Genomic DNA, 72,089 nt, shown 5'->3' with positions numbered 1-72,089 from the left:
AACAGCTCAAGAGTTGGCATTATTAGGCCAACCCTTGTAATTTTATTGCATCTCTAATTGAAAAATCACTTTAGCACAATCATAAATAAACATTGGTGGATACACATTTATTTATTTACTCTTTTTACGACAAACAAATAATGTCACTTTGCCGTACAATGTCGGTAATAATAATTTTTTTCTCTTTTTTGATAAGATTACACGTTATTGTATAATGTAGAAAATGATGAACGTATAACTGAGTACAAATTAATGAAAATATATACTCTTTGTGTAGGAAATTAAACTATTTATAAGATCATAAGAAACCCCATTTTTCTTATCACTTGATCAACACAACCAAATAAGAGAGCCATGGCTAAAGCCATTATTGTAATGATAAAGTTCTTCTTCGTTTGCTTTATTACTGTAATCATTTTGCTGCCATTTTTGAGCTTTGGATCAGCTCCTCCTCCTCCTCCTCCTCCTTCTTCTTCTCCTCCAAGTGGCTTCATGGAAAGTGCTAAGGATGCATTAATGGCTAGTCTCCAAAGACGAGGTGGAAAGCCGTTTCAGGTGCAGCGAACCAGCCCTGGAGGACCCGATCAACACCATCATTAATGATCGGGGGAAGCCTAATGATCTCATCATGAACTACGATGATAATAGGGTTAAAACTATACAAAATATTCCTAAATTTTAGAGTAATTCGGGTTTGATATCAATTATGTTTTGAACTTTGAAAAGTTTTCGTTTTTAGTTATATACTTTTTTATCTTCAATAAAATAAAAAAGAAATAATTGACGTATGAGATTGGTTTAACGTGAAATGTATACAATATCATTCACATAAATTGACATAACGATTATTACTCAACGTGAATGATTTTAATATGATATATTTTTTTATATAAAATAATTAAATGGTAATAACGATCTTACATGTCAACAATATCATGTACTCTTCCCAATTTTTAATTTACACATAAGCTAACAACTTCTTAATTTATTTTAACAACAAAGAAAAATTTAGAATAACATTAATAAGGTCATAGATAGAAATAAAACTTGTCAAGGTCGTCTAGAATAATTGAAATATGATTAAGTATGTTCATCCGACCTTATTCTAAGTATTTTCCCACAACCATGCATTCTCTTAATTAAATTCTAAAAGAAAGTAAACGAAAATGTTTGTCATGTAATAACTTACAATTGAACACTTTAACTTTGATCAAGCTACATGAAGATGTATTTGAAATACGTTTAAACATTTTGGTCGTACTTGTGAGAAAATTAATATTAAAACATAATAACTGTGAAATAAAATAAAAAGACTAAATTATAAACCTATTAGAAAAGACACACAAGAGGACTAACTTTTAAGTTTCAAATTAAAAAAGGGAGCATGGTGTGTTAGTTAGTGTGTAATGTGTATTATGGGAAATTGGGCCATGGGGACATTGAATAAATTATATATATATATTCTATGTTTCTTTCTAAAAATTGAAATGGCAATATACCATTTTGACTTATACTTTCTTTCTATATTATTGTTTAAGTATATAAAGAAAAACTTTATTATTTCTATATTAATTATGGAGATTAAAAGGTTAAGATGCTACCCAAATTAATAAATTAAAACTATGATGGAATTGAATTAATTTTGTTTGTAGCAACAACAGAAGGTAGTGCTCCAATCAGAATATCACTATTTAAGATTAGATAATAAAAATAATTATTTTGCTAATCAATTATATTATTATTCCAATTAACTATATATATAATCACCACAAAACATTATGCTAAAATTACAAAACTATATATATTTTTTCCTTTTTATTGCTTGATAGCTAATATACTATTTAATTCTTTTTATATATGTATACAGTAAAAAGCAAAATGTTTGCTTGTGATTGAATATTCAATTGATTTTCATATTAGAGTATTTGTTGGAAATGTAAATTAATATTATCCTAACAAAGATATATCTTTTTAATTGAATGGAGCTAGGGTTTGTTAATTAGTGTGAAAATTTTAATCATAACCCTCACATTATATATATATAGTTAACCATGGATTTCTAAATTAACTCATGTTTTCGTTGGTTCGAGTAATAACAAGGGATATTTTGAAACAAAACGTATAAAAAGAATTAAACACTTAATACGATAATTCAAAATAGGTCCTAAATTAAACGAGACCAAGATAAAGTAAACACCAAAGGACTTAGGTTGAAAGTGGAGAAACCGTCCTAGCAATACATTCCACTTTGAAAAAAGTTTGTGGGAGCTGACTTTTTCAAAAAAAAAAAAAAAGAAACTTTTATTTTAGGGAGATTTAATTTGTGACAACTAGAGACCGTCTTCCACTTTAATTATCTTTATCAAGTTTGGATATTATTATAATTAAAACTTTTAATAATCATATAAGTTCGAGAGTCCAATTTCTACCGTCATTATAAATTGTAGAAGTCCAAAAGTTCCAAGTTAAACATTTAATGATGCGACCAACAGATATTTGCAATTTATTTTATTTGTTTGATATATAAGACAATATTGATTTTACCTCAAAAATATGTAATATTTGTTTGGCAGGACACATATGTATATATATATATATAAGTGAGATCTTAGGGTGATCCCAGTCATCCTGAGTCATCAAAAATCCTTTGTTTCCACTTTTAAGCAATTCAAAGCTTCAAATGCCCATCAAATGGTTTAGTCTTAAAAAGGCATGAAAAACAAATAATTTTTTCTTTGCTTATGTTAGCACTAAAAATGAATGAATAAATAAAACAATTGATCCAATGGGACATATAACAGAATAGCTCAGTTCACCCACCACCTTTAATTTCCAGTTATAATTTTTCTCATATAAATTAATAACTTCATGTCTATCCCACTTTAGTGTTATCTTCCTATCAACTTAAGTTTTTTTATTAGTTTGATAACTACCTTCTTCTGTCAATCATAATATAACAAGTTGTTTTTTATTTATGTTAGACAGTGTTATTTGTGTAACATATTTTAGTTTAAGTTTTTGAATGAAGTGAGATAACAATGTTATATAGTTTTAGAATTAGATATATTTCGTATACCAACTTTAATAACATTAGTTTATTTTAGTTAATATTGTTAGTCACTTGGTAGTGTATTGATTGTTTAAGCTTTTAAGCTCAACGACCATAGATTAATAATAAAGTCAAGTATATATATTTTATAGTTTTATATACAAAAAAACCATAGTATAGCACGGTCATTTTCACGGTCGCTTATATATCCTATTGTTTTTAAGATTTCGAGTTTCTAACAAATTCAATAATATATATAATAGAATCAAAGCCAAAGATTATCTTGCATGTAAAATTTTTTAACTTCATTTCGATGGTCAAATTACATAAATTGTAAGTTACATTTAAGATTTTGAGAGTCCAATAATGGTATTTAATAACAATCCAACACGGTATTAATTAATTAGCAAGTGGTATATTTTGTATGTTATATATAAATAAAACTATTTTAATACAAATTTAGAGTGTGAATATTCAAATCTCAACATATACATTAATACTATAATTATACGGATTGAAATAAGCTCTTGTTAGCTTAAATTAAAATTTGATAGAATCATTATTACCTCTCAAATAATATCTACAATGGCCTGAGTTTAAACTTTTAAGTTGAGTAATAGCTATTACATTAGCAAATGAATGAACACAAAATTAACTCAAGATAATAGAAAACTAACATGAGAATTTACGCATAGTTTAGCAACAATGTCCCTACCAGTAAAGAAAACAAGTAATTTTGTTATTGAGAGGAGAAGTTCAAATCACATATCAAGAGACGGCTCTAATTAAGATTAGAAAATCTTTATATTACACACTTCTCTAAACCCAAAACTAAAATTGATAAATAACCATCAAATCATGTATTGTTACAGACATTATATATTAGATATTAGATTCAAAACACATTTTCAACGAGTTGAATACAATAATACACGGAAGAACTTAGAACGAATTTAAGGTCATGATGTTATTTTATGTATTATGAAAAAAGATTGCCGGCGGAGAGAAAATGGTGGCAAATGGGGTTGGGAAAGCCACTGACTTATATTTTAACTTTTCTTTCGTTAAACAAAACAACTTTTTCGTCACATCTTGACTTTTAATAAATAAATAAAATTGCACTCACTGATAGAAAAGTTTTATGTTTTTTGGTGGCCCATTTTACACTTATCTTTGCTTATGCAATCTATATATATAGGTAATTGTACAAGTGTGTATGAGAAATCTAACAAAAAAAAAAGGAAAAAAAGAAACAACCCCCTTAAAACAAAAGTGTGTGTGTTGTGAAGTTGAATGGCTAATTGTAGTGTAAAGCTGATCTTGTTTTGGGGTTTGGTTTTGATACTGCTCTTGTGTTCTTCCATTTCTGAAAGTCGTTTACTATCATCTCCGTCTCAGTCTCAGTCTCCGTCCTCATCTTCGAATAAGAAAAACGAACTGTTTGTAAAGAATGCGGAAGAAATGTTGAAGTTTATCATTGAAGAGAAAGAGAAGCTTGGAAGGCATTTTGTGTCCAAAAGACTAAGCCCTGGAGGACCTGATCCACGCCATCATTGAATAGTTATACATTTCTTCTTTTTCTTTCTTTCATTTTTACACTTTCAAGTTCAACGAAATCGCTTGATGAAAGTTGAACTAGAAATGGTAATAGAGAATGAGTTATGCTCAAATTTACGTCGTATTTGTTTTTGTTTTGTCCGTGAGCTATTTGAGAGAGAATAAATCTCTTGTGGGTTTTGTAAATCAAAGAGTGAGATGATATATTTCTATATATATACACCACATCATTATTCCTCTTAATTTCTTTTCGATTTTAGTTTCGATCACATAGGTTAGAAGGATTTTAGAGTGAAAAGAAATGTACGTTGTGTTTGATACTCAAGACTTTATCGCTCTCACTTATAATTAGGGATAGACCGTATCACTATTAATTATTAATAAACACCTATTTACGATTATAGTCTATTAGTAACATATGATGTCATTGGGACTAACAAACCTAGAGCTAAATCTAAATTTTGTTTTATTAATAAACTATTTTGTGTTGTATCAATATTTTAAATTTTGTTGCTATATTTATAAGGATGGTATTTTAAAATTAAAAGTGAAAATAATCGTGGCGAGCCGACCGAAAAGAAAAAGTATGTGAGAAATAATGGCATATATATTTTTGAATGGGATAAGTATAAGAATAATTTGGTCAAAAATGTGCATTGGGGTTTCATTTTCAAATTTTGCAACTCCCATTTCATGAGAAGAAAAAAAATGTGCAAATGCAAAGAATTTTGTGTGTGGTTTCCATATGATAATGATGAAGTAAGAAAATTGGAATAAAGAGAAATAATGAAAATGACATACACAATATATTATTTCTTCCCTTTTTACATTTTATGACAATCTCTTTTTTCAATAATTTCTTTGCTTTTTTGTATAAATAACTTACTATTATTTTAATTCAGTGTTATCTATAGATACATAACTCAAGATTGACTTTGAATAAAATACATAATATATACATTGAATATGTTTTCTTAAAAAAAAGGTTGAATTATTGAAAATACTCTAAAAATAAAATGAGTTTTATATTACAAATGAAACTCGAAACTTTTAATCCAAACATGTTGTTTGTATTATATTAATTACATTACAAATTCATCTATTTACATACTATTCAACATCCTTTAATCGTGATAGATAAAAATGTCTCTATCTACTCCATGTTTAGACGTCTAAAAAATATATATACATTTCATATCCAATTTAATAATGTGTTTGGATTTTAATTAAATTAATAAATTTATAAACATTAGATTTTTATAAAAACAAAGGGAAGTTTTGAAAGAAAAAGCAAAGAATAATTTTTTAGAATTAAGAAACCATAGTAAAAACAGTGATAAGAAAACAAATTTATATAAATATGAATTGATAATTTCTTTGATCAAAAGCGTGATGTTTGCATAAAAAGAATTTAAAAAGTAAGACCTTTTACACCTCTAATGTGTGATTAATGTTCATATCACCATTAATGTTTGCTCAAAAGTGTCTATATAAATATTTATTTATTTTCTACAAACCTATAAGAATGGGTCGAAGATTATGATATCATATATATATATATAGTTTGGCAACTTTAATATTATAAATAAAAAGCCCCCACATTAGTCAACTTTTTTTTAATAGGGCATGGCCAAATTTTAGATGTTTGATAAAAAACATTATTATAAAGTTGTTTGTCCTTCCCATCTTTGGTAATTAGCCAACAACACAACGTGTCACATTCTTATTAGTCAGTTTTTAATTTTAACCCTAAAGTAAAGAAACTAATTCAATAATATATTGGCAAAATTTTAAAATAATAATATAAAGTCATGTGATTATAATATAAGTAGTTTTAATTAAGCTATGTATATATATATAAGTAGGAATTTTGGTAATATGATCCAGACCACAAAGCATATATTAATTTGATTTAAAGTAATTAATCCAAAACCGACCAAAAGAGAAACGAAGTGTTTCAAAGTTATATTAAGAGTATTTCATGTGGACAATAAATAAAAACTTAGTCGGTAGATTTTTTATTTATTTATTTTTCTTTCTACTTATTCTCAATTGGACAAAACTATGAATATATTTATCCATTTTCTTGTCTTTCCTTTTTAAAAGTGCTTCTCTCTCTCTCTCTCCCCACTGCCTTCTTTTCACATTATCCTCAACTTCTCTTTTTCTTTTTCTTTCTTAGCCAACTTTCACATTTGTTTTATTTTGGTTCAAAACTTCAAAATAACCATTTTCATCACTTCAATTACGCTAATAATTTAATATTATATCATTAGAGGATCGTTCATACCACTTTATCTTCTCATCTCATATTAAATTATTAGTTGACTCAAAAAGTTACGTTAAATAGTTGATGGACGAAGATAATTTAAATGTTAATAATTATATAATGTAAAAGGTTTAGGATTAAAATTGATAAGCAATTACCCGTAAATATAGATTAATTTGATTTATTATTATGGTTGTTTTTTTTATTTCATAAGTTTGGTGTACTAAAAAGTAGATATGATTGAAAAAATAGAAAGAGAAGAATGCTTTTGATTATTCCACAGTTTAAGTGCTTAATTAGTTGTTAAATAAAAGTTGACAAAGATCTTCTTCAAGATTTTTCACTAAAGTTAATTTTTTATCTACATGTAAAGTTAAACAAAGCATTCAAAAATATATGAATTGACAAAGAGAACAAATCATGCTTCTTTTTTCCAACTAAATCTTTAATTCAATTTTCAATATTCTCCTCCTTACAACCCAAATGATATATTTCAAAAGAAATTACCACATTTCTTTTCTTTTATCATTAAATCTAAAACAAACAAAATATTAAAAACATCGTCAATATGTTATCTATCATGTTTCTTTAATGATAAACTACGCCGTTATTAAACCACGTTAATTTTGGTTGATTTTTCTACTCTTTATGTTTTTTTTTATTATTATTATTGTTGCTTTATTTGCAATAAAGATGATATGTATCTTTTAATTTATAACTTTTTGTATAAATTCGTTTACGTGACCAAATAGTTCAAGGCAAGATAGAACTTAAACTTTTTACCTCATCTATATGCATGTTTTATTGCAATATATATATATATATATGTGTGTGTGTGTGGGTGATTGAAAAAGATATCAAAGAAACAAAAGTGAGTGTTTTATGAAGATGTATAAGATATGTCATGTTCTTGTTATTGATCTAACATTTAGTAATGGGTTGGTTTGGTAGGAGTGAAATCAGCCAACCAAAAGTTGATTGATCTGACTAAACCACAACCCCCATTGATCTTGATGGTTCACTTCTCATCTATTTCATTGTCATTTAATTTTAACTTTAAAAGTTGTTTTTATTCGCTCTCTAAACTTTATAAAAAAGAATTTTTAGAATTATATTTTTGTTTAACCTTTGATGGAATGACATTGTGACATGTTTGTTAGTTTGTTATTCAAACGGTAGACTGATTATATTAATTAACCAACCCAAATTTTTTTAACTTTTTTTTTCCTCTCGGTTTTTTCTCTTTTTCCTCTTTTCTGGTTTCCTCTTTTCTAATATCGTCTAATTTATGAGTATAATGTTCATTATTTTTATCATTAACTTATATAGTCTTTTCATAATCTAAAGAGTTTTGATGAAAAAGCAGAAGCTAAAGGAAGGGAGGGTAGCATTTCTTTTAGCTTCTTACTTTAATGTGGATGTGACTAAATATTTTCATGGAAGGGGAGATCATTACTTTAGCCATTATTATTTTGTTTGGGGGGTGGGGGGCTCAAACATGGACATTTTACAGCTTCTCATAGCATCTCTTCATGTTTTCTTTTGAAGTATTTTATAGCCATCTTGTTTGATATGAAACTCCCAATAAACACACATGGCCCATGTTGTGTTAGGCATATAATATAATTCAAGCAATCTTAAAAAAGAAATACAAAGTAGAAGGCAAACTTCTTTTCAAAATCCACTTAACTTCTTCATTTCCAGTGGTACCTAATTCAGCTTTTTTAGTCTCAAAAAAATCTCTCAAAAAAAAAAAAAGTTGATTGGTGATCTCATGTACGGATGATTCAATCTAAATAGTGTATTAATGCGGAATGACTCAATCATAGAAAACTAATTACAAACAACTCTTTCTTACATCATAGAGCAATTTGCCGCCTAATATGCATTATTGCATAAGAGACGACTCATCCGTTGCAAAATGGTCAAAGTTTTACACGGTTTTCATTTTTAATCATTGGTTTGACCAACCGTTGTTTTAAGAATAAAATCTTGATTGAAATAAGATACCGTGTTAGAGCTCTAATTATTTTGCAATGGGAAGAACACCCCTAATATGGACTTTGTCAATGTTAGTTTTCGCTCACTCTTTCATATTGGGTCACGTTAACATATCCCAAAATGGATCATCTCTAAAAGAAAGAAAAAAAAAAAAAAAAAAAACTTTGTGATTGTGTACTTGTGAGTTTCATAGGTCCTTTCCAAGTCTTGTGTTGCGCTCAGATGCAGAAGTAACAAAGTTGAGAAAGTCATGCCATCATCATATTTATCCAAAATGGAGAGAGATCATCGTCAAGGGAAAAAAAAGAGAGAATGGATAGACTATAGAGTAAGCTATCACTATAGTGCACAAGGGAAATAACTAATACAAATGCATAGAGTGTAGGGATGGCATAAATGGATAAAACCAGCTGATAAAGTTTACAAAAGGTGAGATAAAAACTGATGTCAGCTGCTTATCTGATTTCCACTACATGTGAATACTAGGTTGGCAATCAGAACCATACTATTTTAAGTGGGAGCTTTCATCATGAACACTCACAATAACTTATGATTCAGTCACATTTATCCCCTAATACTATGTCAGCATATCAGCCTTTGGAGAGAGGGAAAAGACAGCTCTTTTCAAACTTAATACAGTGATTCTCATGATCCAACACTAACAATACTCTATTGGATGACTCTATAAAGCTCTACACTATTGGATCTCAAGAAGATACAGCTAGTCCATTATCCTAATTATGATATAGAAAAACTGAATCCTGATTGAGACCATTAAACAAACAAAAGTCTTTTCTCAGTTGGATAAAAACACAGTGATAATCTTTCACTTCAATGACCAAATCTCCAAATTCTTGTGATTTTGAGTTTGGTTTTTGAATGATTGGAGATGAGAAACGTAGGAAAATTAGCATCTAACAGAATTTGACATTAAAATTGAAAGAAAAACTATTGCACGGTGAAAGTGAGGGTAGCTCAACAAAAATTGAGCTCCACTCTTTACCTCGAGGTCAGAAGTTTAAATCCTCATATTCTACCTGTTGTACTACAAAAACTAGATAGTAGCAGTTTCTATTTGTACCGACACGAACAGGCGGGACAATTATTCCAATAAAATGTCTAGACAGAACAACCATTCCAATTAGGTACCAAACTTTGTAGTAAAAGTTTCCGATAACAATAAAGTATACAACAGAGCCACAAAATGCAAAGTTAGGATTACTGTTTGCAACTTTATATTTTATTGACATCATTCTATCAATTATGAAATGACCCAATTACCTTACCAGTCGTCTTCAGAGGAGCAAAGAAAGGGAACCTGAGAAAATGAGAGTGCGTGAAGATAGAATGGAATTTTGTCCAAGTGTCTGGATGGGAAGAAAGAACAACAAAAGTACTTCTAATTGCTGAACTCAACATAAGAACAAAGGATACATATAATAGTGAATAAAAGAAAAGGTCCACAAATTTCCTTTTCAATTTAGGAGAGAGAAGATCAAACAAAGAGATCATTCCCAAACAGGGAAAAAAAAAACAAGACAGCTTTATTTACCAAAGATATGTATATTTAAATTAATTAATTAATTAAAACATCATAGGTTCACAGCCCAGAAAGAGTGCATTATGTGCAGCAAAATTTATTATAACTCGTTTATTTTGAAATTTCCAAGGTTACTTATGCCCGGTGTCATGCCCTGCAACAGATAAGGTGACTACAGTAAGGTATTTACAGACTAGCTTTCTCTTGATCTTCAGCACGGAGGATTCTCCTCCACCTGAAAACAATATTGATTGCAGAGACAAACTAAATTCGTTGTCTTATTTACAGGAGCTCCCACTCAGAGTCAGATAGATAATTAGTTGATGGATTCTCCTTCTCCAATTTCTGTGGACTGTTTGTGCTGAATTCCATATCAGTATCTCCATACCAGATTGCTAGTTGTTCATATTCCTTTGCCAACCTCTTTTTGGAAGTAAAAGCATCCTGGATTCTCTTCTGTTTTTTAGAAGGTAAAAAAGAATAGATCAGAAACAAAAGGTAGAATATTTTAGCACCTTAGATATTTATGGTGGGGGGAAAATGGACAGGTAAATATAGTGGTATTTCATTAGACGAAGTTGATGTTCCTAACTCGCAGTAAACATGTTACTCCTAGTCCTACATTTTGCATTTTAGTTATAAACTCTTTCGTACTGTTTTTTATGCTGAAGTTGGTGTTAAACATTATTATCCCAAAGAGAAAACGGTGTTTCCAGGTCTTAAACATCTTTCAACAAAACTTAAAATTGATAGAGGCTCATATATGTAACTGTAGATGTTATATGAAATGACAAGTTAGTTGAGGGAGAGAGACCTTGTAAGAACGGAGCTTTTGGGTTCTGCGAGAGATAGCATGGAGAGCTTTATAGTCAAGGTCACATTTATCTTCATGGCTCACTTTATGTCCCAAATCCACTGTTTCCAGTTCCGCATCCAAAATATAGTCGTTGGAATCATGTGGACAACCTGAGAAATATTATTAAGATTATCGTTTAATTCCTAATGAGAAAGGAAAGGAAGGGAAAGATTAAAAGATAAAAAAAATTCTCCATCCTCGATTTTGTCACTTCTGAAGTTTCAAGGAAAACAAACTAAATAGTTCCTAATCCTAATAGTAAACAGCAAATCTCTTTTAGTTCAAAAAAACAGCGTGATATGATAGGTTGACTTTGATTTTAGCTAAATCATTACCGAAACAGACAAGCAACATTTTCATCTACAATGAAAATAGTCTACATGTGAACTACCATCTCATAATGATAATTATAGACAACAGAAAATTGAAAGATTAATATGAAAATAAGCTTAGGGACACACCTTCAGTAGAGAAACTTGGATTCCTAGAACTAGTAGATTTGGAAATATCACCCTGCCTTCCGGTACAGAATTTAGGAAGAAATGTAGTATCATTGGCTCTTGAAGCATGAGTCCCAACTGTGTCATGAATTGTTTAAGAAAATCAGAAGAAACCACAAATACTTATCCAATAACAAAAATTTAATAGTATGGAGTTTTATCTAAAACTAATTGGCAATGAGAGGAGTAGCTCATCTATCTTAAGTGTGAGTCCCTTTGGTTTTTCCAATATGAGATTCTTAACATCTCAACAACCCCCTCAAGATGGTGCCTCTTTGGATTCACCGATCTTGAACCGAATACCTGTTTGGGCTTAATGGGCTCTAATACCATATTTAATAGTATGAAGTTTCATCTCAAAACCAATTGAAAATTAGAGAAGTAGCTCATCTATCTTACAAATGTGATTTTTTCAATGTGGGATTCTCAACACCTTAACAACATAAGATAAGTGTACATACCTAATGATTCCATTGATGATAAGGAGCTTCTGGAGGAGGCAAGTTTCATATTTGAAGCGTTGTTTCCATAAGATGGATTATTGAACACTGGAAACGATGAACGAGATCTACATTCAGTGTGTGCATTATGTTCAACAGGTTTTTCATGGACAACAGTGCCACTAGAAAGGTTGCTGACCGAACTTCTGAAAGCAGAAAAAGAACCCTTTGCTAGGGGTTTCAAAGAGGAGACTGGCTTTGTCTCTTCCACAGTTTCCCCACTAGTTAAAACTATTGAAGCCCGTTCAGAAGAAGTAGCATCTACAGCATTAGAAGAATAACCAATTCCATTTTCCAAGTACTTCGAAGTTGTCTCCTTTGTTTGTGAAAAACCAAGTAAATTGTTTACCAAGAAGCTGGAAGCTTGTTCTACATTATGGATGGATTCAACATCTGCACAATGAATCGAAGTTTCCTGTAGACTTCCATTTAAGGTCACAATGTCCCCTTCACATTCATTACCATAACTGCATAAAGATTCCTTAATTGACTCTTCACCACAATGCAAAGTTAACTCAGTTGATAATTCTAAATTGGCCTGTTCTTTACAACTTACATCTGATGCTTTATCTGTTAAAGCTTTAACGTTCTTCCCCAAAATAACCCCACTATTCAACTTTCGAAAAGAATCATTTGAAACTGAAGAAACTTCTTCAATTTTATATTCGGTGCTGTTTGATGTGCATCTTGGCTGGTTCTTTAAAGGATATATCGCATCATGCTCCAACTCCAAGATGGTATCCTTTATTAAACTTTCATTGGAGTGTTTAACGGTCAAGGTATCGTCATTCTTTCTAGCAAGTATCTCCGTCTCCAACTGCAGATGATTTCTATCAAAAACCATAATAGCTTCTTCGTTGGTGAAGCTAATTCCATTTGCATGCCTGGGTAGATTTAACAAATGACTTCTAGGATCATCCTCAAAGATAGCACCCTTCAAAGAACTCTTATTGAAGTCTTTATCCATCATGACATGATCCATCCTGCCCGAAGGCACCACAGATTTCAAAAGAAAATTAGAATCATCAGCTTCTTTACCTACAAAGTTTGTTCCACTCCATACATGATTAAGATGGTTTTCATTCAAATGATCGGCAGTGTTAGATTCCATGGTGACAGACTTCTTTAGAAACTCTGAGCTTTCATTTGATAAGTTGCCTTCATTCTTCCATGAGAGATTGGAAGATTCCACTGGTAAATGAGAATTATCCAAAATCAGAATTGCTTCATCATTTGTAACTTTAACTTCACAAGGTGTACAATTAGCCATATGCTTCAAAGGATCACTAGCATTGAACTTCATGGAGCTATCCTCTTCAGAACTCTTGCTTTCATCTTTATCTGTCAAAACCCCGTCATTGTTCTCTACTAGAAGTACATCATCCTCCAATTGCATATCAAAGTCATCACAAACCAAAGAAGCTTTTTTATTAGAATCATTAATTTCAGTACTTACAATGCTCAATGAGTGACTCAAAGGATCAGTAGCAGTTGACTCCATGAGGGTAAGCTTATCTCTCAATGAGCCATCATTTTTCTCTGAAAGTAGTTCATATATATTTTCTTCAGAACTCGTACTTTCATCTTTATCTGTCAAAACCCCAGCATTGTTCCCTACTAAAAATACATCATCCTCCAATTGCAGATCAAAGCGATCATAAACCACAGAAGCTCTTCTATTAACATCATTAATTCCAGTACTTACATTATTCAGTGAGTGACTCAAAGGATCACTAGCATCTGACTCCATGAGGGAAAGCTTATCTGTCAATGAGCCATCATTTTTCTCTGAAAGTAACTCATTGACAGTATTTTCTTTAAAACTCTTACTTTCATCTTTATTTGTCACAACCCCATCATTGCTCCCTACTAAAAGTACATCGTCCTCCAATTGCATATCAAAGCCTTCACAAACCGAAGAAGCTCTTTTCTTAATATCATTAATGTCTGTATTTACATTGCTTAGTGAGTGCTTCAAAGGATCACTAGCATCGGACTCCATGAGGGTAAGCTTATCTGTACATGAGCCATCATTATTCTTTGAAAGTAGTTCACCAACGGTATTTTCTTTCATGCTCTCGGGCGAGCCTTTATCTAAAAAGACATCATCATTCTTTTTCAAAGGTAAATCAGCATTCAACTCTAAAGACAAGTGATTAGGAACTTGAGCAACTTCTTCATTTACAAAGGGAACTTGACAATATGCTTGACTTCGGTTATCTATTTGATCAGTAGTACTAGTACCATGCCCCACAGATGATTTATTAACAACATTACTTGCAGCTTTTCCTTCATTGTGTGACGGTGACCTGAAATATGCATTAATTGGAACATGCCCCCTCTGAGCCAGTGCTTTAGCTTCATATGTCATGGGATCCCCTTTAGGTGGAAGTACACCTTGAACAACTTCAGAGTATAATCTCTTCACATTTGCACTTGCTGAACTAACCTGGTTTTCAACATATTTGACCTTATCCTGTGCATAAGATCAGTTTAAAAGTTATTCTTACTACACAAAAAGACAGAATCAAATTGTAGTGACAAGTTACTCATTTGCATGATGAACCGGTGAATAGAGCCACATAATCAACTCAATAAGAAAGCCATCACATGAAATCCTTTGTCAAAAAGATTGGATCACTAAATGTAAAAAGGAAAAATAAATGAAGATACCTGGTTTATAATGTTATCCACTTCCAGGCAAACTGCTTCGAACTTTTGGAACATGTTTCCAACCCATGATATACCTTTATGTTTCAAATCCATTTTCATTCACCTGCAAGAGTCATAATCCTTAAAACCAAAGAAACGGTACTACAAGACTCGTAGAAAAGACCAACGTAAGGCATTCTACTATCAAGTAGCGCAACTTTCTTGACTACAAAAACAAGTTGGTTTGAACAAGAATAACACCTCACTTCTCCCCAACTCCATAAACGTTTTGTTAATCATCAGTCTTACAACCACAAAACATAAATAACAGCAGAAACAAAGCTTCCTTTCACAACAATGGCAGTAATGATTTCATAATCTTACATTCTCCCATCCCTATAATTTGATTAAACCCATTCAAACTTATTAAATAAGACTTTAAAGAAAAAATAAAAAAAATATGAAAGACCCTTCAAATTCAGTGTTCTTTAAACGATCATAGCTCCAAAATCAAGGTGGGGTGAAAATATACGGATTATAGCCATGTGAGAAGCGTATTTTTAAAAGTTTGATAAACAGGATCACATTGTTTTCCAGAATTCAATTCAACAACTAAAAAGAGAAAAGAAAAAATGAATATTTTTCCAACATTCACACAAAGCGAGCAGCGGAATGAAAAAGGGTTTGCGATCAACGGAAATAAAAGAAGAGAAAAGAACCTGAAGAGGGTGTGGAGGTCTATGATCATAGGATTGGATGAATGTTCTTCATCGGAAGCTGTCCAGGAACAGGGTTTTAGTTTTCTTTAGTTTTTCTATTTTAAATGAAAATATTTAGAGAGGTTTAATCCTTTATATCAAAATCTTATTTCACAATTCATATTAAAATTTAAAACCACATAGCAAACTAATTTTTATAAAACAAAAAACAAAAAATAGGTTGTTGTTAACTTTAATACTTTAAAAATAAGAGATTTCAACTAATTGTGAAAGAATATTTAGATGCTTTGTTTGTCTGCCATCTTTTCCAATATATACATTTTAAATTATACCATTCTATCTTTCTTAAAAATATATATATACACACACATATATGCCTACAATTTCCATACTAAATCATTAGATTTTTAATATAAAAATATTTTTTCATTTTGTTATATACCTAATATACAAATATATCTTATGTTTTTTTAAATAGTTTCAATTTATTGGTTATATTTAAAAATGTTTCATTATATACAAATTCATCGTACAGGAATCTCTATTGTACAACAAAAGCTCACAATCTAAGAAGTAGATTGTATGAACTTCAATTAATACCTTACACCATTTCACAAATGAGAATGTTATAATTCAATGACCATGACATATTTACAGATTAGATAAATGACTAATTTTTAATTGTCGTTATCTTGTCTGAGGAGTTCATAAATTTTATTTAATTACCACTTTATAAAAACGAAACGTCCAAATTTAGAATCATATTAATTTATAGTTATTTCATATTGAAAATGATACAAATTAGAGGATAGGAGAATGCATGGTTGTTTACAAGTTACAACTCATTGATTAGATTCACTAATTGTTAACCTTCTTGCAAAAATCAATATTATTATCGCTGGCTATTTGATGAAGGTTCATATAGAATTAATCAAGCCAAATACGAAGACACAAGTAAAAGTATTATAAGAAACTCAACACTTATAAAACAAACAAAAAGAATACATTGTCATTAAACATGATCACTAAACCCTAAATTGAACTCACTTCTCATCATATCACAAACACGGTAGTTTGTGTTCTTATACTCCATCATTTTTACATCAAATACTATAATATATCTTCCTCACTTGTTATACCAACCAAAAATTGAATATGCCAAAATTATATGTGAACTTTAAAATTAAAATGCACATAGCTATGAAACTATAACTCTTAATCCTAAACCTAAAATCTCAAAAGTTCGATTCCTGAATTGGTAATTTAATTCATTTAGGGACAATTTATTCATGGCCATCTTAGATTTCCATGAACACATTTAGACTGTCGTGTTTGTTTCGTATTTTGCAGTATTGTAAGATTCCTGATATTTGAAAATTTTTAAACATCTACAATCTCTACCGAATGGAAGGCTTCGAGAGAGTTTTGGATGTCTTAAATTTGAAATTTTCAAGAGTTGAAAATATATTAATTAAAATAAATTAATAGAAGATCATTATTAAATTATTACGTAAATTTAAAGCATTGTTAAGTATAAATTCTATCAAACAATTAACCCAATAATCAAATATATATAACGATAGACATCTATCATTATAAACTATTTTTCCACAATAAAAAAGAAAATAAATAAATACTACGTTCCAAATGGGTTTGATTCATATGTACAAAGTTGGTGACAAACGGCCACATAGCTCCAACCTCATTCTGCCTTTTCCTTTCATCTATTTATTAGTCATCCTCGTGGAATTGACGATTTTTTCTGTTCTAGAAAAGCATGGGAATGGCTTCTTTTTTTAAAAAAAAAAATTGAAAAATACAATGTGACAGGTATACGTCACCTAAGATCAAAGCTCTTAAAAATGTAACATGTTCTTGGTTTCCAAAGTTGAACACCCCACAATATAATGTTCTATTTCACTCAAGTTTTGTTAACATGCAACTCAACTCAAACATATTAATTGCAAATTTTGAAAAAGCTATGATAGCTAAACTTGATAGAAACACAAATATCAAAACTCAATTTGTTGGTAATGGAACCATTGAGAGGACTTTAATTTAAATGTAACAAGATTGTTCGTTAGTAACTAAGCATATGTTAGTACTCAATAAGTTTTATGTAATTTATTATCTATTGTTTTAAGGAGAGTTTTTTCTTTTCTTTTTAAATTTTGTGAGTAAGATCGGATTAGTCCGAGAAATCATTACTCTAGCATAAAAGCATGTTTGTTATTATTTTTTTTAAGCTAAAAGTATTAATAAAACTTAAAAAATGTAAGAATTTTTTTAAACGAGATATTAGCGATTCTCGTCCACATTCTATAATAACTATTGTTTTGAATTTATTAAAGTTAAGTTGTATTATTGAAAGTTTATGAATATTTTTCTTTAAAATAAACAATGTACCAATAATTTCAATAAAAAGAACTAAGTTTTGTGGTGTTTTGTTTTTCATTTATAGTTTAAGAATATTATAATAAATCTAACACTTTGAAAACTTTTTTTAATAATATAAATTGAAATTGAGTTTTAATTTTATTTCAATATACGAAAGCAATGAATGCAATTTTTATAATATTAACAAGTTTACTTATTATTTTTAAAAATTTCTGATTAAAAATACATAGATGTATCATGATATCACCTATCTCTTGTAATCAATTTTTGATAATTTTCTTTAATCTATTTTATAAATATTTTAATTATTTATTTGAGATAAGTAATGAAAATGAGATAACAAATATAAATGCAACTAATTCTTACCTTATTTAATTAAGGTTCATTTAACTTTTCAACCTTTCAATGGTTTCAAGTAAAAAACTCCAACCCAATTCCCATTTTCCAATCCCTAGTCTAAAATAAAAGTGTAGTTTTCATCCAACTGGATTTATGGATCATAGTCTCCCATACACTTAATTTCTATATTGTTTATTTTTATTTAGACAAATTACAAAAAATTAATCTTAAGATAGGATGGTAGTTAAAATTATATGTAAGTGTTAAAACTAGACACTCGTACTTACACTATTGTACAAATTGTAATAATATATGAGGTTTAGGTCAAATTTTAAAATCATGCTTAAGAGTTGTTTTAAAATGACTATAATCATTTTTATCGTTTTCAAAGTCTTAAAACTTTTACCTATATATAAGCATTAAAATTGGACATTCATATTCACGTTATTGTACAAATTGTAATAATATATAATGTAAGATTGAAAACTAAATATAATTTTGAGTATGTTTTGAAGAATGAGAAAATTGATTTTAAGGATTTAAAAAAATGTAGAACTTGAATTTATAGTCTTAAAACTAAAAGGATATAATTGTAATCTTCATCTAATATCACTTATTTACCGCTGTCTTTTCAAGAGGCACGTTTTTCAAATTTCTATACCCATTTTCACTATCTGTTTGGGGACATATGTCACAAAAATATGAATACATACATCACATATTAAAATGAAATATGAAAAGAGCTTCAAAACTTGACTAAATAAATGTTTTCTTTTTGGAATATACTAAAACAATTACTTAGTAACAAAACTACAAAAAGTGCAAATATATTATTTTAAACATCAATAGCTTTTATTCTCTCACTTAAAAGCATCATCCTTTTTTCAATAATTAAGAGTCAATTTTCAACTTAATTACAACAAAATGTTCTTAGGTGAGAAAGATATATAATAAATAAAGAAAAAAAGGCACAAATCTTACATCACTTTTGAAAAATAAAATTGTTATAGGATCAATAAATGAAATTAAAAAAAAAAATGGAGCGGAATTACTTCCAACAATTTTGCTAAATACACTAAGTTGGATTTATAATGAAAAAATCAAAAACCAAAAAAGGAAACAAAACAAACAAAAAGAAATGAACTGAAATGCAAAAGCAAAAAAATGGGGTATGTCCAAAGCTTATCCATTTGATGCAAAACCAAAATCATTACAAATTTTACAAAATGGAGAAATGGGTTTTGTTAATGGATTCTCCCTCCTCATTACAATCCAATGAATTGCAGTGTGAATGAAAATGAAATCAAAAGCTTTAGGGTTTATAAAAATAATCCCAAAAAATGGGGGATGGCAGAGTGGGTCGTGACTCAAAAATGGGGGAAAACCCGAGTGGGGAAAGGGAAAGAGAAAGAGAAAAAGGGGCGAGAAGAAACGGTTTTGGTGAGAGAAAAGGCGAGTACTTGTAGATGGGTTTTGCCATTTGTTGTACTTGAGGGAACTGTTCCCTTTCTCAAAGCTATCTTGCTTTCTTGGCTTGGTGACCAACCCTGAAGAACTTACTGGATGATGATGCCAAGGGAAAACGCTGTTTTAATTTTCCCTTTGGATTTTTCTTCAAATCGGTGATGTACCCATTACCATTTTCTAGTCTCTTAACCCTAATTCATCTTGTGATTCTTGATTCCAGCTGCATGTTGATGGCGAATGCACTGTCTAGTTGAGGTGTTTTTATTGTGGGTTTGTTGGTTTTTTCTTTTTTCTTTGTTGTTTGCCTTTTCGATTTGGCTAGAAATGGATGAATGCGGGGGTTTTTTTGTTCTGTTTGATGGAGTTGAATTGAGGGGAGATACGAGATTCATTCGGGTTCTGACAATTGGCCTTATGAGATTTCTGCAAATGGGTATGAATGGGGTTTTTAAAATTTTGTCTTCTTCTTCTCGCTTGTTAGATTTCTGGAAACTGGTAATGTAGTTGAATGGCTTATGAGTTAGTTTCTTGGATTTAGAATAGAGAATTTGACATGAGGACCTATTGGAAATGGGAAGCTCATGCATGTTTGTTTCGTTTTATCATCTATTCTATTTGAAATGCCGAGTGTTGAAGAATGTAGGGTGTTGGCAGAAACTGCTTGAAGGGCTTGAGCAACCGCTTTTTCGTCTCAGTTCTTTGCTTCTGCCTCCAGGGAAGAGAAATACGGGCAGGCTAATGTAAGAAATTGGCGTTTCCGTGGACAATTAAAATGAGAATGTACAAACGCCCATTTCTTAACAAGCTTGTGAGATTTATGGACGAAGAGAGGAGAAGTCGCCCCTTCCCTTTGAGCTTACCTGGTCATTTGTTTTAAACCATAGGAAGAAGGAAATCCGAAGAATTATTTTCCAAAAAAGTAAGAGCAAAGCATCCGAGAGAATTACTTTCAGCTTGGCAGTCATTCTTTTATGTTTTCGTTTCTCATCAATTATCAAAACAAACAACATAGATTGTTGGATCATGGATGTAATTGATGAAAGGTTTACAAAAATGTCAGAGTATGCAAGTGCCGGTATCAGTAGACTTTCATGGCTGGCTTTATTTGTAGTTCATTGAAGTGGAAATAAAAGTGGTGCTAACAGCATATCGAGTTTGAAGTAGTTTGGAATTTCAATTTTCTTCTCAAGGCTTCTGTGGCGTAGGAGTTGAGAGGAATTTTTAGTTCATCAAATTCTTTTATGCCTATTTCTCTGTGTATACATACGTACCACTCATTTTGTTTATAGGACTTAATCTTTCTTCTTATTATTTATTTTTGACAATATGTGGGGTGGGGACTCAAACCTCTAACTCCTAGGTTGGTTGATTGTATGAGCACTATATTAGTTGAGCTATGCTCATTTGACTCATCTTTTTATTATTTAGTATTTAGTGAATGATAAATAATTGGCAAAGAAACATTTTCTCTTGCTGATTTTAGAGTACTTTATCACATTTGTTCCTTGTGCTATCCTAATTTATAAGAACGCATATCACATTTTGTTACTTTCTACCGGTGGCTACTTAAACTATCCCTCCATGTATAATGTTAACAGCCATATGCTTTCAATATATTTTATCCACATCCAATGTGTAATGTTATGCAATTTGTGTTCTTTCATTTGGAGCCAATTTAAGTAAAAATTCTTATTTTTCTAAATGCCCAAAATCAAAAGTAATGTTTGATTTCTTATGTTGCAGGTCTTGCCTTATGAAGTAGTATATGTGTAAGGTGGATAAGTGAAGGGTTGGTAGCTTTAGAAGGTTTCTGATCCGTCGTTATGGATTTCCAGGATGATGGCTTTGAGGGATCTGCAAACGAAGAAATTATTTTTAGGGAGGTTTTCTTTGGGAATGGTTCTAGCCATTCCAATAAGAGGTGTCCTCACAAGGCATTTGGTTATGAACACGGGCCCTGCAAAATTAATGATGCATCTTTATGTTCAAGTAGTGAACCCTCAGCAGTCTCCATTTATTCATACTCAAGAAATATGAAGCTTGATGAATGTTACAATGCTACTGAGAATATTAGGACCGGTTCTGCATCTAATAGTCTTCCATGCAAAAGGATTTCAGTGGAAGGTGACGATGGGAATGCAAGTGGCAAGCGAATTAAAGTTTCAACTGATGAAGCTTCTGATTCTGTACCTAATCTAGTTAAGCTTAAACAATCATCAGATAGTATAAGAGAACCTGTTTCTGCTAATTGCTCTCCAGCCGAGGAATGTGACCCTGAATCATTTACATTCCACATTGTAGAATCGTCTAGACAGGGAATTATCTCAAGTTGCTATCGGCTAAGGGACCTTGTAGAAATGGACAGTAATTTGGCTGATCCTGATGCCGTCAAACAGACATCATTGAATTTAGAAGGTCATGGTGAACCCAATATGGTGAATAAAGTTAGTGCTTCACCTGTTTCCCAAGAGAGCTCCATGACCAGGCTGTTGGTAGCAAATCCTTCTGATAAAATCAGCGAGAAGTTTAGATCTCCACTACATCTGGAGGTAGGACAAATGAAATCTCTATGCCCAGAACTGGATGCTTCCTTGAAGACAGATTTGAGTAGGGATCCCCGTCCTCTTCTCCACTATCATGTTGTTCACCTATTTATTGCAGCTGGATGGTCTATTGAAAGGGTCAAAAGACCTTGCAGGCGTTATATGGAAACAGTTTACAGATCACCCCAGGGAAGAGCCTTTCGTGAATTTTCCAAGGCTTGGAGGTTCTGTGGCGAACTTCTATTTGCTGATAGATGTAGTTTTGTAAAGGATGTTGAAAGCAAAGAATGGACTGGGATTCATCAATTCTTATTTGATCTTTCTGACACATTGTTACACATTGGGAAGGAAATGAATCAATTAGGGGCCACAACTTCATTGGCTAATTGTTGGGTTATTCTTGACCCCTATGTGGTGGTTGTGTTCATCGACAGAAAGATTGGTCCACTTAGGAGGGGAGATTTAGTTAGAGCTACCTGTAGTGTTGGGATTAATGGGAGCAGTAAGACCGATGGTTTTGTGACATTAATAAATGAAGACAATGGTTTTCGTAAGCTGTCTGCTGACAAAAATGCATCACCAGTACATGATAATTCACCCTCTGCCAAGAGTGCATTGACAGAGGCCCCACTAAAAGATCTTGACGAGGGCAATTGTGCTTTTGATGAGCAAACCTGTGATACAAGTTTCTCCAATTACTACGGGCACACAGAAGATGGAACAACAAAATTTCCGACAAGGGTCTCTAATTATGGCCCCAATTTGGAGAATGGTCTGAATTGCACGGGCAGTCATTTTAATGAACCTGGGAACAAAATAGAGTCTGAGGATTTAACTTCATCACCCGCTTATTTTTCACGTTCCACCTGCAAACCTAGATGTCTGGGTGATGGTCCCGTTCCATCTGGAAATTCAGATAACGTTGTCAGAATTTCTGGCCTTGCATCTCCTGATGAGGATAGCACTTTGTATTGTTCAGATGAACAGAGCTCTGAAAATCATGTTGAGAACCCTAATGAAATGATGAAAAATGTACTAACATGTTCCCTAGTGGAAGGAAAAAAACTGGAAGTCCCACTCGGTAAAGCAGAAAATAATTTGGAAGAATCTCTGAACGACTGTCCAAACTATACAAGTGACGGTCTATCTCATTCTTGTGCCTCAGGGGTTGTACAGAAGTCTTCACAAAATGAAGAAGGTGGGCTGCACTTTTCAGCTTCAATGTTCAAAACAGAGGATAAAGTTTCTGCCATACATTCTATTTTGAAGAAGAAAGGGCGCCGGAAGTGTAAAAAGATATCTGAAATTAAACCTACCTTGCCACCTCAGATTGATATTGTGAGTGTGGCTCCTGGAAATAAAACTGAGTTTTGGGATATTGATGGGACTTGCTCTCAGTTAGATATGATAGAAGATCAGAAGTCCCATATAGCCGATACTAAAAATGTGGACAGTCATGAGAAGAACTTGTCTCTCAGTCCTATCTCATGCCACTCTGAGAGGAAAGGTTCAAAACTCAAAAAGAATTTTGACAGTCATAAAGGTTCAAAAACCAGAAAGAAGAAACTGAATGAATGTCAAATTGAAGATGATGATCTATTAGTTTCAGCCATTATTAGAAACAAAGACGTCAGTTCAAGTGCTGCTGGATTTTCCCATGTAAGAAAATACTTCAAATCTAGAGCGAAAATGAACCGCAAAAGTCAAAAGAGTAGTTGTAAGTTACTCCTAAGAAGCTTGGGTAGTGGGGAAAAGAATTATAAAGATGGCAAGTGGTATGCCCTAGGGGCTAGAACAGTGTTGTCATGGTTGCTAGATGCTGGGGTTATATCCTCAAATGATATAATCCAATACCAAAGCCCCAAGGATGGTAGTGTAGTTAAATATGGTAGAATCACTGGAGATGGCATCATTTGCAATTGCTGCAGTGATATACTCTCAATATCTGAATTTAAAAGCCATGCAGGTTTCAAATTTAATCGTGCTTGCTCGAATCTTTTTTTGGACTCTGGGAGGCCTTTCATGTTGTGCCAGCTTCAGGCCTGGTCAACTGAATATAAGACAAGGAAAAGTAAGACCAGAACAGTGGAAGTTGATGAAGATGATCGAAATGATGATTCGTGTGGTATTTGTGGTGATGGTGGAGAACTAATATGCTGTGATAATTGCCCCTCTACATTCCATCATTCTTGTTTGTCAATTCAGGTTTGTCTCTTCAATTTGTGGCAATTTGATGATGAATCTTTTGTCTTCTTACTGCATGCTAGTGATCTGCAATACTTGTACTAATTTTTCTAGACTACTTTAGGTTTTCTCGTGTTCAATATGGTTATATTCATTTTTCTTAGTCCTTTAATACGCTAGAAATCAAAATTCTGGTGCAAGCTTCTTGAAATTTGTTAGCTTACTAGGTGACTGTTCTCAGGTAAATGGCATCATATCTCCATAGTGAACTGTAGGAGGGAATTCTAAGTAGATGTAAAGCCACTGTGCAGGTTCTCTTTCGGGGATTTGCTAATAGATTGAGAGTTTCTTTTGTGGTAACAGCGTATTTGTATTTTGCAGTAAACTTTGGTTAAAAAAAATTCTCTAGTATGTATAAATTTTATTGATTATAGAGCTATGGATTTCCATATCAATTTAAACATTTTCAAAAGCGAAAAGTTATAGAAAGCGAAGGATAAGAAACAAAGGATAATTACGAAATTCTTAGGTTACAAACATTTGAAGGAAAAATTTAGACCCTAACCTTATACACCCACCGAGGATTCTCCACCTCTGTAAAGTTCTTTTTATTTATCTTGAGCCAGTTGTTCAATACGAACTCTGCCCTCTGCAAGGCTCTTTGATCATCTCTAAACAGAGGATGGAACACACCTCCAATGTTGAACGATTCAGTCTGTTTTATATTGTTGAACCGACTTGTAACTATTACACATGATATTTTTTTACCATCCAAGCTAGTTCATGTTCTTAGATACACAGATTCAATCTTACTCTTACTAGGCACACTTAAAAGAGCAAAAACCGCCATTATTGGGGTAGATATGAGCAGCAGTTGTAGATTGTTTTTTTCCCTCCCCTCCTGTGCAAGAAGCAAGCTCTACAAGGGAGCAAAAAAATTACAAATGAAGGAATAAACACAAAACCAAATGTGGCATCGAACTTGAAAAGAATGTCCAACAAGGAGATAGGAAAGAGCACACCAAGAAAGGGCTAACAAATGAACCAAGCCGAATCATACGCAGAACATAAATTTAGCCAAATAGCAAGAACCACAAGAGAACATTGAAAAGAGGGAAGGACTATTCAATGGCCAAAATGCTGAGGAGATAACAGAGAAGAAGCCAACAACTAAAAACCGATTTCTCCCCTACTTTTTTTAGAAGTAGAAATATTTCATCAATAAATGAAATAATAAGGGAAGATCTGAAGCACCCAAAGGTTATTACACAAGATTTCCAATTAGAAACTAAATAAGAAAGTCTTAAGTTCTTAAAAAGGTGCTCAATCTTGCACCAATAAAAGCTGTAGACAGAACCAAATCAATAATAGAATCAAAACAAAAAAAGAGTCACTAAAGTCTAAAGAGATGCTTGTGCACTCGGCCCACAAAGTCCAAAAGAAAGCTCAAAGAATAATAAACCATTCTTTGTGCCTATAAAAGGACGACCCACCAAAAGAGAAGCAAGGATGTAAAAAATATGATTAGAGCAGGTGAAGGACCATCCAAAATAAAATGCCAGAAACAGGATGCAAAAGAACAATGCATAAACGGGATATAATAATTTTGTGGTAGTGGTATATAGAATAAATGAGTACCAATAACTTCTCTCTTTCTTTCCTCTCCCTCCGACAACCATATGACTAAGATAGTTATCTCCTCACAACCCATCAACCATCGCTCTGCGGATCCACGATCGGCAACAATAGAGAGAAAGACATTCTCCATCGACTATGATGACCGATACAACCCACCCAGAATACACTAGACCATGCTTACTTCATTTCCATTCACCAGCAGGCGTTGGCCTGGCCCAAGCAGTCTATTTGATCCCTCTATCGTCCCCCATAAATCATAAATTCTTAAAGGAGGTTTGCCTGGATGACCAAACAATCTGGGTTGAAAACAATTCTCAACTGAAAAGGAAAGTTGATGGAAATCACATTGCAAAATGTAAATAGTGGATCAAATAGAATCCTTGTTCCGATTGGAGAAGATAGAAAAGGATGGGAAACATATATCTTTCCCTTTTGTCTTTGATTCCTGAAAGCCAGATCCAAAAGGAGAGGAAAAAGACAATCCCCAACACAAAAGGCCAACCACAGTACTTCATACGTTGCTGCTATTAAGAAGGAAACTTGCCATATCTGTTCACCCTCTCCAGAATTTGTGGATTCATCAACCACACCAAAGGCTCCATCTCTCACATCCATCAATAAATCAATCCATGCATATCCGCATTCCTCCATTCACTTTAACAGTTCAGTTATCATTAAGAGATGCTGCTTCCACGACAATTGGTGCAACATGATAAGAGCTTTCAACATTCATATGAGTAGTGCCTGTATCATCAATCCTTTCAGCATTGACAAAGCTGTCCTATGCTGTGAGGACATTGACCAAGCCAAAACCCTTAGATCAAGGATTGGTATAAGGTAGGAAGATATTTGGTACAATTCTCCCCTTGGAGTTCCGAAAATGCAACGAAAGATCAACTGTCCCTAGCTATGGAGGTTGGATCAAAATTAGGAACCTCCCACTTGATCGATGGGATAATGACACGCTAATGTTCATTGGAGAAGCTTGTGGTGGGTTCCTTGAAATTGCCAAAAAGACATTAAAGTGACTAGATCTCTTTGAAGCTTCAATAAGGGTTGAGAAAATAATAGAGGTTTGTTAGTGATATATAATTAAATTTGGCTTCAACCACTAGCTTAAGCTTTGGGTCAATTGGTGATTTAAGATTGTATCAGAGCAGGAGGTTTTGTGTTCAAGCCCCTGCATTGTTGTTTTCTCCCCAATTAAAATTGATACCCATATGTTGGGCCTTTCAAATATTTCAAGTCCACAAGTAAGTGGGGAGTGCTAGTAATATATAATTAATAACCGCTCCTCTGCCATATGGTCGGAACAGTACCCAAAAAAGATCAACTTTTTCCTTTGGGAACTTACTCAGCAAGCTGTCCTAACACATGATTGGCTTCAGCGTCGACTACTCTCAACCTTATTATCCTCAGGCTGGTGCACCCCCTGTCAACAAAATTCAGAAACTCAGTCATCTTTTCATCTTTTGTCCCTTCACAAAGGTTGTTGGGATCACATTTTACCTGCTTTCAATTGGTTTGTTGTCTTTCATATGGACATTACTCTCTTCTTGTCTACTATGCTAAAAAATCATCCTTTCAAGGACAAAAAGGGATTACTTTGGAATCACATGGTTATAGTTACTCTATGGTAGCTTTGGCTTGAACGCAACAATCGGGTCTTTAACAACAAAATTCAGTTCTTTGGACCTTTTTTTTTATCATGTTGTCTGCAATGCTATTGCTTGGTGCAAACTCTCAGCTGCCTTTAAGTCATATAGTTTTGCTTCTTTGTTAGTTAATTGGAGATGTAATCTGTAATCTGTAATTGTAGCTTTTGGACCTTTCTCCCCCTCTTTTCTCGTAATTTCATTTGTTAATGAAATTGTTTCTCCCCCTCTTGGTGGAGTACGAATTACACCAAACACTTTTGTAATTATAGCCTTTCTATGATTTTCAACAATTGGAAGGCCATTATGTCTTAGTTCCTTAGCTTCTTCCGGGGAGGGCCCTCTCATCCCTCGCCCTTAGGTTGTTCTGTTTTGTTATATGAATATACTTGTCTCTTATCAAAAAAAATGAAATTGTTTCTTATAAAAAAAGAAAAAAAAAAGAACAATCTGTAAACAAATGAATAGAGGATTCAGCGTGGTCCTGACACATATAACACCACAATTGAGAGTCATTTATGGCAAATGATGCTGGAGACGATCAGCAGTATTAACTCCATTTGGAGTTATAATTGTTATAGATCTCCTCTACTTCAATGTATGAATACTAAAACAAGGTACTTTCCAGAAGAAATATCAAGCAGGAAAATAATCCACCTATTGTCAAATCAAAAAGATAATCAGGAAATGGGCAAACTGGATTTGAAATCGTAGATAATCAAATAAAAATCCCATGCCTGCAAAATAAAAATTTTACTGATAGTGAAGAAAAAAAGCCATCCACTTTTGAAATCTTTTAAGAACTCAATAAATGTAATATCAAGATTAAATCCCAACTTGAGAAACAGATTGAATTTCTTTCATCTGGATTATTAATGATGAAAACTTGGGAGTAACTGAACTGGTCTTTGCAACTGATGAATAAAGATTGATGATATTCAACCAAATAATCTTGGACATCAACCAAGAATAAATTTTCAAAAGCATCAGTTAAAGAATCATTAGGGTAAAGAACTTCAATTTCTGTTTAATTAATGTCATATTCACCTTCAAAATCAATTTCATTGATATAAAGAATGGAGGACAAGAACCAAAGGTTCTATTAACTGGGTTTAAATTGCAAACATGGTCATATAGCATGACCAATAGTGCTGTTAACTTAGTTGATACTTTATTCGTTTTTGGGAGCAGGCTGATGTTGACTTGACATGGTGTTAAAAGAATATGCTGATTGCCATTCAACTGTATGCCTATTTTTCTTAGCAATTTATTTGGATTTAAACTTTGTATGCATTAGCTAGAAAACAATAAATCATGCTTCGTATTTCCTTCCATGTGTAAGAATCTCACTATAGATCTTTTCTTGGTTGATTTTGTTGGGAGAATTGCAGGGTGTTTTTTTTATTTTTTTTATTTTATAGTTTAGTTTCCAGTTCTCTACAATTAACTAAATGTCTATTACTATTGAAATTCTTTAGGAACTCCCTGAAGGCAACTGGTATTGCTTAAACTGTACTTGCCGGATATGTGGTGATTTGGTGAATTTTGAAGAGATTTCAAGTTCTTCTGATGCGCTAAAATGTTTTCAGTGCGAACAAAAGTGTAATTCCTATGCCTACCTAGAATTGTTATTTTTATTTTTGCTATATAAAAAAAGGGCTTATTGCATCTGATTAAATTCTTCCCTTTATATTTTTTAAAGTGAACAACTTGCATGCTGATTTGAGAAATTCTATGAGAAGTACCCTAAGACTGGATTCTTCATTTTTGAAAGCTGACATTTGTTTATTGTAGGGTAGCATACACATTTCCTTCTGCAAGGAGGAGGCAAACAAAATGCAGAGGAACTGCAAGTACCGTAGTTTAAATCCTATATACATAAGTGACTACTTTTGGAACCAAAAATTCCGTGACCAATGCTGTTTCTCATGAACCGATTTCCCTGAAAATCTCTAATTGGATTGAGCCAAAAGGTTTTTGGTTTTTCTGTGAACGGTGACTGCACAATGAGCGCAAGAACAATCTTTGACATAATTTGGATTACTAGAGGCCAACCACATATTTAAAAAACTGCATCAATAATTCCATAGTAATAGACAAGTGAATAACAAATGCTTCGAGAACTTCTCATTGCTTCTGGTTATAAAACCATAACTTGGTATCCTATACACACACGGGTATCCTAATTGTACCTTTTTCTTAATTATTAACCCCCCTCCCGAAGTTTAGGACCAAACAAAGGATTTGATTGCTTTTTTTTTTAATAGTAATTCTAAATCTAGCCCACAGAAGTATTCTAAGTTTTTGTGCAATTATAAAGGTAGGAAACCAAATATTTTGAGGTGAAAGTGTCTGAAATCTCCACCTTCAAATTTTCTGTTTTGGAGCTCTGTATTTAAAATCCTCATATATATAGTTAGTCACATATCTCAAAAGAACTGCAAGAAGGATAAAATTGCTGCATGAATTTACCACTCTGTAGTTAATTTAGTTTGCGTACGGGTCCCTATAGTCCTTTTATCATACAAATTTGATTCAAGGTTACTTGTCTAGAACAGTGCAATTGTATGTTTTTTTAATACAGGCGCAATGAAATACATGACAAAATAGGAGTTTATAAGTAATTTCTGCATAAGCACTTTTTTGTTCTCAATTATTTACTGCCTCTACCCCCCTCCCTCTCCTCTATATATATTATATTGTATTGAAGAAATAAATTGAATAAGTAGAATAATAGAAAGATATGTACTAAAAGGACCAAGCGGTTGAATTTTGCAAAACCTTTTCAGATGGAACTAAAAGGAAAACCATTTAATTTCCTTGTTGTGCCAACATGGTATACTTGCTGTCTAATCAGTGATTCGGTTGTTGATGTTGTAGGAATAGCCGAATAGGGTATTATGTTCAAATCCTTATTTTATTAGGATGAGGATTGATTTCTTTAGCTTATTAGGATTAGAATTAGTTTATTTGGTTAATTAGGATTCAGATTAGTTTGCTTTTCAATTATAAATAGTACTTGTCTTTTTGTATTCACAACTTTTAAACATTAATAATAAAATTCTCTCATTTGGTATACTTCAATTGTTGTCATCTTGAGGAGGATTTTTCCCCCTTTCTATTTGAGTTCAACTTCTTATGAGTGAACCCCTGAAAATGAGGTATGTCATCCTTCTAACAAATAGTTGTTGAAACAGATCATGGACAATGCCTGAAACAAAGAGACATCGATTCTGGAGTAGAGTCTCATATTTGGTTTTGCAGCGGTAGTTGTCAGAAGGTATTTTTGCTCAGTTCTTGTCTCCATTATTTCTATTATGGATGACAGATTTGTGGATTTGGTGAAAAATGGAATTCATGATGCCTTCAAAATTTCAGATGTCAATTAAAAAAGATCTCAAAAAAGAAAAAAAAACAATGATATATCAAATAAAAAACATTTTCTATCGCCCGTATTCGTCATAGATGACATGTCTTTGATTTTGACATTAGTTAGCTTGTAGATCATATGATTGATGTTGGTGACCTATGTAATGCAGGTGTACTGTGTCTTCTTTAAAGTGTTCTTATTGTGACTATTTGTTGTGTGCAGATTTATGCAGCTCTTCAATCACAACTTGGATTGACTAATCAGTTTGCAAATGGGTTTTCATGGACACTTCTTAGATGCATTCATTACGACCAGAAAATTCTGTCTACGGCACGGTTAGCTATGATGGCAGAATGCAATTCCAGATTAGTAGTGGCTCTTACCATTATGGAGGAATGCTTTTTGTCCATGGTAGATCCAAGAACAGGAATTGATATGATACCACATCTGGTGTACAGCTGGAAGTAAGTACCTTCTTCATTTGTTTCTTTTTCTTTTTCAGTAACGTACCTATTGTAATCAAAATGGAAATACGAGAGAAAATGATACATCCTCTTGACCCAAAAACTGAAGGAATTCATAAGAGTACCTACTCCCAGTGGAGGTAAGAAACTAATTTGTTTTTTCTTTCATTGATAGGAAACTTAATTTTATAATCAAAATGTAAAACACAATGATAGAAGATGATACATCCTCCAACCTACATAAACCAAAGGAGGTCACAAGAGTATCTCTTCTCATCAATATTTAGTAACCAGGAGGGTGTGTAATTTCAGAATAATTTGAACCCAAAGAGCTGCATTAGGTTTGAAAAATTCCCCAAAATTTGAAAAACTAAATTTGCCTTAAAAGATCCTGCATTTCATTCAAGCGAAAATTTCCAAAACAGGTTTTCTCATATTTTTTAGAATTGTTTTGGCTTTCATTTTGAATGGAGCACCGTGAGAAATCATTTACTTTCTGTCACCTGTGTCCAAAGAGCCTTTTGACTGCGAATGAACCTCCAAAGCATGCAAGGAGGACATCTTTCCCTTCTTTCAATGATTTGATTCCATGACCGCCTGAAACTAGAGGAAACAACAGCCGCCTTTAACAGCTAAAGCACCATTCCAAACGAAGTCAATACAATCCTTGGGATCAAGAAATTTGTAGGGACTTTAGCAAGAGAGAAATAGTAAGGTAGAACTAATTGACGTGATGGGAGTCGCCTCCTTTAGGAATTGTAACGTTTCTTTATTTTGCCATTTTGGCCTTGATTCAATTCAGGAACACCCCATGAAGTGCCACCCTTAGATTTTCCTCCCAGAGGAATGCCAAGATAATTGCAAGGCAGACTCTGCATCATAGAAGAAAATAAAATAAATAAATAACTAAAATTAATGCATAAAAATTAAATGAAAGACAGACCCCGTCCACTCAACAAAAGAAAGTTGCTGAACAGGCAACTGCATCCTTTTTTATAAATAAGCTGACAATTACTGAAATAAACAATACCATTGATGTTATAAATTTAAATGTAATCAAGTGGTTTGGAATGAGGGTTATTTTTTTTGCGACTTGGGAGGGTAGTTTTGATGGGCTTTAATACAATTGAGTTTTCTTTTCTGAAAACATGAACCCTCTTGAAAAGTTGGAAATTTTTCATATTAGCTTGAACTAGAGGCACTGAAGTTTGAGCTCCAATATCTTTTACTGTCATCATCTTTCTATTCTCATTTTTTGTTGGCTTGGTCACTATTTCCACCATAATACGTTGTCTCATAAAAAGCTATTCTTACCTGTTCCTTCAAATCTATTTTCTCTTAAATCTTTCACAGAATCATTTATCAAATTCTTTCTGTTCTCTGATGTGACGTGCAGGTCTAGTTTTCCTCGTCTGGACTTTCATGGATTCTACACTGTGATACTTGAGAAAGATGATGTGCTGCTATGTGTAGCTTCTATCAGGTATCCTTAATTATTCCTTGTGCTAATGTTTCATCCTCTGGGTTTCACTTCATGTACTTTCAAATGTCAATGTTCTTGTACTTCCAATAAATCCTTAAGAAAGCCCATGTTCTTTGTTTATGGTTGATTCTTTTCAAATAAAGATAGTCCCTCAGAACTCCCTTCCTTAAGTTTTGAAAGACTAAATTTAAGATTTATTGGAAGTAAAGTGACTAGCTTTGGACATTTGAGGGACAGGGACTAGAATAGAATGGAGTTTAGAGTACAAGGACCAAAAGGACATTTTAAATTAAAACTTGTTTGTCTTGGCCTATTGACGTGTCCATATTGAGTTTAAAACGTTTCCCTGTCCAAATAGAAATATGTGACTAACAGATTGAACGGATCATATTATTTACAACAATTATAAGCAAATATGGACCATTTTGTCAACTTTTGTCCCATGTTACCAAACGTTCTGATGTCAAGATTCTAGGTCTGATGAATTTGAAGAATATTTCCTTTAAGATATATTATATTTTAGATGGTTCCAACTGTTTATGACCTATTACAATTATTTGAGTTGGCATTTTCCATGTTTATTCAAACTTTCTTGCTGTAGGGTACATGGATCAGAACTGGCTGAGATGCCCCTTATTGCAACTTGTAGTAAATATCGGCGCCAGGGAATGTGTAGGCGTCTACTGAATGCAATAGAGGAGGTATTTTTCCATGCCTTGCCGTGAAACTTGTTAATAGTTTTACTTTTTATTCATCATATTTTCTACATAAAGCAAGTTCAACGTTTATTACTGAAAGGAAAATGCAATGAAGTGAAAGAGAGAGTTACATAACTCACTAATCATTCTATATAAAAGATCCAAAGAACTACTCTACGGTTTAGATGTCTAACCCCAGTTTTAATAACTAAGAGAGAGAATCCTATAAAAAGAACTAAGAGTGTGATTTTGAATTTTCATTTTCACTCCCTTTCCCTTTGGAGTTTGTAACCCTTTAAGCTTTAACATTTATTCCTTGTCATTATACCAATGTGAAGTTGTTTATTGTTAAAAAAAAATAACACCGAAGAGACAGTTTGCATTTTGGTGGCAACACTTCAATTTTGGATTTTGTATATACACGTTTTTTTAGTACATCTGGTGTAGATTTTTCTGTCGAAGTCTCTTAGCATCGTTATTTTTGTGGGTGTTCCAGATGCTGATGTCTTTTAAGGTGAAAAAGCTTGTGATAGCTGCAATTCCTAGTTTAGTGGAGACATGGACCGAAGGTTTTGGCTTTGTAACTGTGGAAAATGAGGAGAAACAAAGTCTTCACAAGTTCAATTTGATGGTGTTTCCCGGAACAGTACTCCTAAAAAAGGCCCTGTATGTAAGTGGCCAAACTACAGAGACAACAGTAGGCAAGTGTCATTTGTTCCCTATAATGTTTGACTTTTAAACGGTATTTCTCTTAAAAGTAATTTTATTGATTTAGAAATATAGAAGGAAATGATGATATAGCCTTGTTTCATTTGAACGGATTAACTAATTCAGGAATTCATTCCGGAGTACAACTTGACACCGATGCGAAACAGCAATGCGATTCCTGTGAACCATGTCCTAGAATGGAAATGAAATGTTCAAAATATCAAGAATTACAAGAACCCAATGGTGAAAAGATTAAGGACGATCATGAAGCAGATCCAGCTCCTCCAATCGATTCATCTACGTTGCAGTTGGTTGAATCAAATGGATTGGATATTTCTCCAGGACAGAAGCCTGTTGAGTCAAACTGTTGCACTGACATAGTTGGTGCCACAACCGAAACCTGCACCCAGGAGGCAAAAAAGCTGTTAAAAGTAGAAGTTGGCGTAGAACGCGACATTCAGCTTTCGGAAGGAAAGAGCTGGGATGAAGGAGTTCATGGAGCCACTATGACTAGATTTGTAGAACCTGTTGTTCTAACTTAGGTAATGCAAAGGCAAAAGTGGAAGTTTAGAGAGAGAGGGGTAGTAGAATTAAAGAGGTGGAGTCCGGGAAATGAGTTTGCAGGACCATTTTTCAAAGCTGTCCAGTGAACATTAATTTCCTCAATTAGAGAATGACCTAAGTTTCAAGTTAAGATGGTTTTTTTTAAATGTAGGGTCTCAAGTATGTATGTATGTGTAGACTGGAAACAGACTCCATTGTTGAATGAAAAAGAAAAAGATGAAATCTGATCCTATATAAAGAAAACTGTTTTCCTTGCAGACAAATAATCTTATGTTTCTTTTTTCCCTGTAGGAAGTTACAATTGTTAATATTTTCTTTTATATTCTATAATTAATTACGATACCATTTACTTCCTTGTCAACTTGAACCAAAACGATCTAACATTTATTCACTCTAAATTCATAGTTACTTTAACGTTCTAAGAACCATCATTGTCATTTAATAAATAGTTTTGACCAGCAATCGGAGTTAAAGAGGTTTGGTTACTCACATTAATCATCATTATTAAATGTTTTACAAACATTGATATATTTCTATTAACCATAAATTATAAAATTTTGATATATTTATAAGTATTATGAAGAGAGTTGACATTAAAAAGAAATTCATAACAAAATCTAAACCTCGAAATACTTTTACGCATAATTTATTTACTTTCACAAGTCATCTAAAACAAAAACAAAGTAACTCCTAGAATGAGAAAACCATTTCAAATATAGAAGAAAAAAAAAAACAAAATTTGTGTAAATTCAACAAAATTCCACCATAAACTACAATTGTGTTTAGATATTTTGGTCTATTCATAGATATCTTCCACTTGTTTAAAACAAAATTTCTAAATTAAACCAATTTAATTGGAGTTAGCTACTTGTTGAACCAAAACCACAATTAATTATTTGAAAAAGAAAAGGGAAACCTAGAAGTTGAATTGAACCAAGATTCATTCAATTTATAGGATGACAATTAATGAAATGAGAATCAAAACAAGTTATCTACCACTTAGAAAAATAAGGAAACACACAAAAATGTAATGAAAAGTGTAAATATTTCGTCAATTTGACCTCAATTATCTTATTTTTGAGATATACAAAACTTATATTTTACTCAAACCAAAAGAAAATAAAAAGAAAGAAAAGGAAAATATGAAAATGTTGGCTTCCGCAAGTAAAAAGAGGAGAGCGGCCATCAACTGAATCGGAGCGGAGGCTTCTTCGATTTCCGCCATGCCTTCCTCGCCCAAGCTTTTTCACTCTCGCCATTCCCCCACTTCTCCATTCTACTCAAGCAGATCCTCCCTCTTCCTTCTCTCCTTTTGTCTTCTCATCGGAATTTCTGGCTTCATCTTCGTCTTCACTTCTTTCTTCACTCCTCATCTCCGTAACAATTGCTCCAACCGTCAACCCAGGACCGTCAGAGTCGTTTGGGACAGAGCGCCTGATTCTGCTGCTCTTACTACTGGTAGTGATGCGAAGCGCCATAAAGTGATGGGCTTTGTTGGGATCCAAACTGGGTTTTCATCTGTTGGTCGCCGGCGATCTTTGCGAAATACATGGTTGCCTTCTGATCGGGAAGGACTTCAACGGTAACCTTCATTTCTATCTTGTTCCTGATTCTAATTACTTTTCGCTAATGTTGCCTTTTTGAACTAGTATTCATAGGCTTCTACTGATCTGGATCCTGCCATGTCTTATTGGATGTATGTTTGTGCTTGTATTTCCATTTCCTTGATTTGGGCAATGGCATTAGGTTACGTACCCCTGAAGTTAATACATATCACACACTATTTCAAAAAAAAAAAGCCATCTTAATTGATGATAATCTATCTTGTTTGCTTTTTTTTATTTTTTGTAACTCTGGATATTCATGGGCTTAGCAGGATGCAACTTTCTGGGAATGATATGTTATTTGATTAGGTTCATATTAGTTGTGCTTACAGTAATTTATGCACTGACATCAGTGGTGGCTCCCAGTTTGGAAGAATCCACTGGCTTGGCCTTCAGGTTTATAATTGGAAAGACAAGTGATAAGGCGAAAATGTTGGAACTCAAAAAGGAGGTAGCAGAGTACGACGATTTTTTGCTATTGGATATTGAAGAAGAGTATAGTAAGCTACCTTATAAAACGTTAGTATGAACAAAATTTTATTAAACGAGAACTTGATTCCATTTGTTTTGAAATGACTGATATTTTACTCTTAAATTACAGGCTAGCGTTCTTTAAAGCTGCATATGCACTATATGATTCTGAATTTTACGTCAAAGCTGATGATGATATATATTTAAGGCCAGGTGACTATGTTCTCTGAAATGGATTCATTATTTGCAGATAATCTCCATGTTATTTTTTGGGATTTGATACAGTTGGTTCCATCTTGCTAGATCGCCTTTCACTTCTACTTGCTAAAGAACGATCACACTCTCAAACTTATATTGGCTGCATGAAGAAAGGCCCAGTTTTCACAGATTCAAAGTTGAAATGGTTTGATTCTCTTTCTTTTCTACTTTGCCGTGTAACCTTACCATTTTATTTGTGTTCTATATATCTTTATCTGAGCTTATTAAAATATATGTATATAATATATATATCTGAGCATATATACTAACAACCATGCCATACCACATTTTATCTTGTTCAGCTGGAAGGAAGGGCCTTAGCCGTTTGATTAAGAGGATCTTATTCTGCAAACTATGATTACAAAGTACTGAAATTAGAGGGAAATGATATTCCGATTGATCATAACTACCATTTGAGAACAGTAGATCAGAATTGCTATAGATTTAAAAGTTTACAAGTAAATTAGTAGTTTTAAAATTTATTGATGTGTTATGCTAATGTTGTGGTAAGTTGGGAACAGTACCATATTATGTTTATGTTCATTATCCAAGAGATATATAGCGCATATGTACCAAAATTAATATAGGTTACAACAATGCAACAGTACCATATTGTATCAGCTGTCATCCTACAGATTCCAGATTCAGTTTGAGTTTTGATGATTTTTATTAATTACTTCCCTTTTATTTGATCAGTAACATGACCATATTGATTAATTTTTTTTAGGTATGAGCCACTGTCCCATTTGCTTGGAAATGAGTATTTCTTTCATGCCTATGGTCCAATATATATCCTTTCGGCTGATGTTGTTGCAAGCTTGGTTGCTCTTAAAAATAATAGGTAAGTTTGTTTCTTTAAAGCTTTTAATCTTTTGTGGACCTTTAAGTGTTAGGGTTACCCATTTTCAATTGAAAATTTTTCATTTTGTTCTTTTTACCCATCTTCGACATATAATATTCTGACTATGAAGTTCACTAGTCAGTAGTATTTGTGTCGTGGAGATCTTTGAGTTGATTGCTTTCTAAGTTTTATCAACTATACTGCTGTTGAAATTGATCTTCTTGCCTTGATCTCTTTTTTTGTTTTTCTGTTGGTTTGCAATTTTTGCTACGTACAACAGGCATTCGTAATTTAGGATCTCTAAATATCTCTGCCCATGGAAATTCTCGCTTATGTTGTTGTCACTGAGAAAGGAAGTCATGATATTGAAAAGAGAGCAAATTGATATTTTGGTTTCTTGTTTTCTTTTGAAATCTTTCTGTTGTTTATAATGTGTCAAAATTTGATGAAATTGTAGTTTCCGGATGTTCAGCAATGAGGATGTAACAATAGGCGCTTGGATGCTCGCTATGAATGTTAATCATGAGAATGAAAAAGCACTTTGTGCACCAGACTGTACGCCAACATCTATTGCAGTATGGGATATTCCCAAGTGTTCAGGTTGGTGTTTGTTGTACTCAAACATATTTTTTTAAATTAAGAAAAATTTGTTCTTGTCCATTAATAATAATAAACATCTGAAACAGAACAGCTCACTGATAGAATGAAAAGCTACGTAAGTTATGAAGAAAAACAGTTTTGTCTCCCGCAGCATAACACAAGATAAATTCAAACTCAAACTCCCATTATAAGATACACTCTATCCATATAAAGTTATTTAGAAAAAACCTCTCTGACTATAATTCAAACCAGCAAAAGAAAAGTCATCCCACTCCCTTTACAAACTAGCAGCACCTTCTGTTCCTCTGTCAACCCGTAAAAGAATCTTATTCCTTGCCAACACCAGCGGATATATGCTTTTTATATATATAACTGAAATAATACCAAAAACAACAACTAGCCTAGTGGTAAAATTGTCCTCCAGTCCCCTCTAAACTCAGATTCAAGCCCGACTCCTTACATTTTTTCCCACATTATTTTTCATGGTTTATCCACAAATGCTCTTAAAAAAAAACATGGAACACATTTTTCTATCCAGCTAAGAAATTTGCAGCTTCTCTGCTGGGTTGAGACCTCCAAACATGCCGACCAAATGCATACATTGACATTTTTTTTGGGACAATTCTGTAATTATCCGGCAACTTGTGCTAACCATTGTGAGTTGACTTATATTAGAGATGATAGATCTTTTCAAATTGAAAACTCTTGAACTTCCTTAATCAAAATATTAACTCTATTCTTTTTTATTCTTCAAGTACATATTAACGATCATAAACTTCAGAGAGGTGGCTTTGATGCCTGATACTAAATGCATTTTATTCTGTGATTTACCATACGCTTATTTGCAATGCAATATTAATCAATACACCATTGGATGAGAATTGTTAGATGGTATAAATTTTCTGTTTGCGTTGGTAAAGTAGAAGTTGATGATCCTGTAAAATCATTGTTCTTCTTCAGGACTTTGTAATCCAGAAAAGAAATTGTTGGAACTTCACAATAAAGAAAGCTGTACAAAGAGCCCAACTTTACCCTCTGATGATGATTCATGAGAATCCCCATTTCTCAAGAGAGTCGAGCAGCATCCACCAGGGGAGGTTCTGTGTAGTCCCAAGCATATAACGTCAGTTTCACCCCCTTTAATCTTCTACTATGTATTTTTCGAAAAGATCTCTATATGATTTGATTATATATTCTTCCTGATTCCAGCGGGGTGGCTTTGGAAATAGAGTTATAGAGCAATAGGAAACGAACAGTTTATTAGTTTTTTGTGATCAAATTATAATGTCATTCCCCTACTTCTCTCATTCTTTGGGATCTAAGGCTTATTTACTTCAGCAGAGTTGTATTGAGCACCTTCCACTACCCTTTTCCTTTCTTTATTGTGGCTAGCTGGCTTACATGCTTCTGAGTTTAATATATCCTCAAGGCATCATTTCATTCTCTCATTCACTTTGCTCACCTTTCTGAAACTCATTATAACAAAATTTCAGTGGAGTAGATTGAACTTTATGGTTACGATCTTACTTGAACGGGATTTGTTCTACGGGTTCTGTATGACTGTGTGGACTTTACTTGGAGAATTAACCGAAGGTTGGAGGTTCAGGTAATCTCAGGTGATGAGTTGTGCCTGTGGCATATGAACAAGGCTATTCATCCCACACCAAGTAGTATACAAGTAGGGCAGACAAAAGGGTAATCTTCCGATTATTATTACTATTTGCTAGTTATTATAAAATTTAGAAAGCTATGTTTGACCTAAGGCAACTAATATCTTAATGAATTTGGAAATCATTAATGCCATAGTTGAATGGAGATTGCAACTCAAGGTACCAAGTGGAAATAAAAGGTTTTTATAATGATGAGCCCAATGATTTGCTCTTTCTATATTGAATTTATGCCCCTACCTGCCTTTTCTTTAGGTTAGCTTATTAAATTGGAGTAAGAAGAATTGTATTTAATTCTTAAGTCTAAATATTCAATAGTTTGAATCCTAAGGTATGAAAAGTGGTTCAAATGGATCATTGAAATCATTGTGTCGTTAGTTAGTGACCCTAATGTAGAAATTATAAAGGACTAAATGTAGCATTTTCAATCAACTATTAACTAATTGTTTTTTGTTTGTGGTTGTTGACTTTTGAAAAATAGGTGTTTATAAACACTATTTTCAATAGGGTTTTGTAAACCGAAAAAATGGTTTTTAGAAAGTAGTTTTTGTCTTTTTAGAATTGGTGTGAGAAGTCACATTCCTTTTTATTTTTTACAAAAAAAAAGAAAAGAAAAATAAAAAAACAGGCAAATTTTAAAGATCGTATAAGAAAAGGAAACATAAATACTACACTTTACCTATAGCAACTAACTTAGATAAGTCTTAAATACGATGGAAGTTCAGATTCGTGTTTTATTGTACCGAAAAGAAAGTGCTTGCACAGCCCATCTTAACACTAAACATTGAAGAACAAATCAATATCTGTAATAGAGATTTTAAATTGATACAATTATGGAATTGGTTACATTGATATTTAACTTCTAAACATTAGTTTTACTCCACATTCAATCACATATATAAATTATTCTAGACATTTAAATTTTAGATATTTAATATTCATATTCATAGAACAAGATGTGTGCAAATAACACATGTAAACAAGTTGTTAGTGTTTATAGTATAGTCTCAATTAAATCTCCAAAATATTGTGAATGATTCTAATTTAGGTAGAACTTTATTTAACTGTTAAATCTTAAATGCAGCCTAAAGAGAAGAAAGGAGAATTGTCTTCCCAAATCCAATCTAAGTCTTTATTATTTATGAAAATTAAATACAGGAAAAGAATCCTAAAAATGGTAAGTGAAAGGAAAGAAATTAATTAGTCTAAAATAGGGAATAGGGAAAAGGGAATTAATGAAAGGGTTGAATATGCCAAAGCTCCCAAATCAAATTAAAGATGTTGAAAATTGGTGTCAAAGAATCTGGAAATCAACATATCTATCCTCTTCCTTGAAAAAACACAAAGCTGAATCGATCATAAACCAGCAGTAGTGTTAGTCCAATATCCTTCAAAATTGCTTTCTTCTTTCTTTATCGGAACTTCAAACGTTTTCTTAACTCACGAAACTCTCTCTAGCGATCAATGTCGTTAAGAGTCCCACGTTCTTCTTCCACTGCGATAGTCAACATTGGTCCATGCGGCTAGTCTGATTCTACATCCATCTAGCCTGAAGAGATCAAATGAGAATTCTATCCAAAAATTCACTCAAGTATTTATTATTACATGGGATTCTCTATTTAAGACGAATTAAATGCAAGAGAGAATCCTAAAAGATACCCAAAAAGAAACTCATTTCTAAAATAGAAAAAATGTAATTAATCTAGGATTAAATCAAGTTATTCCTAAATCCCAATTACATCATATTGTAAGATCTAAGTAGGGTTAGTAATTAGTATTTTTCTGGAACACATTCAATTTTTAAAATTGTTAAACATCTAAAAAATAAATAGATGAACTATTTTCTTCCATATACAACGTCAGAAGTCCATTAACAAGAAAACTAATATGTCAATTTGGGATTTTTTTTTTTTTTTTTTTTTTTTTGCTAAGATTGATTATGTGTGTTTAATGGCCCAAGTATTTGGTATTGGCATTTAAGGAAAAATAAAAAGCAATAAACGTTCAAAAGGAAGTGAATTGGAGCCATTTAAAATTGGGTAAAAAGAGTTAGGAACACCCTACCTACCAATATCTAATCTACAACATAAAACTTCATTTTCAATCCTTTTTTCCCTTCAAGAAAAAGGCTACTTTTAACTCATTCTCTACAAGTTTTTAATTTTTTTGTTCCCTACTTTCTCTAATTACAAATATTTTTTGGGCAATCAAATGTATATTTTTCTTTTAACATTTTATAGTTTATGTTAACATTTTATGAAAGGCTACCGTTTATCACTATCAATAAATATTCATTGTCATTAAAAACTATCGTTGGTAGACGATGCAAGGGCGTAAAATAAATGTGACAAATATTCTTCCATTGCCATTTGGTTTGATTTCTATTTCATTCTTTTCCATAAAATCATTAAAAAAAATGAAAGGAAAAAGAAAACCCAAGAGATAATTAATCTAAAGAACTTGGATATTATGGCATTATTGATGTAAAATTGTAATGCCAACCAAAGAAATCACATGAGATATGCCTATTGATATTGAATAGTATAATAAAAACAAAAAGAATTGGTGCAAACTTTGTGTAACAATATATGCTCCTAATTAATAAAGTAATGGCATAAATTTTTCTTCTCTTCATTTGTTTTGGTATATATGATTAATGATGTACATATTTTATGATTTTAATTGATGATTGAAAACAGCTCCCTTTGAGGTTCAATCATATCAATGTTAGCTACAAATAAGGCATCATGACTACCTTACAAGCAATGTCCACTTTGGAAATTATATTAATTAAAACTTTCTTTTTTTAGTATCAAACATCGGTCTTATAATTATATTATGGTAACAAAAATCTTGATTAAGATCAAGGATATTAATTATTTATCATCTAATCTCCTCACCATTATCCTTGATTATAAATAGCAATGGTGTTATATGTGATCAATTTATCTACTTATGGATAATTTAATTATGTCAATATAATTGGATAAGAATTGAGATTATTTTTGTGGACTATATAATCATTTGATTGTTATTTATGGAAGCTAAGGTTTCTTGGCTATGAAGCCAAGTTATGTTTTCTTTTTCTCTTCTTTTTCAACTTGGGGATTTGTATTAACTTAGTGCTTTGCAAGGTGTCTTTTGCAAGAAAGGGAATATCTTCTTTATTATATATTGTTGTTGTTGACAATTGAGTCAAATTAAATTCAATTAAAATTATATCTCTTTTAGTCCCATCCTTTTATTGTGTATATAATTTTCATCATAATAATACATGAATTTCTTCTAAGTTCTAATTTGCAAAACTTCTCGTCTTCTTTGTGTGTCTATTGATAATTAAATATAATTAATTCACGGTCATTCATTTTTTTCCATTAACATCTATTCATATAGATTTGGAGACATGTCTTTCAATGATTTGATGGGTTATTTTAGCTTTACATTCGTTATTTTCTTACCTCCTTACTTGCTCTTGCTTTTTTTTCTCAAAGGTAACAAGAGGCAAGGACTCAACATAATAAAGATCATTTCGGTAGTATCTACAGATGATGACGCAATAGTATTTAATATAGCAAAATATGATTATTATAGTCTTGGAATTGTACCTAAAGTTTTAACGTACTTTGTTTTGGCCCAAAACTCAAATCGACTCCAACATCTCGAATTAAAATTGGATAGCATAGGTTCACAATTAACATGGAGCCTTTCATATGGTACATGTGAGTTGATTTATTTTGACCTTGAAAGTTGCTAAATCAACAACCAACAAAAGCGTAAATTACTTTCCACATAATTTTTCAAAATTGTATTTCCCACTATTTATTTACAACAAACCATCGTAATATATTTTTAAATGATTAAAAATTTAGTGGTCGTCTTAACTAGGATTGAACATCGTGTAAGTTCTTTTGACACCCAAATATCTACACATTGTCTCATAAGATGAGTAAAAGTGCGTACAAATTAGTCCAAACACCTACCAATATAAAAGAAAAAAATTATTAAAAAATTGACATAATATTACTAGAAAGAAACGAGAGATTGTGAAACATACGTTTACGAAACCAATAAGAATATATAGTATATAAATGTAAAAGTTGAAAGGTTTTTAGAGATGGATTAATAATAATCATAATCATGTATATAATAGAATGGTAGATGGTTATTTATAGATAATAATTAGGATGAAATAATAAGTAAGTAAAATGAAAAGGGTGAATAAAGTTAATGAAAGAAAAAAGGGAAGAAGGAGAAACCAAACCAAAATGTGAAAATGGTCAAAGATTTTTGTGAAAGAAAAAAGAAACCCACATAATAATGCATTAATTAACATAAATAAATATACATTAAATTAAACCAAAGTTTTTAACTTTAATATATATATATATATAACAAAATAAGTAAATAAGATTTGTCCTTTCAGCATTTCAATACATTGGTCGGTGGTTCCATTCCCAATATTACACTAAATTCCTTTTCTAAATTAATATTATTAATAACCAAATTAGTTTAATTTTTAATTTACTTTTTTTTTCAATTTTGTATTTGCTTTTGAAATTTTTTGGATTTTAGTTAATTAGATGTATATTTTCTTTTTTTCATTAGTTTTAAAATTTGGACTTTTTTTCGAAACCTTAATAAAAAAAAGAAACTAAAGAACAGAAAAAATACATATAAAAAAGAGCTTTGTTTTGAATCAAAAATAAAAGTTCAAACTCCCACTGATTTTTGTTTTTCTATTAAAAAAAACGTTTTAGTTCTTATCAAAAGCAAAAATAAAATTTTGAAATTTTTAAAAAAAAGTTCGCTTGCTTTTTCAAAAATAAATAATGTTTGTAAACTTATTGTTTTAAAAAGTCAAAACATAGAACAACAAGATATTTAAGAAAATAAATGTTTACTAAAGGAGATTATTCCTAATAAAAACTAACATTTTTATAAATTTAAAAACTATGAATTGGAGAGAACAAAAGTATTTTTTTTATAAAAAAAAAACGTATTATTGGATTTTGAAACTGAAAAGAAAAAAAAAAGTGTAAATTAGTGTTATTATGATTTAAAAAAGAAGAAAGAAGAAAGAAGGAAAAGAAAAGTCACGAATAGCATAGCTTCTCTCACCAAGTGGGCATCACGTGCCTTTGCACCTCAGTTTTCTCAATAATTACAATAATTAGAGAGAGATTGTGGGGGTTTGTAAATTTTATTTTTTTATATGAGTTTTTAACTATTTTCCATCACTGATTTTCTGACATTTCTTTTAGATATTAAAAAAATTACTGTAATTAGAGGTTGAATGTAATCAATAGATCTCAATTCTGACCCATAAAAATGCCTTTCTTATTTATTTTATTTGTCTAAGATAGGGAAAAACGAAGGAAGGTAGTAGGTGGTACACAAAAAAACACAAACATTGTTATAAAACTGAAAAATAGATTATATGAGAAAAAGATGGATTTCAAATTACGTTAGTATTGTTTTCTATTAAACTTAGTTTTTCTTTTTTTTATATATCAATTTAGCTCGTTGAATACAACAATTTCTCTTAGATGTGAGAATTAATCCCATCTCTCTCTCTCTACGAAAAAGGAATCCAAGGTACCCACTTTCGTTGAGCAGACTACGAAATGTCCTCTCCCAACCCATTATCATATCAACATATATATCTCTTTTTTTTATATTTCATTTCACAAAACCTATTTACTCCTTTCTGTCTCTACACACTCACATCAACTCGACTAAAAGAAAATAATTTTAACCATCTTCATATAAGAATGTATCGAATGAAATTATCATCTTAAAGATCAATGAGTTCGATACAATATTATGGTAGCGATTTAAACTATGTTGGATGAAACATGTAATATGGTGCGTTTTTAATAATAATAATAATAATAATAATAGCAGTAGTAGTGAATATAGTTTGGAGGTAAATCTGTAGTGTTACAATAATAATATGGGAATCCTAACATGGAAAACATTCTTAAGCTGCAGCATCTTTCATGTCACTCACATGCAATTGCTTTGCGGAGCTTCCCTATATCACCAATCATTTTTCTACCCATTTTCAATTATTATTTCTTTTTTCTACTTTTCTGAGTTTTTTCTTTCTTTTTTCTCTTTTCAAAAACCAATTTATTAGCTGCAACCGATTCTCACCACTTCTTCAAACCTAAAAGAAGAATTAAAAACAAAAAAACCAATCCAATCATCATACAACACTATGACACATACTATTTCATTCGTGTAACGGACACATCAATCAAAAGGAAACAACATAGATCAGTGGCGGATCCAGAGAATTTATTGACAGGGGGCTTCGAGTTGTAACTTAGGAAAAAAATTAAAAATCTGAAGAAAAAAAACTACGTAAGTAAGACTTTAACTTTGGTTGGAATGGGGCTAACAAGCATAATTACCATTAAACTATCTACAAATATTGAGTATTAATTGATTTTGTTTATACATATTATATAAAAACAATAAAGTTGTGGGGGCTCGGCCCCCCTAGACCTATACTAAATCCGCCGGTAACATGGACCATGTAAGCTAGTTAATCTCACAATCTTTTTAATATTATCGTGCCAACCTCTGATAAAACAAGAGTCTTATAACGACGTTAATATAATTAGTTTGTACACAGTTGGCTCACAAAAAATACATGGGAACGAAATAGTTAGATAACATATAAATTCAAACCATAGAAGAGATAAAATAATTGTTCCTCGTGGAAAGATAAAATACATGCATATTCTTCTTTTAGAATTAATTCCTTAACTTGTGTCATAGAAGAAAAGTGTAAGGTGATGTACTCAAATTTAGTACTAATAAGGAGGGAATATTGAATTTTAGACTAAGGGTAAAAGGAGAGAAAAATTAAGACTTTATGTTATTTGAAGGAAACAAGTAAAATAAAAATTAACACCTTCATTCAAGACTACTTTGGTTACGGTTGTTTTCATCTTAGAATATTTTGAGTTTAAGCTTCAATAATGTTATTTCCTTCAATTATATATCACACGTCCAACCTCCTAAACCAATTTGCTTCAATTCAATTTAAATAATTAAATATTCAACTCAAAATTAAAGATTAAAGTTTAAGAATATGGATAAATTTGATTATAATATGTAACCAAAACTTATAACTTAACCCTAAATTTGTATATATTTTTGAAGAAATGGGAAAAGAAATTTTTGGATAAATCAATTCTCAAACTCCAACAAAGTTGTAGATTTTTGTAACACCCAAAGAGGATATAATAGAGGATGGAATTTGGCAAGAAAATGAAGAAAAACTCCAAAACAGAATAATGGAAGTATATGTCTTATCCATCTGCCAGTCAACTTTGGGAATTTTGGCTATCATCACTTCTATATATATATATCGCAAATAAATACCATATATATAATAAAAACTTATATTCATATATAAAGAGTACAAAAATAAAAACTATAGATTATATTATATTGAGATAAGGATGATGATGATGATGATGATGAATGAAAAAAAAATTGAAGGGTTTGCCCATAAACTTAGCTATATAGAAAAGGATTTAACACTGACAAAATATTTCATATATAAAAATCCATAATAATGGGGAGGGTCACATGCTAATCACGTGCCACTTCCCTTCTCTTCCCTTTCAACTACTTCATGACAAAATATTTCTAAGCTTCCAAACAATTTTGACAGTGCATTATTATTATCATCATCATCATCTTATTATAAATATTCTTCTTCTTTCATTTTCCTCTCCAATTGAATCATTTTCATTCAAAGTTCATACCTTTTTCTAGGTTAAAAAATCACCAATCTGTGATATTAATATATATGTGTGTGTGTGTGTAATGTAGTGTAATGTAACATCATCTCTTTCTTCTGTGTTCTCTTTCTTTTCTTTTTTTTCTTTTTCTGACCCTCATGATTGAAAGAGTCAGCATTGAAATGATCCTTAAAAGAATTATTTGAGGGTTTGAGCTAGAGCTAATGTCACCCACATGCCATGTCACACATAATATATATCTCACCCAAAAAGTTTTTCCTTTTTGACGGTCAAAAAAGTATATAAATTTAATTTCACTAGATTCTCTCCCTATGTAAATCTATGGTTCACTTTCGTGATTAAAATAGTTTCAAACCACTCAAACTCATCATTATTTTAAGTTGATTCGATATATATTAGTACTTCAAATGTTCAAAATGAGGGGATAAAACTAAAATTTTATAATAATTGACCTGTTCGTTTTAGTAATAATCCTTTATCATTTGTCTAAAAGCCACATATCAATAATAATTAGAGATCGACAAAATAACTTTACAAGAGATTTAAACTTAAAATTTGGAGTAATCGATGTTTTAACACGTAGAGATACAAATGTTATATATTAGTGTGAATATTAGGTAATTCTTGTAATATAATTTCGTGGAGAAAGAGAACAAATTAGTGAATTTGTACAAAAGATTATTACTCGCTTGGCATTTTGTTACAAGATTTTTATTCTCAATTATTCTTGACAATTGGACCTTTGCGAGAGAACTTGATAACTATAGATAGAATTGTTTGAAACATAGTTTGATAAAGTACTTTTCGACGATAATTTCTACGTAGAGCTATTCACCTTATAATTTAGGAGTTTAGTTGTATTTTCAAGTGTAAATTTTTTTAAAAATATAAATGAGTTAATTACTAAAAGTCAGTTAGTGTATTTAAATTCTTCACCAAACTCTTTTGATAGAAATTGAATGATTGTAAGAACCAAAAATATCCAACAAAAAAAATTCTAAAAAAGAGATATATCTCAATAAATTAAACTTTTCCATAGTTTTTCCATTAAAAACTCAACTCCTAAATAGGTACTCCCAATTATTCACACACATATTTTCTCATAATTAGTTTTTTGTATGTTAAAAAACAAAACAAAAACACATGTTATTAATTAAACTCTAACTCCCAAAAACAACCTCTCAAACAATTTGTCTCTCTATCATTATGAAGAAATTGAAGGGGTTTTGAGCAAAGTTAGGTGTGGTGTTGATAAATTGATAACATATGCCAAAAATGCTTTTTTCAAAAGAGGGTCCTTGGTTTCTAAATTCATGTAATAACCCACATGCAATGTGTTTTTCCCTTGTGTCCTATCATTACCCATAGCAAAGCTTGTGCAAATACATGTGATCTTCCATTATTGGAATCTAAAACCCTAGAAACCCAAAACAAAAACTCCACCTATAATACATATACATGTATTCATAGTGTGTTCTAGTTTATCATAAATTTGTTGGGTTGTGAATATGTTTTTTTAGGTTAACTTTTGAATCACTACATGTCGATGTGTACGTTTTCGTTTATGAATAACTATTCTAACGAAATATGTGGAGATGAGTTTTGAAAATGTGAAAAAAGAGCGTGGACTTTTTTTATCTTTAAAAAAGTTTGGTATACGTATTATGATATAGAAATAGCCTACAACTTGTAGGATCATGTTTCTTTAGTGTCCAACAACCGTAGGAAACGAGAGATTGAAATTTCGACTTTACAAGGGATAATGCATGTCTATTACTACAAAAGCAAGCAAAGTTAGGCTTTGAATAACTGTTCCATATTGAAATTATTTGCATCCCTTCGTTATAATAATGAGCAGAACAATTGACTTATAACCATATTGAAGGTCCATATTCAATTTATTTTTTTCTTTCAAAAATTTTCAGAATAAATGTTTTAATTTGTCAGCTGAGAATATTTTTTATTCTAAAGTTCAATAAATATAAATATATCATTTCATCCTTAGTAATATTTACATTTGGGAGGCTTTTAAATCTGCTTTGATTCACCACTAGTTTTTAATTTTTCTTAAAAGAGATTGTTAGGGTTTCCATTTAACAATACTTTTAACACAAATTCAACTAATACACATATATATAATATTGTTTTCCAATACTTTTAGAAACTTTTTGGAGTACGTGGTGTTGGTCTAAAAGTCATTATAAACAACAAAAGAATTTCTATACTTTTACAAAACAATAAATGAAGGAAAAGAAAAAGAGAAAGTTGGGGAGTTGGGGAGTTGGGGAGTTGGGAGTAAATAGGAATATTTTTATAAGTTGAATGAAAATTGTGGTCAAATTAAAGCTTAGTGAAATGATTGAATATTTGAAAAAGGCAAACAAATTATCAAAGTAACTAGGAGTATTATTTAATCAAACTTTGACTCAAATCTCTTATAAAACAGTAAGATTATGGATGGAAAGTCACCCTTTGGTTACACTGAATTAAGTTGATATTCTATGAGTTCGTACTTATTACAAATCGATTATGTTATATTCAAGTTGACAAATATATGACAATGATACCCAACTAACATTTGACAAAAAAAAATAAGTTTAATTAAAATCATTAGGACTCAAATATATACTATTATATAAATTTTTGTTCAAAAGAAACAAAACCCTAATATTTCATAAATGAAAGAAGAAAGAAACCCTCAAGTTTAGGTTAGAAGAAATAAAGGAAATAAGTAATTAAAGGGAGTAAAGGGCAAAAGGAACGAAGGATTGGGAAAAGGGATGTTACTAAATAATAATAATAATAATAATAATAATAATAATAATATATAGTTTGTATTAAGTTAAAGGTTGAAAAGCACATGGGAGGATTAATTCATTTAATTATACACTAACCGATGAATTTACATTATTGCATATATAGTGCTTTTCCTTCAACCTTCCCTTTCTTTAAATACCTTTATTTAACCCCTTTTTTTCCTCCTTAACATATCAATTTCATTACTCTTTGTGTTTTACTAAAATATATATACACACACCCGTCGATTCAAATTATAAATTTCTTGATCTATATCAATTTCAACTCTTCTATGTTATATTAATTATTGTTGAACTAAAACTTAATATATATTTGTTTTGGCTACATATATTGAGGTAAATGTACTTTAGTGGGTTTATTTTTCAAATCAAAATTCAAACTATAATCAATTAATCACATAAATTTTGTATGAAGTTTTTTTTTTTAGAAAACTTCATAAATATAATAAATCAGCAACAAAATTTATAGCTTGGGCAACAAGATGAAAAAATCCATCAAATTCACCATTTTTTTCAAAAAATAAAAATCCAGGTTTGCCCTTCTTTTCTCTACCACGATTTTTTTCTTTTCATCGTCATTTTCTCTGCTTCTCCAATTTTTTTTCTTTTCATCATTCTTTTCTTTTTTTATAATTGTTAAAAATATTTTTGTTTGTCCTACCTTTCTATATTTTTTCTTCTCCAATTTTCTTTTTCTTTACATCATCTTTTTCTCTCCTTTTGCAATTTTTTTCATCAACTTGTTGTTTGTTGTTTAAGATCGTATGTCAAATATAAAACATGTGAAAATAAAAGTTGAATATTGGATTGCCAAATGTTACCAAAAATAAAAATATAAAAGGTTGTTTTTCAAATCTAAATAATCGTTATCAACTAATCTTCAAAAAAAAATAGTTGAGATTTTGCTGACCATATTTAAACGATCAAATCTAATTATGTCAAAGCTAAACGATCATTACCAAATAATTTTTTTAAAAAATTATAAACGATCATATAGAAAAGAATAGTAAAATCTAAACAATCATTTACAAAAAATATATTAGGCGCGCTAGATGAAAATTAACTGCGGGACATTTTTTATATTTTTTATTGTGGATGAATGAGTTTTTTTCGTTTTTGAAATTGTTATATATGTGTAAAGATTTTGACGTTTTGTTATATTATTTTTTAATATACGCCTTCTTCCTTTAAATTTTGGAAGAAGATAAAAGAGGGTATAAACACTCAATCAAACTAAGTTTAATTAGTTGAAATAGATATATATTGGAGGTTAGAAGTTTAAGTTATTATTTGTGGAAGTCATATATAGAAAACAAAATAAAGAATAACATAACTAGTGGGTTAATCACTTTTCCCCTCAAAGAAATTTATTGTATTTGTTCATCAAAATCAGCGAAAGCAATTTTTTAATTAAGATTAGTTTGAAATTGAACCGTCAAATAATTAAGAGACATTTAAAGACAAAATTAAAAGCTAAAAATTGTCCTTTTCGTTTGGTTCAAGCAAAAGTGCATCGAAATTCTAACTTTCATTTTATTTTTGTTTCTCCGAAAATCCAAAAAGAAATCAATCTTTCTTAGAAGTTTTGTTTTTTTTTTTTTAAATAAAAAATCAATTTTGTATCCATTTTAACCTTTAACTATTACTTTCGTCAATTTAAATCCGAAAATATGATATACTGGATATCAATTTTAATCTTAGACTTTCAATTTCTTCATAATTTAAACACCAATTGTGACAATTTCAATCTTATACAACTTTTAGTTCTATCAATTTCAACCTTATGTTTTCTATTTTTACCCATTAAAATCTTAGACTTGTTATTCTTTAACAAATTTAACCCTATTGAGATTTAAACAAAGGTATAAATTTATACTATTATTCAAATTTAAAGTTTGAATCGATCAAATTAAAAGTTTGCAATTTGTCAAAAAAAAAATAAAGTTTGATTTACATGGCTCAACCAACATTACATATGATAGTTTTGTGGTAAAAAAAAGTAAATCCCTTATCCCACTTATTGTTAACAATAATTTAAAATACAAAAGCATTGACCACCAATCAAAATATTTGAAAATGAAAATTATAACAAATAACACGATAAGAAAAATAATATGAAAACAACAAAACTTTAAAGTATTTGTAATTACTGATCGATCAATTTGTAATTTTTTAAAAATTTCAAGCTTATCAAGTACACGTGCTTCCATCACTAAAAGTAATTTAGTTCTATCATTGATAGCAGCATTTAGTGATATTCGTTGAGAGTAGCTATCAACCATAACAATTTATTACACATTTTTCAAATTGAAAGTTATCACTAATAGCAGCTATTAAGTAGTATTCATTGATAACAACTAATAACAATTATCAATCTTTGTGCTATGGGTAGGCTTTTACTATTTTTTTCACTACACATGTTATTTTATTCTCTGTGTCATATATATATATATATATATATATATATATATATATATATATATATTTTTTTTTTTTTTTTTTTTTTGCTTAAATGTCATTTATGCAACTAATCTATAGTATATATAAAAGATTGGACGAGGAGAAATTTTTTATGACATTTTTGTCTTTATATTATTTTCTATTATTGCATTGGTGACAATTTTGTCTTTTCACTTTTCTACTTATATGGTAATTGAAAAATAAAGAAGATTATTTTATAAATACTTTATGAATTTATTAGGTTAATTGTAACTTATGAACCACTCATAGGTCACGATAATTGAAAGTTCATCCAATTTCTAAAATAAAATAATCAATAATTCATTTTCGTGTTTATCTTGTGCTCTTTAAAATTATGCTAATTGAAAAAGAAATATTTATAATCGATTAATATAATTAATAAACCTATATAAATCCTCAAATAGCACCAATTAGTTAAGTTTTGGAGGGCTATAAAAATTCATTTTTCTACGTTCCAAGTTTACAAACAAATTGGATAGCATTCAACTAAGAAAATGTACGTGTTTGATCGCACGTTTCTAATCCTATAGTTTAAAGGTAAACCTTTTTTTTTCCTTTCTCTCTTTTTAATTTTTATTTATTTTAGTTGTTGTAAGCTTTTTTAGATGTGTTTGTTTTACAATTATATCTCTCGAATTTTTTTTACATTTCATAACACATTTCAATTTGATATATAAAAATTGCACTTTAGAACACCTTCACTAACTGTTGAGTGTCTAATCGATCTATCCATCCATAGCATATTCAAAAGTCCATACAAATAATAATAGGACAAGAACTACTAATAGGAAAATATATCCTTGAATGAAAGCTATTTGGTAGTGATTTATGAAATAATTGTTAAAAAAATCCCATCAATTGTCATGTGTTTAAGAAGACCTATATGATCTACTCTTTTTTAAAAAAATTATAGAATTTAGTATAGAAAACTGATGTAATAAAATTAATTCATTTTTTTTAATAGTGGCAAAGTGAAATTATGTAGCAATCAATATATAACATTTCATATTTCATTTCTAAAAACAAATTATTGGTTTAGTTTTAAATAATAGTTGAAAAAATTAATCACACTCTCAACAAAGAAAATGTTCTTATCATCAAAAAATATCATAACTAATTAAATGAAAACAAAACACAAATGTTACGGACTAGTCCTACACAAATTAATGGTAGCACTAATAATAATAAATAAATAAATAAATCGTAAATATTTTTAAAAATAGTAAAATAAATTTAAATATGGAGAAATATAAACTTTTATTTTTAATATCGCCCATAGATACTTTTATTTCAAACTATCTTATTAAATTAGATTGAAGATATTGTGGCTAATTAAAACCTAATTAATTAGACATTATGATATTATCTATTATATCTTCTACCTATACATTTACCTCTTGTAATAATTAAAAAGAAAACATAAAAGATATTTTAAATAATAGTGATGTATATAATAAACGTTGGTAATGAAACCATAAATATGTATTGTACATAAGGCTATCCTTTTATTTAAAAAATCAAGAACTTTATACTAAATTTTGAATTTGAAACTTTCTTAGATTAATTATTCGTTTCACATGCAAAATTTTGATAAAATTCAATATGTGAAGAAAAGTAAGTTAAAAAGCGGAATCAGACAAGAAAATAATAAGTATGAAATTTGAAAAAAAGAAAAAATAAATAAATATGATTTAAAGTTGAATTATCAAGAACCCTAAAGTTGCTGATCTTGTCTACTAAAGAATGGCTTTTGTCCTAAAAGTACAAGGCAGGCAAAATGATATACATTACATGGTAGACATTATGAAATTTTGATACACACAAGTGTATTTTATATATATGATACAAAAATCCCCAATTATTTGTAAATTATTCATAGGGTAAAGTTCTCTCTCTTGTTTTTAAAAGTATATAATATGCATATAATGATCATCTGGGTATCAAACATGTGGCATCAATTGTCATGTATAGCTTCACACTATACTTTATAAATAATTCAATACTTATCATAAGAAGTAAGAAAAAATAAAGTTTTACCAAAGCAATTATCACTTCATTAGTTTAATTTAAATATTCTACCTGAATATGGGTCACATTTTATTTTACTTTTCCTACCATCATTTATGATAATATATTAATTGATTGATTAATTGTTGAATATTTATAGTTTGTAGAACGATTTAAGAAAAACTTATTAACATGGATTGTTTTATCTTTTCATAATTGCAGTTTATAACGATTCTTCAAATTTGATTATTGCTCTTCCGTCAGATTTTTTCTACATCCTTTTCCATTCTTTTATTTTTCTACATTTTTTGAATTTTTTTGTAAACTTTTTCTGTTTTCAAATTTGCTAAATATTTTGTCACCTTCTTCCAATTTTATAAAAAGACCCTTAATTAATACTTAGGAAAAACAATTTAAATTTTGACATTTTTTTAGAAAAGATGAATTTACGTTATACAATAATATATATATTTAACTCAATTCTTAGCTAGATTTAGGAAATTAAATAATTTTAAGTTTCGAATTCAATTATAACAAGGTACTAATTTGATTTTAAGTTGTTTTTAAGAGACATATTATATGTTCATAGTTTATTCTAGAAAATGATTGGAACTTAAAGTTAGAATTAATGATAAAAGTAAAATCTTGAAAACAGTATACAAACTATTCTTATCTTTATCTTTGTTTATTCTTATAAATCTAAATACTAAAAGATACACTTACTTTTAAAATACTGAATGGGTATTTATAAAAAAAAAAATAATGAAGTAAGAAATGAATTTCACAAACTTTGAAGTATCTAGTTTTGCAAATTCATTAAAGAGCAAGGCATTAAATGTGAATAATAGTATGGATAAAAAAGTTGTAGGTTTAGAAGCACTTCCAAGAAAAGTATAGGACACACAAAAAAGTGTTTAAAATTGAGATTATAATAAAGAATGCATGTATGTTAACCATATTTTTGGCATATATATTAATAGAATTAATGAAGTTATATAGAAATAGAAAATATAATTAGTGAAAGTTTAATTAGTGAAAAGAGAGAAAAAGGAAAAAGGAAAAAGGAAAAAGAATAATTGGAGTTTGGAGACAAGGGAACAACATCAATAAATGTTGAATGTCCTTCTCCCCTCAACCTGATGCTACGCTTCAACTATTCTATCTTTTCTCTTTTCTTTATTTTTCCACATTATTTCATTCACGTTACCGTTGTGACATACAAAAACTATATGCTAAAATAGAATTTCAATATATATATCATCTTATATGATCTTCTATTCCTTTCTTTACTATTTGCTTCACTTATTTATTGTGGTGTCAGAATTGGATGTCAAAAATAAAAGAAATTTCCTCCATTTACAATTGGTTTCCCTTTTTCTTTTCTTTCCCATTTCGAATTTTCTTTCATTTCAATATTGGTACCCTAAATTAATTGGGGTTGCACATTGGCCACCCCCCAATTTATTTGATTTGGTCTTTGCTTTTTGTTTCTACTCTTCCATATTTCAGCCCATGCTTCTTCTTCTTCTCCTTCTTTTGACATCAATTAAATACTCAAAATAGCCTTCTCTATTTTCAAAAATAAATAAATAAGTGGTTGAGAATGTTTAGTATATTTTTTTATTTTTTATATTACAATGTCTCTTGATGTCTAACTTACATCCAAGTGTCACATATTAGACACAAATTGAAGGTTTGAAGATCATATATTTTTTTGTTGTTATATCGTAGATATGAGTTGAGCCTTTAATATTTAAAGAGAAAGATGATGACAACTCGCATTAAACTAAATTTGTAATTCAATTTCAGAAAATGTTTCTAATATTTTTTGAAATAAGTGTAATTACATTACTATTGATTCACGAAAATGTAAATAAGTTAATTAATTAAAGGATTAAAATTAGTTTGAATGGAGAATAGGTTTAAATTAGGATATCTTTGTTTGTTTGTAGTATGATATTAACAATACAAAAGAGTATATATATAGACAATGAATATGAACAAATCAAACAAGTATACATCATTAGTCAACATTTGTTCACGTTGTGTTCTTACGTATTTGGACATTCTATTTTCCAATTTGGAACATTTTGTAACTAACGAAACTCTAAAACTTTATAACCATTTTTAGTTTATTGAAACTAGATGATTTTGTAATTGATCGTAGTCTAATTCAACCAATGAGAAGTAGGTTTGGGATCGTAAATACAAAGGATAAAAGGTATATACTTTTGGGTTGGGAGGATATATCTACCTGGCAATGACTTGGATGGCCTCCTCATCATTCCTCCTCTCTTCTCTTCTGTCACCATCTTTTTTTCTGTTGTAAACGTCCGTTAAGAGAACGTGGATGACGGCGTTAAGTGCTTAGCTGGACGCCACTCTCATCCTTCAGCCTCCAACCTGAATGGGCCAGCTGGCACGCCACTTTCCCCAGCACATGGCCAGCTACTTCTGTCTCTGCCACAAGATCCTGCTTTTCCCCAAATAACCCTAATTATGTTTGCATTTACGAAACTACCCAAAGGGCAAAAGAACCTTCTTAAGCCTCTGCCACGTGTCCCGGGGGGGGCTATTTTGTGTAATTAAAAGGAAGTTTAAGGGGGTAAATGGCATTATTGTAATATGGGGAAAATATTAAATCTTTGTGTCAGTTTCTGGCTTGCGTAAGAAAGTGTAAATATGGAAAGTACAGGAATCTAGGATAAATAGGTAGCAACGAGGACTAGGGAGCAATTTTTATTTATTAAATGTTTAAAAAGAAAATTAAGATTAAATAAAGTTACACCATTTAATTCATCTACTTAAATTAAATATAATTCTTTCAAACTCTTCAACTTTCCCTCCAATGTGTGTGTGTGGAAAAGTTGATGTTTATAGTAACATTTTTTGTTAAATGGTAAGTAATTAGATGTTTGAACTTTGAAAATGCTATATATATCCGTAAGTTATTAAACATTTAAGTTTTGTACTAACACCTTTATGACATTTATTTTCTTTCTTAAAAAATCTTCAACTTTTGTGTTCATACATATTTTCAATTTTATATTTTAAAATAGACTTTTTTTTAGTAGGTATGTTTGATTTTTAAAAGACTAATTATATCATAATAAAGTTATGTATTTTAAAATTACTTTTTAATTTTGTCAATATTGTTTTATTGGTTGTAGTATTATTGTTGCCCTTTTTATATACGTTTCTAGGACTAGTTAGTGAAAAAATTTGTTAAGATATTATGTGAAAAGTATGACTTTGAATTGAACATCCCAAGATTAAAAATTGTGATTCAAACACTGTCGCATATTCTAGATGTGATATTTTAGATTATGATTTCTATCTAACATTTTAATGGATTTTTACTTTGGTAATTTTAAAACATGTGTTAAATGTCTAGACTAATCTTTCAACTTTTGAAAGAATAAAAGTATTTTTAAACAAATGACGAAGTTTGAAAGTGTTTTTTGTAATTTAATTTGGGTCGTACCTAAAGTTGAAATGTTGATGACTTATTAAATACAAGTATCAAAAGTTTTAGTACTTATTGGATTGTTTTTTTAAACTCCAATGTCATAGCAATGCTTTTTTAAAAACTATTGGATAAATTGGCTTCGATTTTAAAAATGGTTAATGATATAAATTTTGTGTCGTAATGAAATCACGTTTTTAAAATTCAAAGATTGTATTTCGAGAGGAAATAAGCATAATTCTTCAAAAATTAAAAACTGAAAATTAAATTGTTATCAAATGAGATGACATGTTAATTTTAGTTTTTGGAAATTATGTATAACTGAAATATCCATCCCAAACAAAATAATGTTTACAATTGATGTTAAAGATCAATTGAGATTTCATGTATGTTTTTACTAATGACATAAAACAACCACAAAAATAAATCATTTAATTTATTAATCGCTTGAATAAAAATAATTTGGATTTTTTAATTTCAAATTTTGTATACATTTCTTTAATAAAATAGATCAAATAAAAATAAAATTTTCAATATATTTATAAAATTGAAATGGCAAAGTCGATATTGAAAACGACATTTTAATCCTTGCTTTCATCTAGCTCTAGCTTTCTTATCGATTTTCTTATTCGATGTTTTTTAAAAACTGATTTTGTTTTTAGAAAACTGACAATTCAAACAATTCTTTAAGAGGAAAAAAAGAGAACTATATTAGATAAATATTTTTCAAAATAAAAAACTAGACTGCTATTAATTAACTAAATAATGATCAAATACGTTGAATGAAAATCACATTTTGGAGGGTATATGAAAAAAAATATTTTCATTTTTTAAAAAATAAATCAGTAGTCAATTGAGTTTAAAGATTTGAATTTATGAAATAACTACATTAAATGATATTAAAAACAAACTTATTGAATTAAATGTATAAAAAGTTGTTTTAAAAATTTATATTATTGTTTCCTTATGCATTCATTTTATGATTTTTCTATATGCACAACCATAAACCATTTAGTTTAAGATTTTGATTTTCTTATTTTCAATTTTGATCCTAATACTAATAGCGAACTAAAATATTTAAAAAAAAAAACTATTTAGTGTCTTATAGAAAAAAAAAAAAAAGACTAATTTTCATTATTGTTTCTTGTAATTAATTATTTAATAAAAACTGAAAAAATGTATACATTTTAGTCAAATAAATTAAATGTAGCATTCAAAACAAGACCACATCAAACATTGAATTTCAAAAGGAATTTGAATTTATTTAGGAGAATTAATTAAATAAAAAAAGTAATGACAATGACTAAGAAAAATTAAAATAAACCATTTGAAAGTTAACAATTAGTATAGTCCTAAACCAACTGCTTTAAATCCATTATTTTATTTATTATCACCAACAAGTCAAAGATTGATGATAAAAATAAGTAATTCTAATTATTCAATTACTTTTTTCCTCTTTTGTTTAATGTATATTTTATTTTATTTCTACTTCACTAACATATGAAAAATGATAAATATATGTTTTTGTTAATTAAAAAATATTCTATTATTATTTTTAATCATTAACTACTTCTAAACATACAAGCGTGCTATATAATTTCATATAAAAAAAAGATTGCAAATAAAACGAAGCCGTTTATATTTTATAAAAAATGAAAATAGTTCCACCTAAAGAGATTAGCAATATATATTTAGTTAATTAAAAATTAGGAAAACCGACCTTATTGAACGAGTCTTCATACATATTTGATACAAACAAGAATAGTTTTATAATTTTATGTATGCCGACCAAAATTGTAAATCAAATTAGCTAAACTATATGCAATAATTTAAAATTTAAAACTTAAAAAGAGAAAAAAGAAAAAGAAAAAATGGGGTAAGGAGTAAAGAATCAAATTCTTTGGTGCATAAATATGAAAATCCCATTTATTATTATTATTATTATTATTATTATTATTATGTATATATTACTTTACGAGACGCCAGATGGAACCAAAACAAGTGGGGTCGGATTCTTCCGGAATAAACCACGTGGATTTTAATATTAATTACTTATTAATATTCATTTGTTTAGAAGAACAAAAAAAAAAAAAAAAAAAAGAGTAATCAACATTTTTCTCCACAATTTTCCGATCATTTTTGTAATTTTGTTCTTCTTGACGTTCTTCCTCTTTTTGTGGATTTATTTTTTACAATTTTCTGCTATATAATTAGTGGAGAAAATTATGATCGTTAAAAATTTGATGCTTTTCTTGAGTTGGATTGTCTTCCTCTCCTATCTTTTTTAAAAATATATAAATAACCAAGTTATATAAAAATTAATTTTGATATTTTAAAATATTTTAGAGAGGAAGGGAATAAAGGTGGATAAAATTAATAAAAACAATTGTCAGAATGGATTTCAAAAAAGAAGAAGGAAAGGAATGTTAAAACTTAGTTTGGTTTTTTCTTTACCTCCGTGAATTTGTGATAGGATAATTTATAATCATAATCACTCAAATAATTAAAAGAATGGGTTGTTTGCTTTTTTGTTAATTGGTTCCTACAACAAACTCTCCTTGTATTTTTTATTAACAACTTTCTAAAAGTTTTAATTTTATATTTATTACCTTATAACATCAAACTAGGGACAAAAAAAAGTATTGAGATTGATATGAAATCAACGTTCTTAATATTCAAATAGACTTTAAAATAGACAATTTGAGGTTTTGACATAAAATGTCATTGGTTTAACTATGGACTAGGCGAGCATGATTAAGCAAATAAGTCTTTTTTTTTGTACATGTCGCAATGATAATAACTATAAATTGATGTTATAATTAAATGATGTACAAGAACGATAAATAAATGTATTTACATGATCATTTTATATAAGATGATAGTGTTTATGGTTTGAATTGCTAAACTAAAAAAAAGGGTTATAAACATAATTTAAGGTTGTTAGTTTTATAAAAGAGAAAAGAAAAGTGTAATAGAGTGTTATTTTTTATAGAAAAGAAAGAGGCTAAAACTATTTTTAGAGCTTCTATTATTTGATATTGTACATTTCTATCGGATTGATAAAGATCGATTTCACATCAAAATTTTATTTATAAAAATATAAAGAGAGAGTGAGAAGCACGCGCTAACGGAAGAGAGTGGAAAAGGCTCAAATCTGGAAAGAAACAAATTATAAAAGCGAATTGTGCAGAAGAAGAAGAGAAGAAGAGAGGAAGAGAAGAAGAGAAGAAGAGAAGAAGAGAGTTTAGTTGAACAAAAGATAAGAATTTTTCTTTTCTACTTAATTTATTAAAAAATAATTAAAAAAAGGGTTTATATTTTAGAGGAAAATTATAAGGAAAGAAAAAGAAAAAGAAAAAAAAAAACTGAAAACTTGTCTCGTGAAGCAGCAGGTGGAGTTTATGTAGTGTATAAAAGAGCAAAATAAATGTATAACATCTTTCTTTCTTCAATCTCTCAAAAAACTCTGTAAAATCTCATCTCATCCTCCATTTTTGCCTTTTAATTTCACAGAAGAAGAATCAAAACTCTCTCTCTCTCTCTCTCTCTCTCTCTTTTTTTTTTTTTTTTTTTGTTTTTGTTTTGAAGAACTCACATTCATTCTTTGCTTCCTTCTTTAATTTCACGAGATCCCCATCTTCTTCAACCTCTTCTCTCTATCTTTTCTCTCTCTCTCTCTCTCTCTCTCTCTTTCTTAATGTGTTCTTCAAACACATTTCTTACGGGTCTTCGTCTACTTCTCGACGGATTTTGCTGAATTTTTTTGGGTCATACCCCATTGGGGATTTTTCCCTCTGTTTCTAAAGGAGGGTTTTTTTTCTTCTTTTCTGATTTAATCTTCTCATTCTGTATTGGGTCAACGGCAAAAGTGGATTTCGTTTTTCGGAAGCTTGAAAAATGTCGCATTCTGGGAATCCCATTTCCGACCTTCGTTTTGATCATCTTTCCGATCGCTTTCGAGATTCTGTGAGCTGTGAAGTAAACAAACCAGACTTTCGTGAGTTAGATCTGGGTTCCCCTGTTTCGCCATTGCGTACTCGTCACCAGACTGGTGGCGGCCCCGCTGCCAGTAGTAGTTCCAGCTCCTCTGGATCGGTTTCTGGCCGGAATGGACCCAACCCAGTTGCTAAAAGATCCGATTCAGGTCCTAACAATCACTCCGGTGAACTTTCTGGGTCTAGTGAGAGTAGCCCTACCGCCGCGGAGAGCCTCCGATCCATCGGAACCCCTAAGAATTTCAAGTCGGGTCACAATAGATCCGATTCCGCTTCTAATCATCCGCTAATCTACTCGGGTCAGTCTCAAAGCTCTGTTACTTCTCCCTCCAATGTGCTTCCCACTGGCAATATTTGCCCTTCAGGAAGGATCTTGAAACCGAGCATGCCGTCTACGAATCGGAGCTCGAGGACTGACGTTTTGGGTTCTGGGTCGGGAAATTATGGCCATGGGAGCATAATGCGGGGACTCGGCGGTGTTAAAACTGGCGCCGTTGAATCGATTAGTAACGCCTGTTCGAGGGTCGGTGGTGTTGGTGGTGGAGACTCGTTGAAGAGGGCGAAACAGAGTGGGGATCCGGAAGAGTTGAAGAGAGCTGGAAATGAGCAGTACAAAAAGGGACATTTTGCTGAGGCTTTGAGTCTTTATGATCGAGCCATTGCAATTTCTCCGGCCAATGCAGCTTACCGGAGTAACCGAGCGGCTGCCTTAACTGGTCTAGGACGGCTTGGGGAGGCTGTAAGCGAGTGCGAGGAGGCGGTGAGATTGGATCCCAATTATATTCGGGCTCATCAGCGTTTGGCATCTCTGTTTCGTAGGTGGGTTGAGTTTTGAGATTGAAACGAAGATAAACTTTTTTTCTTATTGATTTATTGACGGGGTTTGGAATGTACACTGCTGAGGAAACGGTGTTGCTAGTTCACTAAACTTATGCTTTAAGTATCTGTCTGTGATCTGCAATGAGCTAGCTTTTTGTTTGATTCTTTTTGTAATTGAAAATGAATTCAGGTGTAAGCGATTTTGAAACTGGAATATGTTGACATAATCATGTAGCTTTACAGTTGGTTGACTTGTCTGTGTTGTTTTGATGTTCTTGTAGCTGACTTGATGGTTTGTTTTCTAAGAATTGTTTATCTAGCGATAGATCAATCGATGAACGCTTGGCTTATTTGTTATATCTCGATGTGATTTTGCAGGTTAGGACAGGTAGAGAATGCTAGGAAACACCTTTGTTTTCCCGGTGTTCAGCCAGATCCAAATGAGTTGCAAAGATTGCAGGTAGTAGAGAGGCATATAAGTAGATGTGGGGACGCCCGTCGTGTTAGAGATTGGAAAAGTGTATTGAAGGAGGCAGATGCTGCAATTTCTGCTGGTGCAGATTCTTCACCTCAGGCAAGAGCTATTCAAATATTTTTTCTAATCGCAAATTTTGATTTTATTGTGATTGAGAATAGAAAAAACTGAGTTTGTTTGGTTGTTTATCTATCTACAGCTGTTTATGAGTAGAGTGGAAGCTCTTTTAAAGCTTCATCAGATTGAAGATGCAGAATCCAGCCTATTTAGTGTTCCGAAATTACATCAGTCGACCAACTCGTGCTTACAGACAAAGTTTTTTGGAATGCTTTCAGAAGCATACTCTCACTTCATTCACGCCCAAATTGAGATGGCATTGGGAAGGTATGTTCTTACAATTTTAGCTTGAAAAGTACAGCTGCGAAACGGTTTTGAGAGAGTGGGAATTGGATAATGGATATGTTGCAGGTTTGAGAATGCAGTTACGGCTGCTGAGAAAGCAGGGCAGATTGATGCTCGGAATGTTGAAGTGGCAGTCCTGCTTAATAATGTGCGCTTGGTTGCTAGAGCTCGTACTCGGGGCAATGATCTTTTTAAATCAGAAAGGTATACAGAAGCTTGCTCAGCTTATGGGGAAGGTCTGAAGCTCGACCCTTCGAATTCAGTTCTCTACTGCAATCGGGCAGCTTGTTGGTTTAAACTTGGGGTGTGGGAGCGGTCCATCGAAGATTGCAATCAAGCATTACTTATCCAACCAACTTACACGAAAGCCCTCCTTCGAAGGGCTGCCTCAAATAGTAAGGTAAATTGCCTTTACTTAGAATGCTGCTGGGCTTGGCTTATTCATGATAGTTGGGTTTTGTTTCTAACTCCATTTTGGATTGCCTGCAGCTTGAAAAGTGGGAGGAGGCTGTAAGAGATTATGAAGTTTTGAGGACGGTGCTTCCAGATGACAATGAAGTTGCTGAGTCTCTATTTCATGCTCAAGTTGCATTAAAAAAATCTAGGGGGGAAGAAGTTCATAATCTGAAATTTGGTGGCGAAGTTGAGGAAGTGTCGAGCCTCGATCAGTTCAGAGCTGCCGTATCGTTTCCAGGTATGGTTATACTTAATTAAACTTGGAGCTTTGTTGGGTTTTGAACTCATAAACTACTCAAATAGAAGTTAAGATTGCCCTTTGATATGATTTTCTTCTCCTAAACTTCGAATTGCAGGCGTCACTGTGGTTCATTTCAAAGCAGCGTCTGATTTACAATGCAAGCAAATATCGCCATTTGTGGATATTCTTTGTCGTCGCTACCCTTCCATTAATTTCCTCAAGGTACATGTCTGTCTTCTTTGCTTCATATATCATTTGAACGATGTCTGTATATTGAGATTGAAATGTAAACTTTCTCAAATATGTTATCTATTTTCTATTTGTCATAAAAGGTGAATCTAGAAGAAAGTCCAGCTATTGCAGATACTGAAAACGTTAGGATTGTACCAACATTCAAGATTTACAAAAGCGGCAATCGAGTGAAAGAGATCATATCTCCGACTCGCGACATGTTGGAGCATTCGGTGAGATATTATAGCTTATAGAACTAAAGTCTACTGCTGCTGCCTGAGCTCATTTCCTTTAGCAATTCTCCTCTTCCTACCGAACTCTGAACCCCCAATACCTGCCAGAACTCCGTCCTACCTCATAAGGAATTACCTGATAACTGTGATAATTAGAAGGCTCGAAATAATCCCCATTATCCAACCAAAAAAAAGAAAAAGCCAACGGAATCCAGAGAGAGATAGTATAGTTCATTTTTGGAGTTGTTCCTTATTCTATTCATTCATTCCTCATTGCTTTCTGGTTCCATCTTTTTTTCCTTCTCCCCATCATCTCCTCTTGTTGTTAAATATCCATTTTCCCATCAGGTTTCCTTACTACAACACCCTTCCTAGACTTATCAGTCTACTCCCCCCGTTGTATCGAACTCGTAGAATCATCAAAGTCCCAATTCAAACTCAGCTACATTTTAGGCAGAGGGAGAGGGCAAGAGAGAAATGGCTGTTGGTAAATGAGGATTTGTACATGTATATATGATATATACAAGAAAAGAAAAACCCAAAAAAACCAAAAACAAAAGGAGGAAAGGGGTAGATGGATGAATGGATAAAATAGTGTGGGGGATTTAGTGAAAAAAAGGGTGAAAATACATTGTTACCATCATTGTTAGTTCTTCTTCTGTTCTTCAAACATTTTCTCATTTAATAATAATAAAAAAAAAAATCTTCATTTTCCATTGCTCCAAACATCTCTTCACCCAATACTTTACTGTTTTTCTCCTTCTTGCCTCATCAAAAGCTGATATTTATGGTTATAATCAATCAGAAGCATGTTGATAGATTGGTATCTGTTTTCACAAAAATGGTGGTGGTTTTTCTTTTTCTTTTTCTTTTTTTTTTTGGGGTTGGGGGGTGTGGGTATCATTTAATGGGGTGTAACATAAATATTATAAATGGTTTTTTGTTGGAAAATGGGTGTGAGAAAGTTTCTGAGTGTTTGAAGGAGGAGTTGGTTTTCTTAATAGGGGGAGTGGGTTGGGTAGTTGGTTTTATTCATTGCACTTTTAAAGTTAGATTGTCCTTCAAAGCAAACACACCTTAGAAAAGGTTGGGCCACACTCTCCCAACTAAATTTAAATTTTAAAATATTAAATAGAGAAAAATAAGCTTTATTTATTTATTATTAGTTTTATTCTGTCAACCTCCCTTACTATAATATGCCATTATTTGATGGGTAAACTTGACTTACTTATTAACTAAGGAAGAAACTCTATCTTGATCATAGAAGTTAGGTATATATAGTTTGTGTATGCTAATTTGTTACAAAGGTTTATCGAACTCTCAAAGCCTACTATACTAGAGCTCATGTTGAGACAGGCGTGACAGTGAGAACAAGATGAGTATTTGAGGTAGAGCCCTAATGTTTGGATGTATAAAATTAGAATAAGAATGGAAGATTAAGGAAAATGGAGAAAGGGGGTGTCACATGTGGGGAAGGGGGCATTCACCTAACATATTAAAATGTGGGGAAAAAAGTGAATGGTGGTCGCTTTTGAAGGAGCCTTTCAATGCTTCATTGCCTTGCCGGCTATGAATTGGTTGATTTGATTGATCTATGTATTACATCTTTTCTCAATTCCTCAATTCTTTTCTTCTTTCTTTTTTTTTAAAAAAACACTTCTAAACTTTAAATAATAATTAACAATTCAATTCCTAAATTTAATATGTACCCTGGTCTCTTACTTTCAAATATATAACATTGACAAATCAAAATTAAAATTTATAAATGGTTTGTAAAAGATCGAGGGAGGAATTCTGTAGTTCAATTTAGGAATGAGTCTTTTTATGTTCACATTCTTTTTTTCACGTTTAAAATTAAATTAGAGCATATTTGGATTCACTAGACAGAAAAATGTTTGTTTGTGATGTGATACCAAAGCACCATGCAATTGCGTCCATTAACGTGTGGATAATATTTGCCCATTGCCATTCAACTTCTCATCCCAATCTCATGGCTTTATTATCTAAGTTTTCAAATTTTGTATTTTGTTCTATTTTAATGTCTATATACTTTTAATTAGTTCTTACCTAATGTTTTTTCTTCCATGAATATTATCGTCGTTATTTAATTAATATCGATATAGAATTAATTTTAAAAAAGGCAAAATTAAATTGACTAAAAGTAGATAAAAATTTGTGATATGGATACAATATTTTATTTGATTGGTGTGTGTATATAGTTATGGAGATTGAGTGAAGTTTGTTCCATTTATTTTGGGCTTGAATTTTGTAGGGATAATGAGGTAAAAGAAATGGGCCTAACCAAATTTAAAAAAAAAAAACTTGATTGTAGCAATAGCATCGTCTTAGAAAATAGAGATGCAAATGAGTAGATGTGTTGTTAACCACTTAATTATATGATAATGTAGGCTTAGTTTAATAAAGTATAAAAATACTCTACTACCTAACCAATAATAATCTTGAATAAATCCAAAGGTTTTGCAAGGTGTAGGCGAGAATTATTATTGGAAAGATGAGAAGAAGAAAAATGCCATATTGTGGATCCTAAGGACACTTATTTTCGAAGTTACAATGATTTAAGGGTGAGGAATGATATATATGTATATATGTATGTATAGATGGGATTATTATTATTCATTAGTTCATATAGACAAATTAAAAGTATGGAAATCTTTTGGGATGATTGACACAATGTGATGTGTAAATGTATCATATTGATGTGCATAATGGAATTATTGTCCTTAAAAACTTAGACAAACTTTGGCTCCTCGAGATTCTAATTAGATCATAAAAAAAAAAAAAAAACCTCTAACATAATTCAATGCTTAAAAGGTTGATTTCGTTTGATATAACTATTTCATTTTTTTAAAATTAACTTTATTTTCTCTCAATTTCTTACTATTGTTTTCATTTTTCATAAGTAAAAAAAACTTAATTCTAAACTAAATTCCAAATTCCAAAAATAGGTTCTTAAAAACAACTTTTTCTTTTATATAAAAAATGTTTTTACTTAAATTTAGAGGTAGAAATGATATTTTATTGCTTAATTTTCCTTTTTTAAAAAAAGATAAACTATTTTCCAAATAATTAACCATTATGGATTAGTTGTGTAGCGGTAGTGGGAACGTAAGAAAAAGTCTCTCAAAGGCTTAAAAGTCACAAATTAAATTTATGGTGATCACCTACCTAAGATTTAATATTCTACGATTTTTTTTTCACTCAGATGTAGTAAAGTTACACGAATTGTTTAACGAGCAACGTATATAAACAATACATTTTTAGGAAGCCTTTTAGAAACCATAGAAAAAAAGAGAAGAAAAAAAACAGAAGCTTTAATTTCTTATATACATCAACATATATAACTCATTAACCTCAATTCTCTCATCTTAGTTCTAATAAATAAAAACTCTCCTAATTTCAATTCTAACTAAAAAAAATAAAATAAAGATAATTGAGGAAAAATAATATTTGAAGATAACAACAAAAGCAAACACTTAAAAAGAAATCATTAATTAACTATTCCAAAAGCATTATTAGCAGTGCTAATTAAGATTATGGAAGATATTGGCCATAGTGCCATTAAATTAAGAAAATTAGCAAAATGAAAAAAGGAGAAAAAAATTAGATCCAATAATAAAGTGCCACGTGTCAGAATAAAGATGCTTAGTCGGCCATTAATTAATTATAATTTGATCAATTTAATTAATACTTAAGGTTTTGATCATTTGGTCTATTGTTGTATCATTGCAGTCTAAACAAAAAGAAGTTTATATGTTCAACCAACTTATCATATTGATTCAAAAATACTGTATTAATTTATTTGTTAAATTGAAAAAAGTTTTTATTATTAAATTCTATAGGGAATTATTAATTAATTTTTCATATTATTTTGTAGTCATGATCTTATTCTCACGTGCGGTTATTACATATCTTTTTCTAAAATAATAAATTGAGTGTATAATATATTACGAAGGGAAGAGTTTCACTTTTAAAATTAAAAGTTAAAATTAAGAATGAGCTAAAAATTGTGAATGAAGTTTTGGTAGACAAAGATGAGATTTGGTAGGTACTTCAAAATCATTCTTGTTCATATATTTGTGTTTATTAATCATTATACGCATAATATTTAAAATGAGTGTGAGGGAATTTCTTTTTTAAAATTTATATATAAAATACTTTCCTTAGGTTTTCATTATTTTATCTCTTTTTTTTACTAACTTTATTTTGGTGACGTGTCGAGTCCTCGCGGTATGGAGAATAGGAAGAAAAGAAACAAATGCCATTGATTTCTTTCAGAAGCTCCACATGTCAAGTTTTGATTGATGGACCATTATGTCCAAAATGAAAAAAGAAATTAGCTTCTAATTAACCCAATTAATTTACATTAGATTATAATTAATTAGATTAGATGGAGTGATGATTGAATTTGGACGATAAAAAATCTAATTATTATAAGGCGAAATCATGAAAAGAAATTGGGTTATCGGGTTAATTAATATAGTACAATTAAAAGGTGTGTGGGAGAGAGAGAGGGAAAAAAGAATTAATAAAGCAATATGAGGTTGGACCAAATGATGTCTCCTCCATGATACGATCTAATTCTTTCATTTTTCTTGTGTTTCCCCCCTTCTATTACTCCCCCACTCAACAAAATTCTTGTTCCCCTTCTGATCTCTTCACTCTGCTACCTCCAAAACATTTACCTAATTTGTTTTCTTTGTTAAATCTAATAATCTTGAAGAGATCGATCATATGTCAAGTAGTAAAGGCAAGGATGTTCATGAAGGATCATCATCAAATTCCTCTTCTTCTTCCTCAGCTCTAATCGTTGTTGTTGACGATCACAATCATCATCAACAACAACAACAGTTTGAACGAGGAGATGAGCAAGCAGCACCAACATCGTCAGTAGTAGGCGCACCAGTGATTAGTCGGTACGAGTCACAAAAGAGGAGAGATTGGTACACTTTTGGGCAATATTTGAGGAACCAAAGGCCACCATTGGCTATATCACAATGCAATTCAAGTCATGTATTGGAATTCCTGAGATATCTAGACCAATTTGGGAAGACAAAAGTGCATTTAAATGGGTGTGGTTTCTTTGGAGAACCTGAGCCAGCAGGGCCTTGTACTTGCCCTCTTAGACAAGCTTGGGGCAGCCTTGATGCTCTTATTGGTCGCCTTAGAGCTGCTTATGAAGAAAATGGAGGCTCATCAGACACTAATCCATTTGCTAGTGGTGCTATTAGGGTTTATTTAAGGGAAGTTAGGGACTCTCAATCCAAGGCCAGAGGAATCCCATATAAGAAGAAGAAGAAAAAGAAGATTCCAATTAACACTCATCAACAAGGTAAATATATATCCTAATTCAAATATTAATATTAATATATATATGCTATTTAGTATTACGATGACGAGGATAGTTAAACGCTAATCCAACAAATCTAATCGTGAAGTACTTCAAATTCAAATCTTTGATTTTTAGGAAAAGAACTAAATGATTAATGTATATATCAAAGTTTTTGTTGGTTTCAAAACATGTTTGAGATTGATTATGAAGTTTATTTATTCAGGTCGATCAAAATACACATAATTTAATCATTCAAAATCAAAATAATATATGGTTTTATACTTTCCAAAATTAGTAAGAGATCAATATATAACAAAGCGAATGAACATCATCAATATTATTTTGTTTTTATGTTAAGAGAAAATTCAAGAAATAATCATCGTAACTCTGTCAAAATAAGTTTAGCTAATCGATAGTTTAACATGATTTTTCACCTTAAATGAGATTAAAGGTTTGCAATTTTCCATCCTGATAGTTGTTGAAAATAAAAAAAAGCTTCAAAGCCCTAAATTTCATGATACATGAGCTAGGGTTTATGGTGGGTTTCTTTAGAATATATATGATTAGAGGTCTAGAACAATTATTAGTATCTTTAACTTTTTCCTTAGACACCTTTTTCTTTTTCAAGAAATATAAAATTATCATTTGTAATATTCCAAATAAATCAATAACTATTTCCATCCCTTTTTTCTTTCATTTGTCTCTTTAGTCTTTCTATTTTATTGTATCCCATAACCCAATT

General features: G+C 30.9%; 5 protein-coding genes across 7 annotated transcripts in view; 4 read left to right on the top strand and 1 right to left on the bottom strand.

Annotated features, from left to right (window-relative positions):
• Nucleotides 1–10,399: 10,399 nt before the first annotated feature.
• LOC101204627 lies at nt 10,400–15,792 on the bottom strand. The gene is made up of 6 exons (XM_004146048.3): nt 15,644–15,792; nt 14,946–15,048; nt 12,234–14,748; nt 11,734–11,850; nt 11,231–11,382; nt 10,400–10,872 (listed from the first exon to the last, which is right to left on the bottom strand). The coding sequence occupies exons 2-6, from the start codon at nt 15,042–15,044 to the stop codon at nt 10,699–10,701; spliced, it is 3,057 nt and encodes a 1,018-aa protein (XP_004146096.1). The 5' UTR covers nt 15,045–15,048; nt 15,644–15,792; the 3' UTR covers nt 10,400–10,698.
• Nucleotides 15,793–19,518: 3,726 nt separating this feature from the next.
• Nucleotides 19,519–35,416, top strand: LOC101204381 (increased DNA methylation 1). 3 transcript variants are annotated; one of them, XM_004146047.3, is made up of 9 exons: nt 19,519–20,001; nt 21,590–24,594; nt 29,345–29,468; nt 31,064–31,146; nt 31,459–31,700; nt 33,097–33,183; nt 33,785–33,884; nt 34,378–34,582; nt 34,716–35,416. In XM_004146047.3, the coding sequence occupies exons 2-9, from the start codon at nt 21,670–21,672 to the stop codon at nt 35,129–35,131; spliced, it is 4,182 nt and encodes a 1,393-aa protein (XP_004146095.1). In that variant the 5' UTR covers nt 19,519–20,001; nt 21,590–21,669; the 3' UTR covers nt 35,132–35,416. The 3 variants fall into 3 exon arrangements, with proteins under 3 accessions (XP_004146095.1, XP_031739518.1, XP_031739517.1); XM_031883658.1 differs by lacking the exon at nt 19,519–20,001 and adding an exon at nt 20,024–20,279; XM_031883657.1 differs by lacking the exon at nt 19,519–20,001 and adding an exon at nt 20,490–20,765.
• Nucleotides 35,417–36,262: 846 nt separating this feature from the next.
• On the top strand, nt 36,263–40,375 carry LOC101208809 (probable beta-1,3-galactosyltransferase 13). Its single transcript, XM_004145982.3, has 7 exons — nt 36,263–36,735; nt 37,124–37,276; nt 37,359–37,441; nt 37,532–37,631; nt 38,214–38,327; nt 38,785–38,927; nt 39,888–40,375. Exons 1-7 carry the CDS (start codon nt 36,377–36,379, stop codon nt 39,977–39,979), a joined length of 1,044 nt encoding a protein of 347 aa, XP_004146030.1. The 5' UTR covers nt 36,263–36,376; the 3' UTR covers nt 39,980–40,375.
• A 22,019-nt stretch (nt 40,376–62,394) lies between these two features.
• Nucleotides 62,395–66,723, top strand: LOC101208569 (TPR repeat-containing thioredoxin TTL1). Its single transcript, XM_004145981.3, has 7 exons — nt 62,395–63,959; nt 64,338–64,533; nt 64,634–64,818; nt 64,903–65,236; nt 65,326–65,530; nt 65,649–65,755; nt 65,866–66,723. Exons 1-7 carry the CDS (start codon nt 63,043–63,045, stop codon nt 66,016–66,018), a joined length of 2,097 nt encoding a protein of 698 aa, XP_004146029.1. The 5' UTR covers nt 62,395–63,042; the 3' UTR covers nt 66,019–66,723.
• A 3,833-nt stretch (nt 66,724–70,556) lies between these two features.
• LOC101204141 (protein LIGHT-DEPENDENT SHORT HYPOCOTYLS 10) overlaps nt 70,557–72,089 on the top strand; it is a 2,284-nt gene continuing 751 nt past the window's right edge. Inside the window, exon 1 of the mRNA XM_004146046.3 lies at nt 70,557–71,347. Coding sequence (XP_004146094.2) covers nt 70,750–71,347 — 598 coding nt within the window. The 5' untranslated portion in view covers nt 70,557–70,749. The remainder of the gene's footprint in view (nt 71,348–72,089) is intronic.

The sequence above is a fragment of the Cucumis sativus genome, chromosome 4 (genome assembly GCF_000004075.3).
Source record: "Cucumis sativus cultivar 9930 chromosome 4, Cucumber_9930_V3, whole genome shotgun sequence".
In the NCBI taxonomy this organism is placed as follows: Eukaryota; Viridiplantae; Streptophyta; class Magnoliopsida; order Cucurbitales; family Cucurbitaceae; genus Cucumis; species Cucumis sativus.
Note: the sequence above shows the minus strand (reverse complement) of the source record. Positions and strands in the feature narration are given on the sequence as shown.

Bases quoted from the DNA above. Each gene is read 5' to 3' on its own strand.
- LOC101208809 (XM_004145982.3), top strand. From the start codon at position 36,377: ATGCCTTCCTCGCCCAAGCTTTTTCACTCTCGCCATTCCCCCACTTCT. The intron at 36,736-37,123 runs GTAACCTTCATT...GGTGGCTCCCAG, and splicing joins GATCGGGAAGGACTTCAACG to TTTGGAAGAATCCACTGGCT. The intron at 38,928-39,887 runs GTTGGTGTTTGT...GTTCTTCTTCAG, and splicing joins GGATATTCCCAAGTGTTCAG to GACTTTGTAATCCAGAAAAG.
- LOC101204381 (XM_004146047.3), top strand. From the start codon at position 21,670: ATGGATTTCCAGGATGATGGCTTTGAGGGATCTGCAAACGAAGAAATT. The intron at 31,701-33,096 runs GTAAGTACCTTC...TGTGACGTGCAG, and splicing joins CATCTGGTGTACAGCTGGAA to GTCTAGTTTTCCTCGTCTGG. The intron at 34,583-34,715 runs GCAAGTGTCATT...TAACTAATTCAG, and splicing joins AACTACAGAGACAACAGTAG to GAATTCATTCCGGAGTACAA.
- LOC101208569 (XM_004145981.3), top strand. From the start codon at position 63,043: ATGTCGCATTCTGGGAATCCCATTTCCGACCTTCGTTTTGATCATCTT. The intron at 64,534-64,633 runs GCAAGAGCTATT...ATCTATCTACAG, and splicing joins GTGCAGATTCTTCACCTCAG to CTGTTTATGAGTAGAGTGGA. The intron at 65,756-65,865 runs GTACATGTCTGT...TTGTCATAAAAG, and splicing joins CTTCCATTAATTTCCTCAAG to GTGAATCTAGAAGAAAGTCC.
- LOC101204627 (XM_004146048.3), bottom strand. From the start codon at position 15,044: ATGAAAATGGATTTGAAACATAAAGGTATATCATGGGTTGGAAACATG. The intron at 14,749-14,945 runs GTATCTTCATTT...TCTTATGCACAG, and splicing joins TGGATAACATTATAAACCAG to GATAAGGTCAAATATGTTGA. The intron at 11,383-11,733 runs GTGTGTCCCTAA...AATATTTCTCAG, and splicing joins TCCAAGTTTCTCTACTGAAG to GTTGTCCACATGATTCCAAC.